Consider the following 72,089-nt stretch of genomic DNA (forward strand, 5'->3'; position numbering starts at 1 on the left):
CCTGGTTCTCCGCACCCAATTGAAAGTTCAACATCTTGCCCCCACACCCACAAGTCCATCCCATGGTCCAATCTTCCACTGCCATGCTGGCAGTTCCACCCATCCAGTTCTGGTCAGATGCAGAGGTTCAAAGACAAAAGATGACCTTGGCTTACTAAAAAGAATTTTGTTATGGCTACATAGCATCTCACAATCCCCCCTCCCATTTTCCGACAATAGAAAATGCATAATAGAGTAATAGAAAGTGTGGCAGGCCAAAGATCCAAAAGAAAACTGCAGGCCTGACACTTCCCTCTTTCAACCTAGCTTACTTTCATGACAGCTGCAGGCCTGACATCCTGACTGCTCTTTAGAAGGCCAGATCCTGAAGAGGAAACTCAAGTACTCTGGCCACTTAATGAGAAGAAAAGACTCCCTGGAGAAGAGCCTGATGCTGGGAAAGATGGAGGGCAAAAGAAGAAGGGGACGACAGAGAATGAGGTGGTTGGATGGAGTCACCGAAGCAGTAGGCGTGAGCTTAAATGGACTCTGGGGGATGGTAGAGGACAGGAAGGCCTGGAGGAACATTGTCCATGGGGTTGCGATGTGTCGGACACGACTTCGCAACCACCAACAACAATATCCTCCATGGGTAGTTGGAACAGATGTTTCTCCCTAAAGCCTTCCAACCCTTACCTTTCAAATCTCTATGATCCTGACAGTGATTCACAGCCTTGCTGAAAACGATAAGGCAGGTGATTTATCACTCAAGGTAGCAGAGTGGGACCCCAACAGGTTTTGTAAATTTTCCCATCAAATTTGGGGAAGAGAAATTGGACGGTTACAACCTCGCACGAAAAGGGTTGAACATTTCCAACAACTTCTCAATGACAAAAAATTCCTCTCTCTCTCTCTCTCTCTTTTTAAATAGGACTCTTTAAGTTAAGATTCCTCCCTTTAAGAGTCACGATCTTGACTGGAAAAAGATTTTCCCCCTGGACTTTTCACGGAAACAGGAGGAGCCAGGGAGGCTGTAGACCAGGGGTGTCAAACTCAATTTCATTGAGGGCCACATCAGGGAGGGACTCCTCCTGGTGCCGTCCACCAAGCAATGCCAACGGGCGGCGCCTAGGAGTAGAGCCTTCTCTGTGATGGGCCCAACCCTCTGGAATGACCTCCCCCCCGACATTAGAACCACCACCGACTTCCGCTCCTTCCGTCAAAAACTAAAGACACACCTGTTTCGACTAGCCGGCTTGGCCCATCCATAGTTTTATCTCACCTCCTGCCAGATATTTTTAGTTGGGTTAATTTTAACTTTTTGGGATATTTTTAGGGGTTATTTTTAATATGGTTTTAATAGCTTTACTTTAAGATACAGTCTTTTAACCTCCTCATCTAATTTAAGGATTTGTGTATTTATATTTATTCCTATGTATTTGTGTTTTAATGTGACTGTATACCGCCCCGAGTCCCTTTCGGGAGAGGGGGCGGTCTAGAAATCTAAATAAAAGTAAAGTAAAAGTAAAGTAAAAGGTGTGTTTGACCTTGGTGTGTGTGTGTGTGTGTGTGTGTGTCCAGCTTGATATCACTCCTGTTGAGGGCGCCTGCAGTGGTCTAAGCACTCAGCCAGCAAAAACGGGTTCCCAAGCTCCATTTTCGGCTTCCACAACCTCCCTATGCATGCCCATTCCCCTCTGCTGTTCTTTCCTCCTAGGGAGAAAAACCCAGAGTAAATTCACGTTCATTGAACCAAATGAGAATGAATAAAGGAGAACATTTCTAGCTCAGGGTTGAAATGAGGGGCCCTTGGTGCTCTCTGAGGTTGGTTGTTATCTTAAGGTGTTTCATTACCACTAGTAATGAAGGGCTCCAGTGATATTACCTACGGTAGTTTGGGTAAGGAAACATTTGCAAGAAAACAACCAAGCTCAGAGAGCATCAAGGACCCCTCAAATGGGAATTAGTTGGGGGGGGAGGTGGAGAAATAGAACCATTAAATGAAGCAGGTGTCAGCGTTCCAAATACCATGCATGAAATCAATCAGAGACCAAGGCAGAATCATCCTTAAAGTTCCAATTTAATCATACAGGCAAGTTGGCAACGTACTGTGGAATTCCAACTCTGATCTTCTTCCTGGAATTCCACCCAGTTGAAAGTTCATGATCTTATCCCCACACCCACAAATCCATCACATGTTCCAATCATCATCTTCCACGCTGGCATCTACACCCCTCTGCTTCCGGTTAGGTATCGAGGAGCGGAGACAAAAGATGACCTTGAGCTTCTAGAAAGAATGACAACAATACATTCCACAATCCTACTCCTTTCTATTCCCCCCTCCCAACTACTACACTAATGAAACAGCATGGGAAAATAATAGAAAGTGTGGCAGGCCAAAGATCCTAAAAGGAACATAACTACAGACCTGACAGCAGGCTCTTTTCCAAATAAGAACTTTTCTCATCGGTATGTTCTTATCCATGACCTGATCTTCGCTCATAGGAAAATGACCTTGCAGAAGAAAATCTCTTTCAAGGCTTGGAGAACTGAAGAATACTGGAAGGAGCTGGTATGGTCAGCTTAAAGAAGAGAAGGCAGGGAAAAAGCCTTCCCAAAAGGACCATCACAGGGAAGGGAATGTGGGTTTATTCTCCAGAGCACTGAAGCGAAAGGCAAGGACAAATGGGTGGAAGCTTTACAGAAGGAGAGCCAACCTCAAAATAGCAATAGCAATAGCGCTTAAGATTTATATACTGCTTCACGGTGCTTTACAGCCCTCTCTAAGCAGTTTACAGAGTCAGCCTATTTGCCCCCAACAATCTGGGTCCTCATTTTACCCAACTCGGAAGGATGGAAGGCTGAGTCAACCTTGAGCCTGGTGAGATTCGATCTGCCAAACTGCTGGCAGCCGGTGATCAGCAGAAGTAGCTTGCAGTATTGCACTCTAACCACTGCACCAACACGGCCCTGAAGAAGTGTGTTGCTGACTGTGGGAGCCACTATATAGTGGGACAGTTCCTGGAATCATAGCGGGTTCAACACTGGACATTATCAAGCCAAGGTTGGACAGCCGTTTATCTACAATGGTCTGATGATGGCCTGAGAATTCCTAGGTAAGGGGTTAAGACCCCACAGGTGCTAAGCCATTCTAGGTAGGGAGTTAAAATCCCTGGGTATTATCACCTCTGGATCAGCTGTTAAGACCGCTGGGTAGGAGTTTAGGCCCCCTAGAAGTTGACACTCGGGGTAGAGGGTTAAGAACTCTAGATGTTATGGCTCTTGGGTAAGGCGTTAAGACACCTTGGGTAGGGGGTTATGATCCCTGGATAAGGGGTTAGGACACCCTGCATACAGGGTTAAGACCCATGAGTAAGGATTTAAGATTCTACTATTCTTTGTTTTTATTTGTCAGAGTGTACACAGTGTGACTACTATTTTGAGACAATCTAGGAGCAAAATACAAAGAGGTTTCATCTTTCAAACAGTGGTTTATGTGCCAGGCATACACACACACACACACACACACACACACACGGCAAAACCAAGCAATCAATCAGTCTTCAGCTATAACACGGAAGCACACACGGAGAGAAAAACTCCCCTCACAGGGCCTCTTTTATATAGGCAGCCTCTTAAAGTGCCAGTAACCCTGCTGACTCCTTCGCATTGCATCATCTCGGTTTATGACAATGATAAAATCATCCTTACCTCACCATTAGGCGGAGGGTTAATACCTCTGGGTGCTGATATTCCTGTATTAAGACATGCTGGGTATTACGTCATCCTAGGTGGGTTCTAACCCTATAATTCTACTGTTCTTTGCTTATATGATTCTATGATTGATCGGGACACAAATAAATCTCTAGAGTCACGCCTACAACTTGGGTTTACAAAAGTAGACATATGGTTCTTTCATACTAACCTTCACGCTGATTTTCAACAATGTCAAACCAGCATCCTTGGTATTAAAACATCTGATGCCTTCAAGGCTGAAACCTCTGAATAGCTTTGTACAGTATTAAAGAATGGCATTTGTGAGATCCTGTCCACCAAAAGCATTTTGGCTCAGCAGAAGAAAAAAAAATGGATTGCAAAAATGGATTTAGCAGGTTGTAGAAAATATTGCAGTATCGGCTGCAATTTTTTTGATCTTCCCACCGAAACTTAAGAGGGGTCTCAAGGAGAACGAGAAGTGGGTCTCAAGCTTTAAATAGAGCTGGCTGAATTATTCATTGTCAATAAGAGGATTATGTTGAATAAATTATTCAAAATACCTCCTGCTCCCACCTGACTAGCTCCTGTGAAGGTATGATGTAGCCGGTTTCATCAAAATACTCTCAAAGAGAACGGGAACAGAGATATTTAAAGTCCATATCAAAGTTGTTCAAACATTATAACGATAAATTGAACTGCACTTAGAATACAATCTACTCCTTTCATCAAATGCAAAACTGCAGGCTATTACATAGTTCTATGTGGCTTTGAACTAAGTGCAGACTTGTGTGTGCCAAGTACAAATAACACAAGAGCATGTATAGATGATGGTGTTTCACCATGCCAAATGTCTCTTGAAGGAGATTGTGCACCTGGGTGCAACGTTGAGCTGAGTGTGAGCTTTTATTGGATCATTCCAATCCATTGGGTTTGCTGATGGAGAGCATTTTCAAATGCTTCTGCACAAGGTCAAAGGTTGACTTGGATTTTACAGTGTGCAAAACAGGAGCTTCACTACTGCGTTCAACTCATTGTGTGATTGAGAAGGAAGCACAAAAATCTTGGTTGGTCTTTCCTTGTTAACCCCCATTTTTCCATGGATGTCATCGCACTAATGGGTGCATTTGATATACTGCAAGCTGGGAAAGTATTTGTGTGTTTTTGTTACTGATAATAATGTTGTCTTTTTAAAGTCTTCTATCAGCTGAAGGTAATAGCTCCCACTCGTGTGGGAATCTAAAGGTGTGTTTGTGTCATTTCTTCCTAGCATGAAGTCTTTATTTACCCTAGAGTGTTTCCAAGTCACAATATACAAAGCAAAGCAGAAAGTGAAGGCCACTTTTTGTACAGTGTGTCAATATAGCTATGGACGCTTTGTCCAAAATTCAAGACAAAACAGGTAGAATGGCTTGTCCTCCTGAACCTGGTATCATCCAGCTATCTGATACTACATCTCCCATCATACAACACTGGCTTGGCCACACCCTGAATGACAGGTGTTGTAGTCTACTGCAGTGTTTTCAACCTGGGCCATTTGAAGATGTGCAGACTTCAACTCCCAGAAGCTTCTCCAACTATTCCGGCTGGGGAATTCAGTAGGCTATAACTCCCCTCGGTAGACTACAACGCCCGTCATTCAGCTATGCAAGCTGGAGAATTCTGGGAGTTGAAGTCCACACATCTTCAAACTGCCCAGGTTGAGAAACACTGCAGTAAACCACAACTCCCATCAGTAGACTACAACTCCTGTCATTCAAGCTATGCTAGCTGGGGAATTCTGAGAGTTGAAATCCACACATCTTCAAACTGCCCAGGTTGAGAAACACTGCAGTAGACTACAACTCCCATCAGTAGACTACAACTCCCATCAGTAGACTACAACTCCTGTCATTCAGCTATGCTAGATGGAGAATTCTGGGAGTTGAAGTCCATGCATCTTCAAACGGCCCAGGTTGAGAAATACTGGTCTACTGTAATAAATCTGGAAGGCTACAGATGAGGGGAATGTTTTCAGTACCATAGACAGCTCCCGTTAGAACATAGCCAGTTTTGGACATCAGCTGAAAGATGAGATATTCTTATCCTTGCTGTTTTTTGGTGTACTAATCTGTTATTAGGCTATTTTTTTCTTCCTTCGCTATGTTTTCTCCTTTTCCTCCAAGAAGCTCAGAATAGCGTTAGTCATTTGGAAGCAACCTTTCCATCACGTTTGTTTGACTGGATGCCGAAGAGGATTTCCATTCCAGTTGGCCATTAGGAGAGATACCACACCTTTTGCAGAAGTGTTGGGTGCATTTGTGTTCCCACTCCCTTCTATAATATAAAAAAAGCTTTGGGGAAGGAACTGGCTTGTTTTATTCCCTGCATGGCAACTACTCTGAAAGGTTGGGTAAACAAAATTAAGGAAGAAGCCATTCTCTTCACCACATCTGCCATGAAAGTAGGCTAGGTTGAAAGAGGGAAGTGTCAGGCCTGCAGTTTTCTTTTGGATCTTTGGCATGCCATACTTTCTATTATTTTACTATGCCTTTTTCTATTGTGGGAAAATGGGAGTGGGGATTAGACAGAGTTACTTAATGTGTAGCCATAACAAAATTCTTTCTAGAAAGCCAAGGTCATCCTTTGTCTCCGAACCTCTGCACCTGATTGGAACTGGATGGGTGGAACTGCCAGCATGGCAGTGGGAGATTGGACCATGTGATGGACTTGTGAGTGTGGGGGCAAGATGTTGAACTTTCAACTAGGTGGGGAAACCTGGAAGCTTTCAGATTCGGGTTTTCCCAGATGTGCCAACATGGCTCTCTTAATCAATTGGAACTTTGAGCAATACTTTGCCTTGGAGTCTGGTTTATTTTTGGAATGCTTTTTGGAACCCTGACAGGAAGAGCTGTCCCCTTCCCCCCCTCCCCCTGTGAAAGAGGAAAGTGAACTGAGTTCCTTATCACTAAATTGCAATGATGAGGGCGATCATTTTACACTCCTCAAATGGAGTAAGGTTGACTACAATTGATGCCCAGCAGAATTCCGCAGATGTCTCTCAAAAGGACATCTTACTGACTTCAATTGCATTTGTGCTCAAGTTAGTTCTATTTTTACGGACGATTGTGTAAGTTTCTGGGCTTACACACTTTTTTTTATTGATCCACAATGCCAAACCTTTCATCTTCCTTTTTAACAAAGACATGATGCCTTTATCCTCTGAAGCCAGCATGCCACCTTATCAATACCAATCGCATAGGCGATTTTCCCAATCTTGCACTGGTATCAAATATGCCATGCCTATTAGACGGAGATCTGATTAGGAGGGACTTTCATGCCAATGGGTGCCAGTTTACAACTCGGGTTCCGTTTAGCAAATAGTCTGCCACTACTTCTCTCTGCTTTGGGGGCATCTGGAAGACAAAGATTTCCTATTGTTATTTGTGTCAGGCCTGCAGCCATCTTTTCTTTTGGATCTTCGTCCTGCCACACTTTCTATTATTCTACTGTGCCTTTTCTATGGTGGGAAAATGGGAGGGGGGGATTATATGGAGTTAGATGTGATGTAGCCATAACAAAGTTCTTTCTAGAAAGCCAAGGTCATCCTTTGTCTTTGCACCTCTGCACCTGACCGAAACTGGATGGGTGGAATTGCCAGCATGGTAGTGGGAGATTGGACCATGTGATGGAGTTGTGGGTGTGGGGGCAAGATCTTGAACTTTCAACTGGGTGGGGAAAACTGGGAAACTTTCAGATTCGGGTTTTCCCAGATGTGCCAATATGGCTCTCTTAATCAATTGGAACTTTGAGCAATACTTTGCCTTGGACTCTGATTTACTCTTGGATGCTATTTGGAACCCTGACATTTTGACTGGTCAGATGGAAAGATTTGAAAGAGTATTATACAATGCACAGGTTCTGACTTTAAGCAACTTATAGGCTTTGTTCTTGCAGGATTTTTTTACCGAGTCAGTTGCATTCCCACATCATAGAAAACTTGGCTAGTGTCGGTCTTGGTTGGTTGGAGTTTTGTGTGTGTGAGAGAGGGGGGGAATAAGTAGAGGGGGTGTGAGAGGAAAGAGATGGGAGCTAGTGCAAATTCAGCCTATTTTGTTCATCAGGTTATGCAAAACCAGGAAGGGGGGAGGGGCAGTTCAGCAACCAGGTTTAAATGGGTTGGGTCAACCCATTCAAAAATGTGTGAATCTGGAAAGTGGGCAAATTGAGCAGGCCGGCTTAATTGTGCTGTGTGAACAAAAACCTGAGAAAGAGAGAGGAAGAAGGTTGGATATGGGCATTCCCAGATGCTTTTCACTAGACCAGGCTCTTTTCCAGCTCTGAGCTGAATCGGCAATCGCACCAATGTATCACACCGAGAGAGGCAGAGAGGAAGAGAGAGGGAGAAAGGAGGGAGGAGTTGAATGGAGAGAGAAGGAGAAAAAAAAAGAGAGAGAGATGATCTCATCATCTCTGTCTCGTCAAGCGAAGCCATCCCACTCTCTCTCTCTCTCTCTCTTCCTCTCTCTCTCCATTCAACTCCTCCCTCCTTTCCAGTTTGCTGCTCCTGCTCAAGCCAACTGGGGGGCTGAGCTCACCAGTTCCGGTCACGTTATTCTGTGTTTACGCCTTTGCTCCATCTCTCTCTCTCTCTCTCTCTCTCTCTCTCATCTGCTTCTCCTTCAACCGAGCAAGGCCGGCTGCAAAGCACCTCGACCTGCCGCCGCCTCTGTCTTTCCCACCCCATCTTCGCCCGGGGGGGGGGAGGCAGGGGGGGGGGCTGGCCAACCATCAGCTGAGAGGCCGCAACTTTCAACCCGCTGTCCTTTTCCCCGTTGCAGCAAGATGCTTTGAGGAAGGGGGAGGGAGAAAGAAAGAAAAAGCCGAGCATACTAGCATCAGGCGGGGGGGGGGGGGTCCTGTCTCCCTCTGCCTCCCTCTGTGTTCATCCCCCTTCCCCCCCCTTCCTGGATTCTCAATCTTGGCCTCCAGAGAGAAGGTGCTTGGATGGCCCTTGGAGGATCTCCAGAAGTCACCCTGGACTGTCCTGAAGGCTCCTTACTTTGATGACCCCCAAGTTGTGCCTCTCGCCTCTTGCTGCCACCTCTTGATTTTGCACAGGTAAGCCCCAGGGAAAAGGGGGAGGGGAGAGAGGGGTGGATGATTTGGGATGGGGGGAGGGGGAGAAGAGCAGATTCAGGGCGGGGGAACGGAAAAGAAGACCCACTAGATGGGAGATCTGTTTTGGAATAGAAGTGAAGGGGTTCAGGAGGCCATGCTGTGCTTCCTGATCTAGGAGAGCCACCACAGAGCTAGAGACGGGGATGGGAGGAGGGGCTTTGGAGGTCATCGAGTCTAGCCTTTCCTCCTTCTGAAGTACCAGAGCTACACTTTCAGTCTGGGTCAGTCTAAAGGTAGGGATTTCCTGGAATTCTGGTCCCAATGCAGGGGGTGAACATAGGAATGGGGAAGGTTGGTTTGAATCAGTTCTGGAAGTCCTGCTTGATTTCTGCCAAGGAAGGGTTATGGTAATGATACTTTTAAACAGTAAAACCACAACAGAGTTGGAAGGGACCTTGGAGGTCATCTAGTCCAACCCCCTGCAGGAGATCTGTACTAGGGATTCGAACCGCCGAACTGCCAACCTTTCTGATCGACAAGCTCAGTGTCTTAGCCACTGAGCCACCTAGTCAGGCTCAGTTTTTGCTTCCAGGAAAACCCGAATGAGTAGGCTGAGTCGACATCCCAAAAGAAGAGCAGATTTTTTTAGAGAGGGGGCCACAGGTACAAGTAGTCCTCGACTTACAACAGTTCATTTAGTGACCGATGTTCCGACGGGACTAAAAAAAGGGGGACCAAGGGCCATTTTTCACACCTACGACCTTTGTAGCACCCCCATGATCACGTGATCAAAAACCCAGCCTCTCGGCAACAGACTCATACCTATGACGCGTGTTGCGTTCCTGGGGGTCACACGATCCTCTTTTGTGATGGATCTGACAAGCAAAATCAAAGGAGGGGGAGGGGGAAGCCAGATTTGCTTAACAACCACGTTCAACTGACTTAAACCCACTGCGGTGATTCCCTTAAGCAAGAAAGGTCGTCAAACGGGGCAGAACTCACTTGGCAGAGGTCTCACTTAGCCACAGGAATGTTGGGATCAGCTGCGGGTCTTTAGTCGAGGACCAACTGGCCTGGTCTGTACTGGCCAGACTGAAACTAGTCTCCTTCCTCCCCTAGTGCGTTACATGGATTTAGCACCAACTTTGGAGGGGGGGGGGGAGAAACAGCAGGCTTCTAGTGAAGGGAAGAAAATCACCTTTACCTGCCTGAATCTGTAGGTTCAATTTTCCATTTGTCACCCCTTCCCCCTTCCCTTCCCCTCCCGAAAAGAGCTCAACTACAGGGAAGCAAGCACAGGCTCTCTTGTCAAGCTGCCTATCCTGGCTTGGAGATCCAAACTATCCTGATTTGGGATGATTAGATAGATAGATGATAGATAGATAGATAGATAGATAGATAGATAGATAGATAGATAGATAGATAGATAGATGATAGATAGATAGATAGATAGATAGATAGATAGATAGATAGATAGATAGATAGATAGATAGATGCACACCGCCCCGGTCCAATAGAAGTTTAGCTGGGCAGATGAATCTCTTAGCTGTTGGAGAAGAGGCTGCAAGCCTCACGGGAACTATCTGGTTGAGTTGCCATGGCCGGGGGAAGGCTCCATAACGATGCGCGATGGGCTCGTTGGGCTCCCCCTCCTCCCCCCCACTCCCACCCCGCCTTCCTGTGAGCAGCAGCTGCATTTCAAATTCTGGGAAAGGAAACCCCTTGTGGATCTAAAGAACGGAGACGCTGATCCACAGCGCATCCGAGACGATGAGCAATCTCTCCATCTTTCAACCTTCCCTGTCAGCCTCTCTCTCTCTCTCTCTCTCTCTCTGCTGCAGCAAAGCCATTCAACCACCCACCGCTTCTAGGATTTGGCTGCCTAGAGAAAGTAGAGGGGGAAACAGAGTCTTTTTTTTTACTTTTACCCACACACACACACACACACACCGCAAACTGACATCTCCCTGGAGACCCGTGTCATTTTACAGCCCACATCAAGTCTGACAACCGGCAACAAAATCTGCATTTCTGAATCACAGAAGTTGCTTTTCTTTGATCTATCCCAAAGGTGCTTTATTTCAAGAGGCCACTGGACTTTCTGGTTTGTCTTTGAAGACCTTCAAAGAAGCTTCTTCAGCTCTGAAGAATTTGCATCCTTTTAGAGTAGGATGGAAGCACTCGGAGGTCTCTCTGGGTCCTTGGGGGTCCAAGTCAGCTGCAAATGTCCAGCTGTCTGCAGGGGATATAAATCCTTCCATTCCCCACCATCCTGTCAGAGCTGAAGAAGCTTCTTGGATGAGAAGAGAAACGTCTTCAAAAAGAAAAACAAGAAAGTCCAGGTGCCTCTTGAAAAAAAAAAAGCACCTTAGGGACAACCATGACCTGGATGACTGAGAATTTCCATCAACATTCCTCTGATCTACTTCATTATCGGCTTTTAAAAAATTACTTCGACCTTCCTACAACACTTTTTTCACTTGATGTTGCTTTTTGGAAGAAGTGCAGCATGCTGAAGCCACTTGGGACCAAAAATGGGGTGCACTGCACCCCCCCTCCATATTCTCCCCCACCCCTGCACATCCGCGTGTTTACACCCCCCCAACCTTGCACATGCACATGGGATATCCCAGCCCCTGCTCATGCGTGTGTATCATCTCTCACATGCACCCTGGCCCCCGCGCAAACATGGCAGAGGCCCCAAAAGGCTGGTGGGAGGTGGGCACGCATGCCGTACATTCACCATCGCGGGTCTAGGCGCTGAGTCCCCTGAAGTGAAAACTGCCTTGAAGGTAGGCACGCGTACTGTACACAGGGGGTCATCCACTGGGTCAAACTCAATTTCGTTGAGGGCCGCATCAGGATTGTGTTTGACCTTGGGGCCCGGGTAGGCGTAGCCAGGGTGGGCATGGCCAGCTTGTCGTCACTCATGTCAGGGGTACCTGTGGTGGCCCAAGTGCTCTGCCAGTGAAAACAGAGCTGGGAGTCTCCTGAGCGCTGTTTTCGCTGGCAGAGGCACTGAGGGCAAGTCCTTCACTGTTTCCAGGGTGGCCCTGCACGGCCAGATCTGAACACCCCATGGGTCAAATCCGGCCCGCGGGCTGTGAGTTTGACACCCCGATCTATTGTATATTCCCCTTTCATGTCAAGGCAGCACTCCGTAGCCTAATGGCAAAACAAGGGGACTCTACGGCCCTCTGATTATAACCTGCTTAACTGGTTCAATCAGGTCAAATTGCCTGCTTGAGCAGTCTAGAACAGGGGTGGTTAACCTTTTTGTTGTCGCGTGCCGAAAACAGTGCGCTGGCGTCCCCCCTGTTTGCCCCACTCTCCTGTGCATGCGTGGGTGACCCTCCGCCCTCCACATGCACACACAACCCCTCCCATGTTCCCCCTCCCCCTGCGCATGTGCATGCGACCCCCACCGGTGTCCCGTTTTGGGCCTAGTAGGCCTCACTGCAGCCACCTGGGAGCAAAAACGGGCCACGGGGGACCATGCCACAGCAACTGCCGTGCATGCATGCATGCCCCTTGAGCATGCACACGCATCTTCCACATGTGCCCCCTGCCATGCATGCGCGGCAGAGACCCAAAAATCAGCTGGCCAGCAGGAGGCGCAGGCACATGAGCGGTGCAGCAGAGCTGGGGTGACAGCTCACGTGCCCATAGGTTCTCCATCATGGGACTAGAAGACCTCCAAGGTCCCTTACAAGCTATTATTCCATGTTTTTGATGAGCAATTCCAGCAGGACGCAAAAAATTAATGGATAAAAAAACACCACTTTCTTGGTTTTGTTGGAACCATGTTTTTTCCCAGAACGCCTCTTGAGTTTTTGTGGGAGGACAACATTCACAAGCCCTAATGACATCATTAGCCCCTTTATCATTTGTTAGGGAAACAGCAGCTAAGGGTAGCTTGGTTATTGCAGCCCCCTGGAGTTTGAGAAATATGCTGTTCCCAGAGTTCTTGACGGAACGTTCTGTAATGGAGAGACCTTCTTTTTCAGCCGTTCTCTCTCAGCATCTCTTTTTCTTGGAGGTCTAAATAAACACAACGCAAGGCCCTACGTAGAGTTTGTGTAGTCTTATAAAGCAGCGGTCACCGACTGGTGGTCCATGGTCCACCGGGAGTCTACGAGAAAATGCTGGTGGTCCACAGAAAAATTATTTGCATTTTTTATATTGCACTAAATCAGAGGTCCTCAAACTACGGCCCCTAGACCGGACAATTGCAATGAATGCTTGTTTTGCTGCAGAGAGTCTCCCCCTTCGGGGTCTTTTTGTGCGGGTCGGAGGGGGACAGAAATTCCGACTTGGGGTCTGCTTCAGCCTCCTGGTGCTGGGCTTTGGGCAAAGGCTGGAGGGAAGTGCCACTGGTGGTGAAGAGCTGGAGAACCTTGTTCCAGTGGGATTGCATCATGGCCTGGAACTGGCTGACCGTCTCAGCCCACTGAGCCTCCAGGCGCCGGTACCTAGCCTTGCACTCCCGCAGGTCTTCCCTCTGCTTGGAAAGCCTATGCTCCTAGTCCTCAGTGAGGTGCTTCTGCTGAGCTTACTTCTCAATCAGATGCAGTTTGAACTGAGCTGTTTTGCCAACTCTTTCTCATGTTGGGGCCCTAAGGAGCCCAGGCGGGCAGGCGAGGAGGGGCTGGGAGGGGAGGGGCGAGTAGAGGCCAACAAGGCGCCCCTTGACGTGAGTGACATCGAGTTGGCCACACCGACCCAGTCACATGACTACTTAGCCACGCCTACCCAGCCAGTTATCTTATTAGTGGCCCATGGGATTTAAAATTAAGGCTTTAGTAGTCTCCTGAGGTCCAAAAGGTTGATGACCCTTGGTATAAAGGACTCGGTCTGTTTGGAAGTTAAATTTCACCCTCTGGGGATTAGTTGGCTACCTTGAAAGGACGTGGTTTGTACAAGTAATCCTCAATTTACAACAGTTCATTTAGTGACCGTTCAAAGTTACAACAGCACTGAAATATAGTGACTTATGACCGTTTTCTTTTCACACTTACAACCATTGCAGCATCCCCATGGTCATGTGATCAAAATTCAGACACTTGGCAACTGGTTCATATTTAACCCGGTTGCAGCGTCCTGGAGTCATAGATGATCACATTTTGCGACCTTCTGACAAGCTAAGATCAGTGGGGATGCCAGATTCCCTTAACAACCGGGTTACTCACTTAACAAATGCAATGATTCACTTAACACTTGTGGCCAGAAAGGTCGTAAAATGAGGCAAAAACTCACTTAACAACTTAAGTTTTGGGCTCAACGGTGGTCGTAACTCGAGGATTACCTGCATGTCCTCAGGATTTGTTTGTTTTTTGCCATTTTTGCATACAATACAGAATTTAATGCAGCAATGAGTATATCCTGAGGGTTGGGTTACTTCGATGTTGATTTCTTCTAAGTATTTTCCACCAGACCTGCCCAGTTTCAGGCAAACAGTTGAAGTGCGGAGCTTCAATATAGCTCTAAGATTATTTTAATTGAGTCACTTGAGCCTGCCCTATACCCAGGAGTACAAAACCTGGAATCTTTCAGAAGCTGATGCATAACCAGTGAGCAGGAATGCAAGGAGTTGTAACTGGAAGGCTTAAAAACCTGATTATTAGTGCATTTGTGCATCTGGGTGGGTCCCGGCAGGCACTACTGCCTGTTTGCTCATGGGTGGGCACTACTGCCCGTTTGCTCATGGGTGGGCACTACTGCCCTTTTGCTTGTGGGCGGGCACTACTGCCCACAAGTGTGTGTGCTTGATGCGCATTGCGCACTCATGCACAGTGCAATAAAAATTGTTCTGTGCATATGCAGCAGCAAAAAACAAGATGTCGGCACCTATGGCTCCACCCAGAGAACCAGTTTGGGGCTGTGGCAGGCCTGGCTAGCTGCCTGTTCCAGCTACCCAGGCCGCCAAACCACTTCTAGTTCAGCCGAACCAGTCTGAACCAGTAAGAACCCACCACTCATGTGCATTGCGTCTACAGGTGTGTGGTTCCAAGAGATCTCGGGGGTACCAAATTCACTGGCAATTTTGTCCCACAAATACAATAGAAATTCCTGCTGGAATCCAATGGAAGCCTAATTTGTGAGGAAACTGCTCAATTTATGTTTGTTTGTTTGTTTCATGTATATTCCACCCCTCTCACTGAGGAGGCAATTCTGGGCAGCTTACCAAGTGATAAAAAGATAGTATAAAACAATTAAAATTAAGAAGGAGTAAATAAGGACTAGGTAAAGGTAAAGGTTCCCCTCACACATATGTGCTAGTCATTCTCGACTCTAGGGGGCAGCGCTCATTTCCGTTTCAAAGCCAAAGAGCCAGCGCTGTCCGAAGACGTCTCCATGGTCACGTGGCCGGCATGACTAAACGCCGAAGGTGCACAAAACGCTGTTACCTTCCCACCAAAGGTGGTTCCTATTTTTCTACTTGCATTTTTACATGATTTCGAACTGCTAGGTTAGCAGAAGCTGGGACGAGTAACGGGAGCTCACTCTGTTACGTGGGTGCTAGGGATTCGAACTGCCAAACTGCCGACCATTCTGATCAACAAGCTCAGCATCTTAGCCATTGAGCCACCAGGGGACTAAAGACTAAACACCCTTTAAATTAAGAGAGACGAAATAGAGACTAAGGGAGGATGGGTGACACAAAGGTGGGGAATCTTCTCTTTACCCCATCAGCCACTCCTAGCATGGAATCCAGGTCAGTTGGCCAAGTCAGGTTGGTCAGGCACTCAAGTACCCAAGAGCATTCATGGAATTCAAAGCACAGAAAGAGTCTGTTATTGCTAGCTACCCCCAATACAAGAATCTAATCAACTAATGGCCAAAGCTCAATTGATGCTAGATAAGGGTCAACGGAATATATGGGTTGAACTTAAGTCTCTTGTGACAACGCAATGACTCTAAGCTGATGACATATTTAACCCCGCCTTCCAGTTCAGTTTCTCCTCTTCCTACAAGGTTTTAAGGCTCTTCCAGAAGGCCAGGAAAGCGTAGGTCAACCTCACCTCCAGCGGGAGAATACTCCAGAGGGCAGGGGCCACAGCAGAAAAGGCTCTTCTGCTGGACCACACCAGCCAAAATTATTTGACCAATGGGACCCCTACTATGCCTGTTCTGCTGGAGTGAATGGAACCCCTCCTATTTGGGTGAGAGAGCTCCTCATTCAGACTTAGAAGTGTAGAAATTCCATCGCCTTGCCTACTGCGTCCAATAAAATTAAAGAATGCTCCCCATACCAACATCCCTTTTTGGGATAACTAAACTAAGCAATATCCTGAATTTTGACCAGGGGGGGGGGGGGCTGCAGCCATTTCTGCAAGGGCCACGTTTCAGTGTCTTGGAGGTCTATTAAGGGAATAACAGAGTTGGATGGGACCATGGAGGTCTTCTAGTCCAACCCCTGCTCAAGCAAGAAAACCTATTCCTGTGATGGTGAACCTATGGCATGCGTGCCAAAGGTGGCACATGGAGCCATATTTGCCAGCACAGCATCCCTCAGCTCCGGCGTGCATGCACGCACCGCCCGGCTGATTTTCTGCCTTTTGGAGGGATGGGGGAGACAGTTTTCTCCCTCCCCAGGCTTCAGCAAAGCCTCAGGAGCCCGGGAAGGTCGAAAAACTCCTTCCCCCCCTTGGGGCAATTTTGGCACGCCTTTAGAAAAAGTTTGCCATCACTGACCTATACCATTTCAGACAAATGGCTATCCAACATCTTCTTAAAGACTTCCAGTGTTGGGGCATTCACAACTTCCGGAGGCAAGCTGTTCCACTGATTAATTGTTCTCACTGTCAGGAAATTTCTCCTTAGTTCTAAGTTGCTTCTCTCCTTGATTAGTTTCCACCCATTGCTTCTTGTTCTACCCTCAGGTGCCTTGGAGAATAGTTTGACTCCCTCTTCTTTGTGGCAACCCCTGAGATATTGGAAGACTGCTATCATGTCTCCCTTAGTCCATCTTTTTATTAAACCAGACATACTAATCAGTGTTGTGATTCAACCGGTCTAACAATTGGTTCGCTGAGCGCACGCACAGCGGGTTGAAACAAAGCTAAAAAACGTATCCTATTTTTCGGAATATAAGACGCACCAAGATTTCAAAGAGGTAAATAAGAGGCTTAAGCCTGCAGGGGGCTGCTGGGGGCTGAGGGAAGGAAAAAACGCCTCTGTTTTTGCGAAAAACGGCCCGTTCTTCACAAAAATGGGACGCGGGGGCGGGACTTCGGGAGGCCAAAAATGGCTGTGTTCAGTGTATAAGACGCACCAACATTTCCACACTCTTTTAGGGGGGGGAAAGTTACATCTTATACTCCGAAAAATACGGTACCTTCCACGGCAGCTGAGGCACAGCAAAAGAGCTGACGCACGACAATCAGCTTTGCCACGCCTATCAGCTGGGCTAAAAAAACAAGGAAATATAGGTGAGTATAGCCCAGGGGCAGGCAGGAAGGTCGGAGTGAACCAGTTCGCTCTCAGCTGATCTTCGGAGCTACCAGTACGCCCGAACTGGTAGAATCCCACCCCTGATACTAATGTTAGCTCATCCAGGACTCCCTGAAACAGTCAGTTCTTTCTAATTTATAAAAAATATAAAAGAAAATTGGTACAGTTGGATGAAACCATCATGACTTAGAGCGGTCCAACCCAGAACTAAGGAGAAATTTTCTGACAGTTCAAACAATTAATCAGTGGAACAGCTGGAGACCAGACGTTGCGGGTGCTCCAATGTTGGAGGTTTTCAAAAGAGACCAAGCAGCCATTTCTAGGGAATAGAACAGGGTCTCCTGTCCAAGCAGAGGGTTGGACTAGAAGACCTCCAAGGTCCCTCCCAAACTTAGAATTCTATGTTCTCTTTGTACAGGCTTTCAACCTGGCACTTAGACTTATATACCGCTTCACAGTGCTTTAAGACCGTCTCTAAGCGTTTTTTGTTTTTTTTACAGAGTCAGCCTATTGCTCCCAACAATCTGGGTCCTCATTTTGCCCACCTCGGAAGGATGGAAGGCTGAGTCAACCTTGAGCTTGGTGAGATTTGAACTGCCAAATTGCAGTCAGCCGGCAGTCAGCAGAAGTAGCCTGCAGTACTGCACTCTAACCACTGCGCCACCACAGCTCTTAGTGGCTTTTGCTAGTTTTTTCCATGACTATTTTGTTATTAGCTTCAACGTGTCCCTGTTTTAAATGTCTCTTTCTTGCAAACCCCTTGAAAGATTTGGGTAGTGCTGTGAACATCAAGTGAAATCAATAAAATTAATGCCATGGATTCTAGACATCCCCAGACCTGAGTGGGCTGATCTCCTTCCACTATTTTTATCCTCCTCCCGTTCATTTCCAGAAGGGCAGCTCTGTTTAAATCTCTTGCAGCACAAATAACCCAAAATCTTGTTGTCTTTTGAGAAAAAAATATAACACATTAATTCCAGCAGAAGATTTCATGGCGTGTGCAACCCGCTTCATCGTAGGTTGGATGAAAGGATTGGCAGTCCATGAAAACTTAGAACTTCACTTTGAGGTGCCAGGAGGCACCTTAATGTATTTTTTCCACTCAAAACTAAAACGTATCCATGCAAGATCGGCAGCCCAGATTTTAAGCCTCAAAGCAGAACCAGAAATAGCCTGTGGCTCTGGCCCAGTGGTGGAGGCCTTCGGGAAAGAAAAAGCTTGGTAGGAATGCTTGATAGACATGATAGCAGTATTCCAGTACTTGAGGGGCTGCCACAAAGAGGAGAGGATCAACTTATTTTCCAAAGCACCAGAGGGCAGGACAAGAAACAAAGGATGGAAACTAATCAAGGAGAGAAGCACCCTGGAATTAAGGAGAAACCTCCTAACAGTGAAGTCAATTAACCAGTGGAACAGAAGTTGCCTTCAGAAGCTGTAGATCCGTGATGGCGAACCTATGGCACGCGTGCCACAAGTGGCACGCGGAGCCATTTGTCAGGGCACGTGAGGCGCTGCCCTGTCAGCTGGCCAGCCCGCATGCGCGCGCTGGCCAGCTGAGTTCACCTTTTTAAAAGCTATTTTTCGCCTTCCCCAGGCTCCAGAGGCTTTATAGGAGCCTGGGGAGGGCGAAAAGAGCCTCCCCGCCCCCCGGAGGCTTCAGGGACCGTCCCTGAAGCCTTCGGAACGCTTAAAACCACCCTCCGAGCAAACCGGAAGTGACTTCCGGGTTGCTCGGAGGGTGGTTTTAAGCGCTCTGAAGGCTTCAGGGACTGTCCGAGGCTTTCAAAATCAATGCCTTTTTTTTCTTTTTCCCTTGTTTTCCCGCACTATCCACTTCCCTTTTTCCTTTCCTAATTTACCTAAGATTTGCTTTGGTATTCCTTTTGTACGTCATATTAGAAATTATTAAAACTACTAATGTAAAAGGAGAAGTCGTAGATACTTCATCACTGGAGGTTTTTAGGAAGGGCCTGGGCAGCCACTTGTCTGAAACAGTAGAGGGTCTCCTGCTTGAACAGAGGGTTGGACTAGAAGACCTCCAAGGTCCCCTCCAGCTCTATTCTGATTGATTGATACGGATAATCAATCAATAGGAGCTGAGGTGGCACAATGGTTAGAGTGCAGTACTGCAGGCTACTGCTACTGACTGCTAGCTGCCTGCAATTTGGCAGTTCGAATCTGACCAGGCTCAAGGTTGACTCAGCTTTCCATCCTTCCGAGGTCGGTAAAATGAGGACCCAGATTGTTGGGGGAAATAGGCTAACTCTGTAAACTGCTTAAAGAGGGCTGTAAAAACACTGTAAAGTGGTATGTAAGTGCTATTGTTATTGTTCTGCCTTCATGCCTTCCTTCCCTCCTCCCTTCCTCCCTCCCTCTCTGGAAATGCAGGGGTTAGAATGCAGTATTGCAGGCTAACTCTGCCCACAGTCAGGAGTTCACTCCTGACCAGCTCATGGATGACTAAGGCCCCCATCCTTCCGTGGTGGGTAAAGTGAGGAGCCAGATTGTTGGAGGCAATAGGCTGACTCTGTAAACCGCTTAGAGAGAGCTGCAAAAGTACTGTGAAGCGGTATATAAGTCTAAGCGCTATTGCGATATGTTGATGGATAATGCAAGGTGAAGATCAGCCACTGCTACAGGGCCATGCCCCCACTGCTGCAGTTCACAAGTTCACCTCTTTTCCCTCCAGGCTTAGACTCTTCACTGTGTTGCGATGGATACTCTGTCCCTGGAGCATCAGATCCAAAACGTGCAAAGACACATCGCCTTCCTCAAAAAGGAGCAGATGAAACTTCTCCACGATTTGCATCTGGAGATCCTGCGCTTACAAAAATACTGCACAGGTGAGTCCCGCATCTACAGTATCCTCCAGGGAGGCAGAGATCGGAAGCCTTCAGCTCCATGGACCGATAAGTAACTTGAAAAGGGGGAGCCCCATGTGGAGAGGCTCAGCATAGCCAGGGGTAGGCCACTATGGGTTCGCCCGGGTTCGGGAGAATCTGTAGCTAACATTATGGCCGGTTTGGAGAACCTCCAAATCTCACCCCTGGCTGCAATGGTGAAATTCATTTTTTTTTATTACCGGTTCTGTGGGCGTGGCTTGGTGGGCGTGGTGTGGCTTGGTGGGCGTGGCTTGGTGGGGTGGCAGGGGAAGGATACTGCAAAATCTCCATTCCCACGCCACTCTGGGGCCAGCCAGAGGTAGCATTTGCCGTTTTTCCGAACTACTCAAAATTTCCGCTACCGGTTCTCCTCCTGAGGAGGAGGAAGGGAAAAAATGAGCCTCCCAGAAGGCTGGAAACAGGCACGTTTCTGGCCTCCGGAGGGCCTCTGGAGCCTGGGGAAAGCAAAAATGTGCCCATACCCCACGCCAGCCATGGTGCAGGAGGCCGAATAGGCCATGCCCATTGTGGTCATGCCCACCCAGCAACCAGGCAGAGAACCCATTGCTGAAATTTTTGAAGGACACCCCTGAGCGTAGCATTCATAAACTAAGGCCAGTCCTGCACTATCTTGACTCTCCCAAACTTAGATGATGTCAGCTTCCTAATCCAGACAAGAAGCCCCTCCAAAAATACTAGCTCTGTCTTGATTGTAAGATGACGTTAACAAAATCTTGCAAATTTGAAAGGACGCCTTCACAATCCAAGAAACAAGGGAGGGTTCTGTCTAAGACAGGGGTCTCCAACCTTGGCAACTTTTAAGACTTGTGGACTGCAATTCCCAGAATTCCTCAGCCAGCTGGGTGAGGAACTCTGGGAGTCGCAGTCCACAAGACTTAAAGTTGCCAAGGTTGGAGACCCCTGCTCTAAGATGTTTGCCATGCCTGATTCCTTCTGTGGGCTCAGCTACCTCTTATCTGACCATTCCCTAGTCTGTGACTCTTCCTCCTTTCTCCCAAGCTTACTCCCATGTACCATTACACTGTAGAAGGGAGGCTTCTTGTTTTTAACATAATAACCCCCTAAGGTAGAGGTGTCGAACTGAAGGCCCGGGGGCCGGATCCAGTCTGTGGGGTGCTTAGATCTGTCCGCAGGGCCACTAGAAAAGGCAAAAGAATCAGTCTGCAGTGCTTCTGCCAGTGAAAATGGAGCTCGGGACGGCTGCATGCACACACACAAACACACCCCAAACTCCGTTTTTGCTGGCAGTGGGTTGCAGGAGGCCATCGCAGCTGAAAATGGAGCTCGGGAGCCCATTTTCGCTGGCAGAGCACTTGGGCCACCACAGGCGCCCCCGACACAAGTGACGTTGATCTGGCCACTCCCCCAGCCACACCCCCATCCTCTGCCCTAAGGCTTTCACTACGGGGGGAGTTGGATTCTCAACATTGGTGCCACAATATTCCACCTTTGTCCAATAAGCCATTGCAATCCACAACATATGCTGTGTTCCCATAACATGCCGAACCAAGTCAGTTAAAGGCCTAGCAGTTACATTTGCAGAGCATGGGGTATTAAAGTTGACCAAAGTGATTGGTTGGTCAGCATGTTATAAAAATCCAACCCATTTGGTTAGTTTACCTTTCCATCAGAGGTGGTATTCAGCAGGTTCTGACCAGTTCGGGGGAGCCGGTAGTGGAAATTCTCAGTAGTTCGGAGAACTGGTAAATACCAAATACACCCCCGCACTGCATCAATTGGATTTAACTTTTTCCTGACCATATTAAGGAGGAATGCAACCAATGTAAGTCTCATGGGTGGGATTCAACACGTCTTCATTACTGCTACAGCAGCTAATTAGGGGAAAGAAACACTAGCTTGCGTTCCATAGAACTGGAAGTGTTGAGAAAACGGCACCGAAGCTTTTAATTTCAACGTTAATGATTTATTTCCAAAATTTCCAGGAGCTGACCCTCTTATTTCCAAAAATAACTTACTTTTTGTCTAATATTAGAACTGGTCCATTAACCAGACCTTGCGAAGCAGGTCAGGATTGTTGGGGTCCTTGGTGGTTTCTGAATTTGTTTGATTTCTTGCAAACATTTCATTATAAAAGTAGACATTTGGGCAAGTCAGAATTCCTAGAGCAGAGGTGCCCAGTCTTGGCAACTTTAAGACCTGCAGACTTCAACTCCCAGAATTCCCCAGCCAGCAAGAGATAGAAAATAGTCAGGTCACGTGACACATATTGGTTGTTTATTTTTAGGGATTTGGTTTATCTCCGTGTTTCTCAGCCTCAGCAGCTTTTAAGATGTGTGGACTTCAACTCCCAGAATTCCCCAGCCTGGCTGGGGAATTCTGGGAGTTGAAGTCCACACATCTTAAAAGCTGATGAGGTTGAGAAACTCTGGTTTAGTTCATCCTTTTTAACAGATTTGCATAATGTTTCCTTGTGCTTCCCACCTCAAAATGATTTTTAAACATTATTATTCCACCCACTTTTTGCAGTTGCAATCAGAAAGGAGTTCTGGTGGCTAAGTTGCCGTTAGTTGACTCATTAGACAGCCATGTTTTAAGTGACGTTCAGGCTCACACGGAAAGCTGAAAAAGGAAGTGACTGCTTTAATGAGATTCTGCACTTCTATGCATTATGAAGCAATTGTTCTGAATTGTTTCTTCCGTGAAAGTAGATCCCCGGCCAGTAAAATCTGCTTGGTGCTGTCCAGGGTACTGAAGTTCTTTGTTTGGTCATGCCTGAAGATGTCTTGATCATTGTTATTAAACTTTTATCCTGGTTTTTTTAATATATATTTTCATTGAACTCAAGGCAGTGAGTATACCAAAATTCCTATTCCCTATTTTCCCCACAACAGCCTTATGAGATGGGTTGAGTTAAGAGTGTGATTGGCTCAAAATCACCCAGCTGGATTTTATGCCTAAAGTGGGACTAGAACTCAACACCTTCTCCTGGTGATTGGCCCAAAGTCATGCAACTGGATATCATGTCTAAGGCGGGAATAAAACTCACTGTCTCCTGTTGATTGGCCCAAAGTCACCCAACTGTCTTTCAAACCTAAGATGGAACTAGAACTCACCATCTCCTGCTGATTGGCCCAAAGTCACCCAGCTGTCTTTCATGTCTAAGGTGGGACTAGAACTCTCCATCTCCTGGTGATTGGCTCAAAGCCATCCAGCCAGCTTTCATGCCTAAAGAAGTACTAGAAATCACAGACTCCTGGTTTATAGGCTAGCACCTTAATCACTACATAAAACTAGTTTTCACTTCAGATTGTATAGGAGCACATGGACTTTAAGGTTCTCCGTCTCCTGGTGATTGGCCCACAATCACCCAACTGGCTTTCATGCCTAAAGTGGGACTAGAACTCAGAGTCTCTTGGTGATTGACCCAATGTCACCCAGCCAGTTTTCATGCCTAAAATGGAACTAGAACTCTGGATCAGCACCTTCACCACTACGCCAAATCGGTTTAACACCTTAACTACTATACGAAAGAGGTCCCCATGATGCTAGGTAGGTTCCCATATATTATTCTAAGTAATAAACAAACACACTGCAACCTGTGCACTCAATCAACGGGCTTGGTATGCTGTGGCATATTGCTTAACATTATGTATTATGTTTTCCATAGTTCTGTCTCTGTGGATTCACAATCAGGCTAGTTTTAATCCCAACAAATCTCAAAAAAAGAATAGATGCTAATTAGGGGCTAATTAGTAATTGAAGTAGCTTTTATAAAGGAAGATGAGCTTGAGGGAGACAGGTAAGATCCACAAAGGAAAGTGACAAAGGGAAAAAAAACATACCGTATTTTTCGGAGTATAAGATGCACCTTTTTTCCCCCTAAAAGAGACTGGAAATGTTGGTGTGTCTTATACACTGGATACAACCATTTTTTGCCTCCCAAAGCCCCACCCCCACATCCCATTTTTGCGAAAGAGAATTTTTCACAAAAACGGAGGCATTTTTGCCTTCCCCCAGAAGCACTCAGCAGGCTTCAGTAGGGCTGAGGAAAGGCAAAAATGCCCCCATTTTTGTGAAAAACGGCTTGTTTTCTGACCGTTTTTCGTAAAAACCGGGGTATTTTTGCCTTCCTCCAGCCCTGCTGAAGCCTGCAGAGGGCTGCTGGGGGCTGAGGGAAGGCAAAAACTTTTTTTCTGACTTACCTCTTCAAAATCTTGGTGTGTCTTATACAACGGTGCGTCTTATAGTCCAAAAATATGGTACCTTAAGACAGGACCGTCCAACTTTGGCAACTTTTAAGACCTGTGAACTTCAACTCCCAGAATTCCACAGCCAGAATTTTTATTTATGTATTTATTTATTTAGAAAATGTATATTGCCGCCTACTCACACTTGGGGACTCAAGGTGGCTTACAAGCATATAAAAACAGAATGCAAAAAAAAAAAGAATAAAAAGAAAAATAATAAAATAATAACCTTCACCCACCCTACCCCGCTAACAACACATATTCATATTAGCCATTTAATGGGCTCCACCCCACTCTGGGTTTCCTGACAGAACTACGTCAACAGGAGCTTTCGAAAGACGGGGGAGGAGGATGTTCCAGAGAGAGGGAGCCACCATGAAGAAGGCCCTTCTTCTAATGCCCACCAGATGTATCTCCTTAGGGGAAGGGACCCACAACTTTCCTTGCCTCCGTGCTCTAGTAGGTCGGGGTAGATGTGACCAGCAAGAGACGGTCATCCACCACAGTATCCCTACAGTCACATGACATCATTTGGGAGCTTGGCAACTGGCATGTATTTTGTGGCATTCCAGGGTCATGCGATCACCATTTGCGACCTTCCCAGTTCACGTCTGATAAGCCAAGTCAATGTGGGAAGTAGGATTTATTATTTATTATTTATTTTATTTACCGTGCTTCTAGACTGCCCCCTCTCCCAAAAGGGACTCGGGGCGGTGTACAGTCCATGCAAAATATATCAAAATACAATAAAAAGTTGAATATGTACAGTTGGAATGGAGGAGGTTAAAATGGAATTAAAAGAACTGTACAGAGCCAGTATATATAAATATAAATTTAAATTTTAAACCCCTAAAACACACACAATAAATTAAAAACAATACCCCTAAAATAACCAGTTATTAGTACATTTGCAAGGAGGAACAGTTGTAATTATGCCAGGCCTGCTAATCGGAACAGGTGAGTCTTCAATTTTTGCCGGAAGGAGCGGAGGTCAGTAGTGGTTCTGATGTCGGGGGGGGAGGTCATTCCAGAGGGTTGGGCCCATCACAGAGAAGGCCCTACTCCTTGGTGTCGCCCGTTGGCATTGCCTAGTGGACGGCACCAGGAGAAGTCCCTCTCTGTGTGAGCGAATTGGCCGCAGGGATGTATGTGGGAGGATGCGATCCCGCAAGTAACTAGGTCCCGTGCCATGGAGCGCTTTAAAGATGGTAATCAGCACCTTGAAACGCATCCGAAAAACCACAGGTAGCCAGTGCAGCTCACGCAGGAGAGGTGTTACGTGGGAGTACCTCGTACTCCCCATCACAGCCCGCGCGGCTGCGTTCTGAACTAACTGCAGTCTCCGGGCGCGTCCCAAGGGCAGCCCCATGTAGAGAGCATTGCAGTAATCCAGGCGGGACGTCACCAGCGCATGAGTGACCGTGCGTAGGGCATCCCGGTCCAGTAGGGGGCGCAATTGGCGCACCAGGCGAACCTGGTGGAACGCCCCCCTTGCCACGGCTGCCACATGGTCATCCATTGACAGCCGGGCATCAAGGAGGACGCCCAAATTGCGTGCCCGTTCCACAGGGGGCAATTGTTCGCCCCCTATGGCCAGCGATGGAATCAGCTGGCTGAACCAAGGTGCCGGTAGCCACAGCCACTCAGTCTTGGAGGGGTTGAGTTTAAGTCTGTTGTCCCCCATCCAGACCCCGACGGCTTCCAAACACCGGGACATCACTTCGACAGCCTCGTTGGGGTGGTTTGGGGTTGAAATATACAGCTGAGTATCATCAGCGTAGAGGTGGTACTCAACCCCAAAACCACGGATGATCTCACCCAGCGGCTTCACATATGTGTTGAACAGGAGAGGCGAGAGGACCAACCCCTGTGGCACTCCACAAGTGAGTGGCCTCGGGGTCGACCTCTGTCCCCCTGTCAACACACATTGCTTCCGGTCGGAGAGGTAGGAGCCGAACCACCGCAGAACGGTACCTCCGACTCCTATCCCCTCCAACCGGCGCAATAGGATACCATGGTCGATGGTATCAAAAGCCGCCGAGAGGTCTAATAGGACCAGGATAGAGGAACAACCTCTATCTCTGGCCCTCCAGAGATCATCTACCAACGCGATCAAGGCTGTCTCCGTGCTGTGCCCGGGTCGGAAGCTGGACTGGCGTGAGTCTAGATAATCGGATTCGTCAAGGTGTCGTGGAAACTGCTGCGCCACCACATTCTCGACAACCTTCGCTAGAAAGGGAAGGTTGGAGACTGGACGATAATTAGCTAGCTCCGTTGGGTCGAGTGAAGGCCTCTTAAGTAAGGGCCTCACCACCGCCTCCTTCAAGGCGGTTGGTAAGGATCCCTCACCCAATGAGGCATTCACCAGGCCCAGAAGCCAGCCTTGGGTCACCTCCCAAGATGCCAGTACCAACCAGGAGGGACACGGGTCCATTAAACATGTGGTGGGTCGCAGCCGTCCACGCAACCTGTCCAAATCCTCGGGGGCAACAGAATCAAACTCCTCCCAGGATGGTCTCACAAGACTCGCTGTTGGCGGCCCGTCCGGTCCACTGAGGGGGGCCCATCTGCTCCGGATCTGAGCGACTTTGTCCTGCAGATATTCCCCAAACTCCTCTGCTCTGCCCTGCAAGGGCGCCCCCTGCGTCCTCTGTAATAAGAGGGAGCGGGTCACCCTAAACAGGGCGGCAGGGCGGTTATCCGCGGACGCAATAAGAGCGGCGCAATATCTACGTTTGGCCGCCCTTAATGCCACAAGGTAGGTCCGTAAATAGGCTCTTACCTGTGTTCGATCAGATTCGGAGCATGAGGACCTCCACCTGCTCTCTAGATGTCTCCTATGGCGCTTCATCACCCTCAGCTCCTCGGTATACCAAGGAGCCCGGGTGGGTCACTGCCGCAGGAGAGGTTGCAAAGGCGCAACCTGGTCCAAGGCCCCAGCCGCCACCCTATTCCAGGTGGCCGCTAGGTCCTCCGACCGAGCGCGGGTCAGGGCTACAGGTAATGGCCCAAGCTCCATCTGGAACCTCTCCGGCTCCATCAGGTGCTTGGGGCGGTACCAGCTTGGACCGTCTGGTCTCACCTCCTCGCGGTGGGGGGTAGCGCCAGGGAAGTCCAGCCGGAGACATGAGTGATCTGACCATGACAGGGGTGTAACAACTAAGTCCCCTATACCCAGATCACTCGTCCACTGCTCAGATACAAAAACAAGGTCCAGTGTGTGGCCGCCTTCGTGTGTGGGGCCCTGAATTAATTGGGTCAGGCCCATGGCTGTCATGGAAGCCATGAACTCCCGAGCCACCTCAGATGCTGCTCCCGTCGACGGCAGGTTGAAATCCCCCATAACCACAAGCTTGGGGATCTCAACCGCCGTCTCCGAGATCAGCTCGAGGAGCTCGGGCAGGGCCGCTGATGTATAGCGAGGAGCCAAGTATACAATCAGCAAACCCAACTGCCTCCCTGGGCCCCATTTCACACCAAGGGACTCACACCCGGATATCTGAGGAACAATGAATTCCCTCGGCTCTAGACCTTCCCGTATAACTACCGCCACCCCACCACCCTTACCCAGGGCCCAAGGCTGATGGAATGCACGGAAGCCTGGTGGGCACATTTCCACGAGGGGTAAACCACCCTCGTGGCCCAACCAGGTCTCCGTTATCCCTGCAAGGTCCAGCTCCCCCTCAGAGATCAACTCATTCACTTAACAACTGCATATTCACAGTTTTTGCTCAACTGCCATGGCAAAGAAAGTTGTAAAACCAGGCGTGACACCTTTACCAATTGCCTTGCTTAGCGGTGGCAATTCTGGTCCCAACAGTAGTCATAGGTCAAGGACCACTCATATAGCATGTAAGATAGACCACAGTAGGACCCAGGATGGTTCTTAGAAAATACTAGTTTCCAGACCTTATTCCTACAAGACCTTTTGGCGAGGGTATATTACCACATGAATTACGAGATTTAGATGTTGTGCTCATGTTAGCTTCTAAGTACAGTACATGAACAAAAACATTAGGATGAAAGCTAGGGAGGAAAATTACCCATTAGGGAAAATTGTAAGCATGTGTTTTTCCTCTGCCACTTAGAAGTTTCATTGCATAAATTGACTAAAGCAATGGATGGATGGATGGATGGATGGATGGATGGATGGATGGATGGGTGGGTGGGTGGGTGGGTGGGTGGGTGGGTGGGTGGGTGGATGGATGGATGGATGGATGGATACATAAATAGATAAATAGATAGATAAATATATATATAGAGAGAGAGGATGGATGGATGGATGGATGGATGGATGGGTGGGTGGGTGGGTGGGTGGGTGGGTGGGTGGGTGGGTGGGTAGGTAGGTAGGTAGGTAGGTAGGTAGATAGATTGATAGATAGATAGATAGATAGATAGATAGATAGATAGATAGATAGATATAGAGAGATATTAGATGGATGGATGGATGAGAGGTAGGTAGGTAGGTAGGTAGGTGAGGGAGAGAGAGAGAGAGATTAAATAGATGGATGGATGGGTGATGATAGATAGATAGATAGATAGATAGATGGATGGATGGATGGATGGATAGATAGATAGATAGATAGATAGATAGATAGATAGAGATTAGATGTATGGATGGATGGATAGATAGATAGATAGATAGATAGATAGATAGATAGATAGACAGACAGACAGACAGACAGATAGACAGATAAATAGAGAGATTAGATGGATGGATGATAGGTAGGTAGCTAGGTAGGTAGGGGGAGGGAGGGGGAGAGAGATTAGATAGATGGATGGATGGATGGATGATAGATAGATAGATAGATAGATAGATAGATAGATAGATAGATAGATAGATAGATGATAGATAGAGATTAGATGGATGGATGGATGGATGGATGGATGGATGGATGGATGGAGAGAGAGAGAGACAGATAAATAGAGAGAGATTAGATGGATGGATGATAGATAGGTAGGTAGCTAGGTAGGTAGGGGGAGGGAGAGAGAGAGAGATTAGCTAGATGGATGGATGGATGATAGATAGATAGATAGATAGATAGATAGATAGATAGATAGATAGAGATTAGATGGATGGATGGATGGATGGATAGATAGATAGATAGATAGATAGATAGATAGACAGATAAATAGAGAGAGATTAGATGGATGGATGATAGATGGATGGATGGATGGATGGACAGACGGATGGATGGATGGACAGACGGATGGATGGATAGATGGGTAGATGGATGGATAATAATAATAATAATAATAATAATAATAATAATAATAATAATAATAATAATAAATTTTTATTTGTTAGCCGCACCCTCTCCTAAAAGGACTCGGGGCGGCGTACAGTAAAAACACATAAAATATACAAATGAACAATACATATACAATAAAAATGAACACATACACATACGTACACATATACATATACAAGGAGGAGGTAGCAAATATATAAAATAGAATTTAAAATTGACAATTTAAAACACCCTCAGTTAATTTACAAGATTTAAAAAACCCGTCAGGAGCGGTAAGGTAAAACTATGGTTGAGCCAGGCCAGCTAATTGGAAGAGGTGAGTCTTTTTTTTTTTTTTTTTTTATTAAAAGAGTTTTGTACAAACAAATTTTCCCCCTTTTCACCCCCCCCCCTCCATACAATATAAATCTCATACAAATGCTATACCCCCCCGCAAAAATTCACATTCAAATATTATACCAAACACAGAGGTGAGTCTTGAGCTTTGCTCGGAAGGAGCGGAGGTCGGAGGTAGTCCTGATATCAGGGGGGAGGTCATTCCACAGGGCTGGGCCCGTCACAGAGAAGGCTCTGCTCCAAGGCGTCGCCCCCCGACACTGTTTGGTGGACGGCACCTGGAGAAGTCCCTCTCTGTGCGAGCGAATTGGTCGTAGGGATGTATGGGGCAGGATGCGATCCCGCAGGTAGCTAGGTCCTGTGCCATGGAGCGCTTTAAAGATCGTAATCAGAACCTTGAAACGCACCCGATAGACCACAGGAAGCCAGTGCAGCTCGCGCAGGAGAGGTGTCACATGGGAGTACCTTGTACTCCCCATAATCACCCGCGCGGCCGCATTCTGGACCAACTGCAGTCTCCGAGTGCATCTCAAGGGAAGCCCCATGTAGAGAGCATTGCAATAGTAGGATAAAGAGAGAGAGAGATTACATAGATAAATAGAGATGGATAAATAGAGAGAGAGAGAGATTAGATGGATGGATGGATGGATGGATGGATGGATGGATGGATGGATGGATGGATAAATAGAAAGAGAGAGAGAGATTGGATGAATGGATGGATAGTAGTCCTTGACTTACAACAGTTTGTTTAGTGACTGTTCAAATTATAATGGAAGTAAAAAAAAAGTGACATGACTGTTTTTCACACTTAGCAACCATTGCAGCCTTCCCATGACCCCGTGATCAAACTTCAGATGCTTAGCAAGTGACAGTTGCAGTGTCCCATGCTCATGTGATCATCTTTTGCAGCCTTCTGACATGCAAAGTCAATGGGGAGAACAAGCATCACTTAACAACCATGTTGCTAACTTAATCATGGCAGTGATTCACTTAAAAACTGCAAGAAAGGCCATAAAATGGAGCAAAACTCACTGAAAACTGTCTCGCTTAGCCACAGAAATTTCGGGCTCAATTGTGGTCGTAAGTCGAGGACTACCTGCGTTTCCAACCGGATGCAGGTGCCATTTTCCCCTTACTCAAGGCATTTTGCCCTTCTGCAGTTTCTTTTCCTGGACCTGACAAGCTAAGTATTTGCTGACCCAATCCAACTCGTGATGCAGAAAGATGTTTCCAATGTGAAAAGTAAAGAAAGGAAAAGAAAATGCACACCTTCCTACTGCTTTCCCATTAGTTCAAAGGTATAGAAGCCACAGGTTTCATACTGCAGCAATATGCTAACCGCCATCTTTGTACAGACTCTTCTGCGTGAGAGCTTATAATAAGCGTGACTCATCCATTCATTTGGAAATCTAGCTTTTCAAAATAGTGGAATGGAAGATTGCGGACAAGCAAAAATGCTCTGAGCTTCTGTTTTGCCAAAGGTCAGGGCAGTGATCAGTTGGTACTTTTGGATCCAGAGACAAAAAGCACAGCAGAAAATCAAGGGATTTTATTGTGAGCTCAAGCAATACAATACAATAGCAGAGTTGGAAGGGACCTTGGAGGTCTTCTAGTCCAACCCCCTGCCTAAGCAGGAAACCCTATACCGTTTCAGACAGATGGTTATCCAGCATTTTCTTAAAGACTTCCAGTGTTGGGGCATTCACAACTTCTGGAGGCAAGCTGTTCCACTGATGGATTGTTCTAACTGTCAGGAAATTTATCCTTACTTCTAAGTTGCTTTGATTAGTTTCCACCTTGATTAGTTTCCACCCATTGCTTCTTGTTAGCAGGTAGATTTAAAAGCATAACATAAAAAGGGCACATACCAAGCCCAGAGGATGCTCAAATTTCTTATAAGCTGCCGGGAACTCCTTAATTAATGACAGCAAAGATATCCCAAGTGCGACCAGTTTCCACAGTACAAATTGTCCTCGGTTTATGACCCCCCAACTGACCTCAAAATTTCTATTGCTAAGCGAGGCAGTTGTTGAATGAGTTGCACCTCGTTTTATGACCTTTCTTGCCAACATTGTTAAGCGAATCACTGCAGTGCTTAAGTGAATTGTGCAGTTGTTAAGCAAGCCTTAAGCAAGCCTTAAGTAAAGTCAATGAATTAAAGTCAATTTAAAATAGGAATAGAATAACAGAGTTGGAAGGGACCTTGGAGGTCTTCTAGTCCAACCCCCCTGCTTAGGCAGGAAACCCTATAGCAGCGGTGTCAAACTCGTGGAGTCACGTGACATATCGGGACTTTTCCCCCCCCTTCGCTAAGCTGGGGGGGCGGAGCCAGCACGTAACGCATCCATCCCTGCATTTCAGATTATTAAAATCAATTAAGTAAAGAGAATTTTAAGTAAAGTCAACGAATTAAAGTCAATTATTAAAATCAGTTAAGTAAAGGGGATCTTAAGGAAAGTCAATGGATTCCTCCATTGATTTCACTTGTCAGAAACCAGCTGGCAAAGTGACAAAGGCTGATCACATGACTCTGGGACACCGGAACCGTCATAAATACATGCCAGTTGCCAAGCACCCGAATTTTGATCATGTGACCAGAGGGATGCTGCAACAGTCATAAGTATGAAAACTGGTCATAAGTCCCTTTTTTCAGTGCAGTTGTAACTTTGAAAGGGACTAAATGAACTGTTGTAATTCAAGGACTACCAGCATGACTACATTCCCTCCCTTTCTCCTTTGTTTAGTAAACAAATACATTTATTCCCCTTTAGTAAAAGTGAAATCGAGCAGGCTCCATTTTCTGAATGTGAAGGAAAAGTCACAATGTGTCACTAAATGGCTGAGGGTGACAATGGTCTTCCGCATTGGATCTACAGCTCCTTATAGGAAAAGTGAAAGGCCCTTGAAATAATCACAGACCTAAACAGGTTACTAAGGAAATGCTTCAAGGATCGTTTGAAGTGGTGCCTCCCTTTCAGGGGTGGGTTCCTGCCAGTTCTAACCTCTTCTATAGAAGAGGTTCCACAAATCTACAGTCCGTTTAGAACCGGTTACAGCTTCCTCCCACCCGCCCGTCCGCACATCATCAAGATGAAGAGCGAGAGGAGGAATTCTGGGTGTCGAAGTCCCCAGGTCTTAAAGCTGTCAAGTTTGAACACCCCTGGGTTTTTTTTTCTAAAGGGTTAGGGGTGCAAGGGTCTTGTAACTTGACAGCTTTAAGATTTGCACACTTCAATGCCAGAGTTCCTGAGCCAACATGACTGGAGGAGGAATTCTGGGAGTTGAAGTCCACAAGTCTTAAAGCTGTCAAGTTTGAACACCGCTGGGTTTTTTTTTTCTAAAGGGTTAGGGGTGCGAGGGTCTTGTAACTTGACAGCTTTAAGACTTGCACACTTCAATGCCAGAGTTCCTGAGCCAACATGACTGGAGGAGGAATTCTGGGAGTTGAAGTCCACAAGTCTTAAAGCTGTCAAATTTGAACACCTCTGGGTTTTTTTTTCCTAAAGGGTTAGGGGTGCGAGGGTCTTGTAACTTGACAGCTTTAAGACTTGCGTGCTTCAAATGCCAGAGTTTCTGAGCCAACATTTTGGTTGCTAAGCAAGAGCGTTGTTAAGTGAGTTTCATCACATTTTACAAGTTGGCCATGCCCACCCAGTCACATGGCTGGCAAGCCACTCCCACCCAGTCACATGGCCAGCAAGCCACTCCCACAAAGCAGGACACACCTACAGAAGAGATTCTAAAAAAAATTGAAACCCACCACTGCTCCCTTTATACCACTTGTCTCTGGTAAATCGATCTCCCTTTCTCTCTCAAAGGATAGCAATGGTTTTTGAATGGATTGCTAGAGAAAAGCTGCCTTCCCGTTATGAAAGAAAATCACGGGGAAACTGTTTGAGGAATTTCCCTTGTGTGTATCAGTCAAGTGTTGTATTCAGTGCAGCAACAACATGCTTTAATTTCCATTACAGCGACCACACTGCCTCATGGCAAATTACAATACAGGATTACCTATACATATTAAAAGCCAAATACCATTCACTCATCATGAAATCTCCAGAACTGTAAAGCCTACAAACCTGTAATTAAGCACATGTGTTCCTCTCAGCTTCTAGGTGCTCGCTAAAAAAAGGATTTTTCAAAATGGCCATCAGATCATCACTATTCCTTATACAGTATTATATTAACACTCGTCAATGGTAAGGAGTTAGACTACTCCCCCTCCCCACCTGAAAGGAACTCTGTTTCAACTGCCAGTTGCCTTATATGGGCGTGGCTAGTGTGTGACTCATGTGGCCTGTGGGCTAGGAGTTTAGACATTTTACTCCCCCTCCCCACCTGAAAAGAATTCTGTTCCAACCTCCAGTTGCCTTATATTAATATGCTCTGATGCTAAGGAGTTACACATTCTACATTAGTTTTTAAGCTTTACGGGTCAATGTATCAAGCCTGATTGTAAGTACTCAACAATTTTCAAGCTTTAAGTGTCTATTTATCAAGCCCGAACATATAGTTTCGTAGCAAAGCACAGGTATCCAGCTAGTATACCTATAAAGAGTGCAGAGAAGAGCAACAAAGAGGATTAGGGGACTGGAGATTAAAATATGTCAAGAACAGTTGCAGGAACTGGGTATGTCCAGTTTAAGGAAAAGAAGGATTAGGGGAGACATGATAGCAGTGTTCCAATATCTCAGGGGTTTCCACAAAGAAGAGGGAGTCAAACTATTCTCCAAGGCACCTGAGAGTAGAACAGGAAGTAATGGGTGGAAACTAATCAAGGAGAGAAGCAACCTAGAACCAAGGAGAAATTTCATGACAATTAACAATCAGTGGAACAACTTGCCTCCATAAATTGTGAATGCTCCAACACTGGAAGTCTTTAAGAAGATGTTGGATAGCCATTTGTCTGGAATGGTATAGGGTTTCCTGCCTAGGCAGGGGGTTGGACTAGAAGACCTCCAAGGTCCCTTCCAACTCTCCTATTGTATTGTAAAGATGAGAAGGGCAGAGAACAAATGTATTTTGTCTGCCTTTTCGAACATCTAAGGCTGAGGATGGGAGAAGATCTTGAAAGTTGGGAGCAAATCTTTCTTAACCCTATCCTTAATCTCACTGGCATGCCCCCCCCTCCCACCTCCAAATCATCATTTGTGATATAGGGTCTACTGCTTGAACAGAGGGTTGAACTCGGGTGGGTTGCTCCAGGTTCGCCCAGGTTTGGGCAGTCCTCTAAGGAAGATTCTGCATGGTTTGGCAAACCCTCAAATCCCATTCCTGGCTGGCCTCGCCCACCCCTCCCAGGAGTCTCCACGCAGCCCATTTTGAATGCCAGGTAAGTGCAGGGCCTGGGCGAAGGCTCGGGGGGGCGAAAACCAGGCCTCCCGGAGCCTCCGGAATGGGGTGGAAATGGATATTTTATAGTATCCTTGCCCTGGAATGGGGTGGAAATTCAGATTTTATAGTATCCTTGCCCATGAATCGGGTGGAAATGGAGATTTTACAGCATCCTTGCCCTGGAATAGGGTGGAAATGGATATTTTATAGTATCCTTTCCCTGGAGTGAGGTGGAAATTCAGATTTTATAGTATCCTTGCCCATGAATCGGGTGGAAATGGAGATTTTACAGCATCCTTGCCCGGGAATGGGGTGGAAATGGATATTTTATAGTATCCTTGCCCTGGAATAGGGTGGATATACAGATTTTATACCATCCTTTCCCTGGAATGAGGTGGAAATTCAGATTTTATAGTATCCTTGCCCATGAGTCGGGTGGAAATGGAGATTTTACAGCATCCTTGCCCATGAGTCGGGTGGAAATGGAGATTTTACAGCATCCTTGCCTGGGAATGGGGTGGAAATGGAGATTTTATAGTATTCTTCTACAGCCACACCCACCAAGCCATGCTACGCCCACAGAACTGGTAGTAAAAAAAATTTGAATCCCACCACAGATAGGAACACATCAATGATTATAGGGAGGCTGCAACAGTGGTAAATGTGAGGACAGGTCGTAAGTCACATTTTTCAGCCCCATCATTACTTTGAATGGTTGCTAAATGAAATGGTTGCAAATTAAGGACTCACTGAATTCTAGCCAGTCTTCTGAAAGATACTGCACCAAAAATCAGGCAGAACCAACCCAGTTTATATAATTTCCTTCCAATGCTCCCCCCACCCAAAAGAATAAAGTAAAGGCATAAATTACGGCACCAAGCTTTTTATTGTTCTGATATCTCCAGCTACCTGTTTTACAGGGATGAAAGCACTATTAACCCAAGTTGGAAAGAGCCTTTTGGTGCAAATTAATCTGACATTTGCAGGAAAGAATTTGGCTCAGCTCCCATTCTCCATAAAGGGATGCAGAATATTCTCGCTTTACTATTTCTTTTTATCCCATTATTTCTGAGATGCTGGATGAGTCTAGACGATGCAATCCCAGAGGGGTAATTAGTGTGCATTAATTGTTGCCCCCGAACAAAGAAAAATGAAAGTCTTGGCTCATGAATCACAAGACTGTTTTTTTTCCACCAGGAAACAATTGGCACACTTGATATTTTAGGAACAAATAAACGGCGAAGGCTTGTGCTAATTGTACGATGGAGGGTGGTAGGAACTAAGTATGTCTGGTCTCATAAAGAGAAGGACTAGGGGTGACATGATAGCAGTCTTCCAACATTTGAGGGACTGCCACAGAGAAGAAGGGGTCAACCTATTCCGCAAAGCACCAGAGGGCAGGACAAGAAGTAACAGAAGCGAGATTCAATCCAGAACTAATGAGAAATTTCCTTACAATTAGAGCAATTAATTAATGGGACAACTTGACTTCAGAAATTGTGGATGGTCCATCACTGGAAGTTTTCAAGAAGAGATTGGACAATCATTTGTCTAAAATGATACAAGGTCTCCTGTTTCAGCAGGGGCTGGACCAGAAGACTGCTGAGGCACCTTCCAACCTGTTATTCTAATCTATCATGTGTGTGTGTGTGTGTGTGTGTGTGTGTGTGTGTTCCAGCATAACTCTGGAACACCTCAAGCAATTTCAACCAAACTTGGTGCACAGATGACTTACACTCTGGAAACAAATACTGTAGAGGTAAGACACCCCTAACACCCCTTGGGGTGTGTGGATGTGGGTGTCTGTGGGTGTGTGTTCCAGCCTAACTCTGGAACGCCTGGGCCGGCTGAAATGAAAAGGAATGAATTATATCTATAGTGTCAAATCACAGTACTTTTGACAGTGATAGTGTGCATTTTGGATTCAAGTTCTGTTAAGATACAGCCTGTTGTGCCTTAAAATGGCTTCTACTGCACAGCACAGTGGAGTTGCCATGGTAACAGCTTCACAGTACTCCACAAGGGGGCTCCCTCTGGTAAGCGGGATTGGTTCTTCCCTAAGTCATACAGAACTTTTTGCTCTTTTTCTTCTGTCTTCCTTAGCAATGGTTTTTTCCCCCCTACAAATAAATATATCCTCTTGTGTCTGGGGGAAACAAATTTCCCAGCCTCTGCAAAATAGAAAGAAGCACTGCTTTTTAAAGAACACACCAGCTTGTTACAACCAGGAGCAGGAAAGTTATGCCTAATTTAACATCAGGGGTTTGTTAATTTACCCTTCACTTGCAGAAACAGAAGCCGTCAGGAGCTTTGCTCTCGCTTCAAGCCCTAAATACTTTGGTGAGAATGTTAGAAGATTGGGGATGAAAGATCCCTGAGAAAATTCTATTACAGGTAGTCCTCAACGTACAACCATAATTGATCATTGCTTAAGTGAGAAAGGGTTAAGTGAGTTTTGACCCATTTGACAATTTTTCTTGCCACCGTTGTTAAGTGAATCATTGCAGTTCTTAAATTAGTAACAAGGTCGTTAAGTAAATCTTGTCTTCCCCATTGACTTTGCTTGTCAGAAGGTCACAGAAGGGGCATTGCGACCGTCATAAACATGAGTCAGTGGTTAAGCATCCAAATATAAATCACATGACCATGGGGATGCGGCAACGGTCGTAAGTGTGAAAAAGGGTCATGTCTCTTTTTTTCAGTGCCGTTGTAACTTCAAAATGGTCACTAAATGAACTGTTGTAAGTCGAGGATTACCTGTACTTGATTTATAAGCTTATAAAAGGCCGGACTGAAGACTTCTTATTGTCCCTGCTGAGACTCAGCGTGAACATTTATTTAAAAAAACAGAAAATGATTATTCTGGTTTTTTTTTCTTTTTAAGCTTTTGGTAGCTTTTTCTTTCTAAATGGAATTAACTCAGCTCTTCAAAAAAAAAATAATCTGCCAATGCCCTATTTTCAAATAACTTTATTGATTTTCAAAAGAAAAGCACAAAGTAAAAAAATTAAATAAACTGTTAATGGCCTTGGAAATGTGAGGAGTTAGCAGAGATGGCTAAATGGACCGCTTTGGTTATAAAAAAAAAACAATTACTTTTTTTTCTACTTGGAAACCACTTCTGGACTTTGTGCTTGGGGTGGGAAAAAAATGAAAGTTTGATTTTGGGTTTCCTCCAAAGTTCTAGAAATGGCTTGTTTATACTATTATGTAAAAGGAAAAAGTTGAGGTGTGATATTATTATTTTATTTTGCTGCATCAAAGGGAGTCAGAAATCAATGCCTTTTCTTTCTTTTCCCCACACTTTTCTCTTCCCTCCTCCCTCCCCTGTTTCCCTACTTTTTTTGTATTTTATATTATAAACTAATTAAAAAAGACAATGTTAAAAAAATGTGGGAAATTCAGAACCAAAGCAAATATTGCAACGGAAACCTTGCATTTCAATGAACAATTGAAACCCAAACTCTGAAAAGTCAGAGATTACCAACTAGTACCTTATATATTATAATAATATATACCCAAACCTTTATTACAGCTTTTAAGTTAGAGTTCTGATGATTCTTGAGTTTGATTACCTGTTGGAGATCTTTGGGCTTCCAAGTTTATCCCACTTTTGTGTTCAGTCTCAGACTTGACACTTAACCATAAAAATGCATGATCATGCGGTCTAGTGATTAAGGCACTAGGCTAGAAAGCAAGAGACCATGAGTTCAAGTCCCATCTTAGCCATGAAAGTGTGCATGTTACAGCTTTAATCTAGCAAGATTCTGTCCATTAGATTAAAACAAAGGATTGGACTGGATTGAATCTTACTATCTCACCTTTCGTTTTCAGTCTGACAACCATCCCTTGTTGAACAAAACCCTGATTGATTGATTGATTGATTGATTGATTGAATTTCGTGCATATTTACAACACGTCTGCCTGTCTTGTTTCATTGTTATTTTTACGGTGCCAAAGTGGAAACAATCCCCTCCTAGAAACCTCTCTATTAAAAGCCCTTAATTAAAACCAGTTTACAAACCTCTAATGTGAAGCCACTCAATTAAAAGCTCTTCATTAAAACCTGTTTGCAGCAGCCCACTGGAACCATTTAATTAAAAGGTCTTAATTAAACCAATTAAATAAACCCAATAAAACCGACCTGACTACATCAACAGAATCCCTAAAATTTTGCATTTGAAGCCATAAAACTTTGCAACTCAGAACATAAACAGCATGTTTTGATGTAACACAAACTAGGTAGTAACAGATTTAGTTTCTGTTTAGAACAGCAGATCCTGATCTTTTTGTGCCATGGATTTCATTCAGAGTCAAATGTAATTGATCACATCCCTTCTCAGAAAAACATCACACACACACATAATTATTTAATTTTTAAAGCAAGAAAAAGAAAACATAAAAGAAGAAAGTGCTGAAAGTAATATAAATAGCAAATAAAAGATATGTAAATAAACTATGGTACTTCCAAGCTGCTTTATACAGAGGTAATTACAAACTTATTGTCTCTTTAAACTACATACGTTTTTCTCCTTATATTCAATCCCTTTTAATCAGTACATCCATAGATCATATTTTTTTCCATTTTCAGCAAAAAAAAAAAAAAATCCATATGAATTTTCCAGTCTTTTATAAACGTATTTGGTTTCCTATCCCTGACTAAACAGTCAATTTTGCCATTTCAGCAAATTCAGAATAGAACTTAGGGATTTGGGCGCACGATTTTCAGTTCTGGTTTTGCACTCCTGCGATATACTTGATCTCTAATAAATTGTCTACCTTTCTCAACTAACGGAGCAAAGGATCGGTTTTATTTAGAGGTTTAAGTTGTGGCCGATCTGACAAGGCCTTGCATTGACCTGTCAAATAATAAACAATCTCATGTTTAACCTTCCTGCTTCGTTCTTCTTTTCTTTTAGAATTGACCCATGATCTGGAAGTGAAAGAGTTGGAAGTCAAACAGCAAGGTAAATCAGAAGATAATTTCCTCCCTTTTTAACTGAAATAACAAACATAAACTAGGGATCATATACTATGATCTACACATGCATTGAATCAATTATGGAAAAGATATTTGAAGTTTGATTGGATCCAGCATGGTTCTTCTTGAGATTATACTAGCAGTTGAGCTGTCTTAATACTCCCTCTTAATCTAACAAGGTGGATGTGAAGATGGAAAAGAGGGAACTTGGATGCTCAGTAAATTGTAAGAGCAACAGTAGTTCCAGCTTGATTTCTTTTTTTTAAAACACATTTTAGTAGAACAAGGGGAGCAAATTGGTGGGATTCAAATTTGTTTTACTACCGGTTCTGTGGGCGTGGCTTGGTGGGTGTGGCATGGCTTGGTGGGCGTGGTAGGGGAAGGATACTGTAAAATCGCCATTCCCTCCCCACTCCAGGGGAAGGTTACTGCAAAATCCCCATTTCCTCCTGATCAGCTAGGACTCAGGAGGTAGAGAATAGATGGGGGCGGGGCCAGTCAGAGGTGGTAATTGCCAGTTCTTTGAACTACTCAAAAGTTCCGCTACCAGTTCTCCAGAACTGGTCAGAACCTGCTGAATACCACCTCTAGAGCAAATGAATTATTAAGGAAGTCAGATTGAGGAATCTTTGGTGTTCTCTGAGCTTGCTTGTTTTCTTGCAGACATTTTATTACCCAAACTAGGTAACGTCATCAGTGCTAGTGAGAAGTGAAGTTTGCTGTCAGAGTATATTCTAGTGCAGGGGTGTCAAACTTGATTTCGTTGAGGGCCGCATCAGGGCTGTGTATGACAGAGGCGGGTTCCTAATGGTTCGGACCGGTTTGGCCGAACCGGTAGTGGTTTACCGGCCTGGGTTGCCAGAACCGGCAGCGATCCAGGCCTGCCATGCCTACGAACCAGTTCCCTGGTATGTTTTATTCCACATTTTTAAATGTTCTGCGCATGCACAGATCTATTTATGGGCAACTGCACACGTGTGCGGACCGAACCAGCAGTAATGCTGGCAGCAACCCACCCCTGGTGTATGACCTCGGGGGGGGGGGGGCAGGGGGCTGGGGCAGGGTGTGTGTGGCCAGCTCGACATCCCCTGTGGTGGCCCCGAGTGCTCTGCCAGCGAAAACAGGATCCCAAGCTCCGTTTCGGCTGCGACAGCCTCTTGCAACCCTCTGCCAGCGAAAATGGAGCTGTGTTTTCACCGGCAGAGATACCCTGGGCCAGTCTTCCACTGTTCCCGCGGGCCAGATCTAAACACCCTGCTGGCCAGATCTGGCCCCGTCCTTGAGTTTGACAGCCCTGTTCTAGTGGCTTGGCCTGTCGGTACGGTGGTTGTGGTCTTAGAGATTCTTTGGTTGAGTTGTTTACTGTTGGCTTCTTTGGAAATTTCTTTTTTTAAAAAAAGTTTTATTTTTTTTCTTTCCATATACATTCACAAATATACATTCTCATAGGTACTGTTAACATTTATCTGTTGACTTCTAGCATTTATCACAATCTGTTTAAGGATATAAAAAGCACAATCGGGGGGTCGCTTTCTTGCCACCCCATATATCTATCTTACTTTGCAACAACCCTACTCCTTTTTTCTTCTCTGTCTTCTTCTTTCCTCCTCTTCTTCCTCTTTTCTTCTTCCCCTCCCTCTCCCCCACTCCTCCTCCCTTCTTCTCCTTCTTACCCTCTCTTCCACTCTTACTATCCCTCCCTTACTTCTTCTCCTTTACCCTGGCGTCTTTTCCCTCCTCTTTCTCCCTTCTTCCGTTGTTGCCCTTGCTTATTTTCTTCCCTCTGATGGGTTTTCAGAGTGAAATTCCAGCTTCTTTGGCAATTTCTTAATTGGGGTATTGTTTACTGGATTGTTGGTCTGACTCCCAATTGCTTTTCTCCTTCCTCTCTTCTCCACTGAATGATCCCTTTCATTCAAGTCTCCAATTGAAAGTAGCCGGTAGAGGGTGCCAAATGACCAGGCATGAATGATATTGTTCAGCTGGCGTCTTTGCTCAAAGCATCTTCCAGACTTGGAAGGATTCCCAGTTGAATATTGTCCTGTTCTGGCATCTGGTTTTGTCTACTTTCATGTTTTTCCAATGGCATGAAATTGTGACCTAGTCTGAAAGGTGGCATTGCAGCTTTCAAAATCATCTCAAAAGCTTCCCTCCTGCTGTAGTGTTCTGGGAGGGGGGGGGGGGAGAAATGTAGCCCAGGTCTATGATCCATTGAGGGTAATTTGAGGAACTATGATTGATTAAATGCTATTTTGGGTGAGTCCTAGAATCCAGGACTCTGAGGGTGGCCTGGGAGATTCTTACTTCATAGGCAACAAAATGTGGTGGCCATTTTCTCTCTTGTTGATACTTCCTCTGTCTTGCAACTTCCAGTGACTTCTTTTCTCTCTCTTTCTTCATCTCCATTGAATTTCTCAATTTCTTCATCTTCATTGCATTCCCCCCCCCCTGTCTCTTTGTCCTTAGCACTGAACTTTCTCTCTTTCTCCACCTTCAAATAATCTAACATATTTTCTATCCCCGTGATGGCGAACCTATGGCATGCATGCCCGAAGTGGTACATGGAGCCATGTTGCCCAGCATGTACAGCATCACCCGTTACTCTTCCGGGTTTCGGGTGCATATGCGCATGTGACGATCAGCTGGCCTTTGCGCGTGAAGCAAAGGTGCCGAAAAGGTTTGCCATCACTGTTCTATCACTTCCATCATATTTATCAGTATTCATAGCTACCAAGCAAGTGAAGGATCATAGAAAGAAGGTGTTTCAAATTAGGTCACATGGCATTGGAGTCAGACCTGTTCACCTGTGCAACAATCCCAGTGCAAACTACTCTCTATACCTGACGACAACTACTAATACTGCTGCTGCTCTCCATCTTTTCCTTCTTCTCCTTCTGGAACTAATGAGAAGTTTCCTGATAGTGAGAGCAATTAACAAATGGAATAGCTTGCCTCTCAGAATTGTGGGTGCTTCATCACTGGAGGCTTTTAAGAAGAGACTGGACCAGTGCTGGGCTTCAAAATGTTTTAGAACCTCTTCTGTAGGTGTGGCCTGCTTTGTGGGAGTGGCTTGCTGGCCATGTGACCGGGTCGGAGTGGCTTGCCGGACATGTGACTGGGTGGGAGTGGCTTGGCAGCCATGTGACTGGGTGGGCGTGACCAACTTGTAAAATGTGGTGAAACTCACTTAACAACGCTCTTGCTTAGCAACCAAAATGTTGGCTCAGAAACTCTGGCATTTGAAGCAGGCAAGTCTTAAAGCTGTCAAGTTACAAGTTCCTTGCACCCCTAACCCTTTAGAAAAAAAAAAAAAAACCAGGGGTGTTCAAACTTGACAGCTTTAAGACTTGTGGACTTCAACTCCCAGAATTCCTCCTCTCGCTCTTCATCTTGATGATGTGCGGACAGGCGGGGGGAGGGAGCTGGAACCCCTTCTAAATGGCACTGTAGATTTGTGGAACCTCTTCTATAGAAGAGGTTAGAACTGGCAGGAACCCACCCCTGGACTGGACAGTCACTTGACTGAGATTGTACAGGTTCTCCTGCTTGAGCAGGGGGTTGGGAGACCTCCAAAGTCCCTTCCAGCCTGTTCTGTTCTGTTCCGTTCTATTATTATTTCCTATTTCTGTTCCATTCCATTCCATTCCTATTTTTTTCCATTCCATTACAATTACAATTCTATTCTATTCTATTCTATTCCATTCCATTCCATTCCTATTTTTATTCCATTCCAATTCTATTCTATTCCATTCCTATTTTATTCCAATTCCTATTCTATTCTATTATTATTTTCTATTTCCATTCCATTTTATTCTGCCCTGGTGACGCAGTGCTTAGAAAGTTGACTCAGCCTTCCATCCTTCCGAGAGTCTGTAAAATGAGGACCCAGATAATTGGGGGCAATATGCTTACATTGCAAACCATTTAGAGAGTGTTGTAAAGCCCTATGAAGCAGTATATACGTAAGTGTAAGTGCTATTGTATTGCTATTCCATTCCGTTTCTTCCTCCTCCCTTAAGAAGTGCATTTTCAGTTGCATCCCCTGCCCTCTGGAATGATCTCTCGCCCTATAAGTAGTTAGCCCTGACCCTTTCGGATATAGGGAGTCATTAAAAAACATGGTCCTCTGGGGCCAGGATCATAGGAGAATCCATCTGCTAAAGACTCATCAAGGACTCCACAGACCAATCCTGAGCTACATACAGTACATTTCCTTCTATTGGAACCACATATGATCATCAAGCCGTTCAGGAATCATACAAAAGCTACTGCATATAAACAGGAGGCAGAGCAGGGGTGGATTCCTGCCAGTTCTAACCTCTTCTATAGAAGAGGTTCCACAAATCTACAGTGACGTTTAGAACCGGTTCCAGCTTCCTCCCACCCGCCCGTCCACACATCATCAAGATGAAGAGCGAGAGGAGGAATTCTGGAAGTTGAAGTCCACAAGTCTTAAAGCTGTCAAGTTTGAACACCCCTGGGTTTTTTTTTCTAAAGGTTAGGGGTGCAAGGGTCTTGTAACTTGACAACTTTAAGACTTGCACACTTCAGTGCCAGAGTTCCTGAGCCAACATGACTGGAGGAGGAATTCTGGGAATTGAAGTCCACAAGTCTTAAAGCTGTCAAGTTTGAACACCCCTGGGGTTTTTTTTTCTAAAGGGTTAGGGGTGCAGGGGTCTTGTAACTTGACAGCTTTAAGACTTGCCTGCTTCAAATGCCAGAGTTTCTGAGCCAATATTTTGGTTGCTAAGCAAGAGCGTTGTTAAGTGAGTTTCACCAAATTTTACAAGTTGGCCACGCCCACTGGGTCACATGGCTGGCAAGCCACTCCCACCCGGTCATATGGTCAGCAAGCCACTACCACTCAGTCACATGGCCGGCAAGCCACTCCCACAAAGCAGGCCACACCTACAGAAGAGGTTCTAAAAAATTTTGAAACCCACCACTGAGGCAGAGCCCACACCGACTAGCACTGATGATGTTATCTAGTTGGGTAATGAAACATCTGCAAGCAACCCCCAAAGTTCAGGGAGCACCAAGGACGCCACATTGAGAGTTTCCAATCATCTATTAAATGCAGTTGGAGGTAATTTTAATTGTATTTAACTTCTGTCTCTTTTTCTGTGGCTGTATGTCATCCAAAGTCACATTTGTCTGAGCTGATTAGCCATATAAATGCCATATGTAAATAAATAAATCATTTGTATTATTATTACTTTTCCTCCAAGGAAGAATAAATATTTTGACTCAAGCCGTACAGCATTCATAAGCGGCGCCCTAAAACCTATCTTCCTGTCAAAAGAAAAACAAACAAGATTAAGTTTTTGTTAACAGCGTATTTATTTATTAATTCGTAGATTCATTTGCAAGATTTATATGTTTAATACCGTATATGTTTATGTTCAATCCCTTAATGGGTCTGGAGGGCTCACAATACAACAAGACAATAGAAACATCCATTCAGGCAGGCCCAAAATCATAACAGACATAATATAGAAATTAAATACAATACAATACAATACAATAGCAGAGTTGGAAGGGACCTTGGAGGTCTTCTAGTCCAACCCCCTGCCTAGGCAGGAAACCCTATACCGTTTCAGACAAATGGCTATCCAACATCTTCTTAAAGACTTCCAGTGTTGGGGCATTCACAACTTCTGGAGGCAAGCTGTTCCACTGATTAATTGTTCTAACTGTCAGGAAATTTCTCCTCAGTTCTAAGTTGCTTCTCTCCTTGATTAGTTTCCACCCATTGCTTCTTGTTCTACCCTCAGGTGCCTTGGAAAATAGTTTGACTCCCTCTTCTTTGTGGCAACGCTTGAGATATTGGAATGAGTAGCTTTAAACTGAAGGAAGAAGGAAACTTGGTCAGTTTACAGTGGTCATTTGTTTCAAAATACAGGTCGTCCTTGACATACAGCAGTTCATTTCGTAAGCGTTCAAAGTTACAACGGCGGAGAAAAAAGTGACTTATGACCATTTTTCAGACGTACGACCCTTGGTCACATGATCAAAATTCAGACGCTTGGCAACTGACTCATATTTACGACGGTTCCAGCGTCCCCGGGGTCACGCGATCCCCTTTTACCACCTTCAGACAAGCAAAAGTCAACGGGGAAGCCAGATTCATTTAACAACCATGTTACTAACTTAGCAACTGCAGGGATTCCCATTACGCCTGTGGCAAGAAAAGTTGTAAAAAGGGGACAAAATTTGTTTAACAAATGTTTCACCTAGCAACAGAAATTTGGGGCTCAGTTGTGGTCGTAAGTCAAGGACTACCTGTATTTAAGGTATTGTATGTATGCATGAGCTGCAGTGGCACAGTGGTGAGAGTGCAGTACTGCAGGCTACTTCTGCTGACTGCCGGCTGTCTGCAATTTGGCAGTTCGAATCCCACCAGGCTCAAGGTTGGCTCAGCCTTCCATCCTTCCGGGGTCGGTAAAATGAGGACCCAGATTGCTGGGGGCAAGAGGCTGAGTCTGTAAACCACTTAGAGAGGGCTGTAAAGCACTGTAAAGGAGTATATACGTTGTGTTATTGCTATTGCTATTCAAGGGCTAAATACAAAAACACTTCACAAAAGTAAATTTGCCTCATTTTTAGAATAGAATAACAGAGTTGGAAGGGACCTTGGAGTCCTCTAGTCCAACCCACTGCTTAGGCAGAAAACTCTACACCACTTCAGATAAAAAATGGTTCTCCAACCTCTTCTTAAAGACTTCCAGTGTTGGGGCATTCACAACTTCTTCTGGAGGCAAGTTGTTCCATTGATTAATTGTTTTAATTTCTCCTTAGTTCAGGCAATTTCTCCTTAGTTCTACGTTGCTTCTCTCCTTGATTAGTTTCCACCCATTGCTTCTTGTCCTGCCCTCAGGTGCTTTGGAGAATACTTTGACTCCCTTTTCTTTGTGGCAGATATTGGGAAGTCTATGCTTGAGGTTACCTACACATTAAAGCAAGGTGTTTCTCTTCCAGGTAGAGATATCCCAAACCTATCAGCCAAAGCTGCAATCAAACCATGCACACACAAATACACACACACACACACACACCATAGTTGTTCTGCACAGCTCCAATGTCACTTCCAGATGCAGGAAGATTCTTAATTGTAAACCTCTTTTTGAAGGTGGGCAGTCATCCAGAACAGACGTCCATCTGTCTGTCTGTCTGTCTGTCTGTCTGTCTGTCTGTCTGTCTGTCTCTTTCTCTTCCTCCCTCCCTCCCTCCCTCTCTCTCTCTCTTGCTCTCCCAACAAACAAGGAGCATCTCGGAGCAAAAAACTAAAACTGAATTCCATTTCCTGTTACATTTGCATTATCTTCAAATTACATTTCACGAAATGGTAAGCCCTCTAGTCATGTAGTCAGTCTTTTTTTTTTCCCCTCCTGGGTCACAAAAAATTAGAAACCATGCCCAATGCTTCAGAAGATCATTAACAGGTTAATAGAGTTGGAAGGGACCTTGCGGGTCATTTAGTCCAACCCCCTGCCCAAGCAGGAGACCCTACATCTGCCTCTACCTAGGATTGAACTCACAACCTCCTGATTGTGAGGCGAGAGCTCCACTTCTAGGACCAAGCTTGGCAACTTTAAGATGTGTGGATTTCAGCTTTAAGATGCGTGGACTTCAACTCCCAGAATTCCCCAGCCAGCTGGCTGGAGAATTCTGGGAGTTAAAGTCCACGCATCTTAAAGTTGCTAAAATTGAGGAACACTGCTCTGCACCTTCCTGTATTGTGTATTTCTGTTTTCTGTTGTAAGAACTAGAAATTAAATGAGAGATCAAAGCTAATAAACTCGGGGGGTGGGGATCTGAATGTTGGGGTCTCGAGGTTTCGACTGCACTCCGCAAAGCCGTGGTTTTATTTGGGCATGCAAGGTTCCACCCGCAGCCTCGGGGCAAAAGGCGAGGATGTTAGTGCAGCCAAGGAAGTGTGGAGAACATCAGATGAATGGAATGCTGATGGAAGACAGTCTTCGCAAGAGAAATGGCAGCATCCCAAGGAAGCTACCTCTGGCCCCGCCTGGGAGAACACGCCTGGGTCATAAAAACACATCCAGCTGGTACCGCCTTGCCATCTTCAGCTTCTCTTTTTAGCTTCTTGGCTCAGAGCAGGAGAGAATAACAGAGTGGAAAGGGACCTTGGAGCAGGGGTGGGTTCTGGCAACCGCTACAGCCGGTTCGCTCATGGTCGTGCGCGTATGTACTTGATGCACGCTGTGCGCGCATGCACAGTACTATGATAATGTTTCTGCACATGTGCGGAAGCCAAAAACCAGATTGCGCCGCGCACGGCACTGCCAAGAGAACCGGTTCCCAGTGACCCAGGCCATGAAACCACTCTGCCGAACCACTCCGAACCGGTAGGAACCCACCACTGCCTTGGAGGTCTTCAAATTCAACCCCCTGTTCAAGCAGGAGACCATATACCATTCCAGACAAGTGGCTGTCCAATCTCTTCTTAAAAGCCTCCAGTGATGGAGCACCCACAACTTCTGAAGGCAAGTGTTGGAAGAAATATCCATGTCCAGTTCCAATCCGGGAGAAAGGCACATTGATGAAGCAGAAGCACATGGATTGTTCTGGGCAGTTGACCACATGGAGTTGAGTTGGGGGGGAGGGTACTTATACCATCTCTTGGGCTTTGCACTTGAGCTTCCTGTTCCTGTGCGAGAGCAGGTATTCTATTGGCTGTTGTCAGACTCCCATGGGGCCATGTAGGGATTATGTGTGGTCATAGCAGGGACGTGCGGTCAGGGGAGGCAGGGGAAGCAGAGCCTCACCGCTCTCATCATGAAAAGAAAAAAAAGGGAAAAGGGAAAAGGCACACATGGTCCCATTCCCCGTCTTCCTGAGTCAACATGAAGGGGACCGCGGAGCGCGCTCTGCCGGCTTGCACTCCGCAGTCCCCTTCATGTTGACTCAGGGAGGCGGGGAATGGGACCATGTGTGCAGGAGGCTGAGGCAGCCTCAGCCTCCTGTACACGTGGTCCCATTCCCCGCCTTCCTGATGATGTCACCAGCCTCACCAGCCATAAACCTCACCGCACGTCACTGGGTCATAGCTGGCTCTATAGGTGGTCTGAGCTCCCAGGTTTGGTTGACGTCTGCTGGGGGTGATGCAATGAAGGAAATACCCTTAGGAGATTGTGCAATGTAGTGAGCTCTGTGTCTTCTGCTAAATGGTAGTGGGCTAATCCTATTATGTCTTGAAAGATAATCCCATCGTCCTGCAGCTGAAGGTCTTTTGTTTTGTAGATAGGCTGGCCCAGCCTTTTTTAATGAGCACAAAATATCTGCTGGGGCCAGAGAGCTGAACCTCTGAGTTTCTGTCTCCCTTAAGATTTCTATTTTAGGGGAAATATTTTATCCTGCCTTTTCAATATTCCTCAAAATATTTCGTTCTTCCAGGAGGGGCGGTGGCTTCCCCTACAAGCCATCCCACCCACAACCTCTGAAGGCCAGCCGTTGGTTAATTATTCTCACTCTTGGGAAGTTTCTCCTTAGTTCTAGGTTGCTGACTTCCAGAAGTGGTAGAAATTGGACTATAGATTGCCATCTCAGGTGTCTGATCCTCGAGGCTCCATTCTTCAAGCTCCTCTACCTGGTTCAATAGCAGTAATTGGGAGAAGGATCTTGGAGTTCTAGTGGACAACCACTTCAATGTGAGCCAGCAGTGTGCGGCAGCTGCCAGAGAAGCCAAGGCAGTTCTAGGTTGCCTCCACAGAGGGATAGAATCGAATGAAGGCAGATATATATCTCTCAGAATCTAATCTGGGACGGTCACCAGGACCAAACTTCTCTCTCTCCAGAATGTGTGTGCAGAGGTGTGGATAGAATCAGGAGTGAGTTCCAGCTGCTGCTATTGCTGGTTCGCTCAGGGACAGGCTGCGTGGACTCACAGTTCTAAAAAAATGCTTCTGTGCATGCGCAGAAGCAAAAAACAAGATGGTGGCGGCTACGGTATCATCGAGAGAATCAGTTCGGGGGTGTGGCAGGCCGAGTTACTACCTACTTAGCCGAATCCATCCGAACCGGTAGGAATCCACCTCTGGATAGAATCCACATCTCATGAAGTGTTGCTACTACTTTATAATGCCTTGGTAAGGCCAAATTTGGAATACCGCATCCAGTTTTGGTTGCCACTATATAAAAAATGATGTTGAGACCCTAGAAAAGAGTGCAGAGAAGAGCAACAAAGAGGATTATCGTATTTTTTGGAGTATAAGACGCACCCTTTTCCCTCAAAAAGGAGGCTGAAAATCTGGGTGCATCTTATACACTGAACACAGCATTTTTTGCTTCCCGAAACCCTGCCCGCTTCACCAAAATGGTCGTGCAGAGCCTTTAGGACAGTGTTTCTCAACCTTGGCGACTTTAAGTCCTATGGACTTCAACTCCCAGAATTCCCCAGCCAGCTGGCTGGGGGATTCTGGGAGTTGAAGTCCACAGGACTTAAAGTCACCAAGGTTGAGAAACACTGCTTTAGGAGGCTTTCAGAGAGCTCTTGGGAGCTGGGGAGGGCAGAAATGAGCAAAAAACAATTTTATTCAATTTTGCCCCCCAGCCCCTAGGAGCATCTACAAGCCTCCTAACGGCTATCCATGCCCCTTTTTTTAAAAAAAAAAAATGGGCCTGTTTTCACGAAAAACGGATCGTTTTGAGGGTGTTTGCACAGTGCAAAAACTTTTTTAAAAAAATTTGCTTCTTCAAAACCTTGGTACGTCTTATACTCTGAAGAATATGATAAATGACTTGAGACTAAAACATATGAAGAACGGTAGGAACTGGGTATGTCTAAGTTTAATGAAAAGAAGGACTAGGGGAGGCATGATAGCAGTGTTCCAATATCTCAGGGGTTGCCACAAAGAAGAGGGAGTCAAACTATTTTCCAAGGCACCTGAAAGCAGAATAAGAAGCAATGGATGGAAACTATATAGGAGAGGACCAACCGAGAAATAAAGAGAAATTTCCTGACAATGAGAACAATTTAGCTTGCTTCCAGATGTTGTGGGTGCTTCTATTTGTCTAATATACAATAATAATACAATAGCAGAGTTGGAAGGGACCTTGGAGGTCTTCTAGTCCAACCCCCTGCCTAGGCAGGAAACCCTATACCATATGTTTTAGGGTTTCCTGCTTGAGCAGGGAGTTAGACTAGAAGACCTCCAAGGTCCCTTCCAACTCTGTTATTTTACAATACAATACAATAGTAGAGTTGGAAGGGACCTTGGAGGTCTTCTAGTCCAACCCCCTGCCTAGGCAGGAAACCCTATACCGTTTCAGACAAATAGCTATCCAACATCTTCTTAAAGACTTCCAGTGTTGGGGCATTCACAACTTCTGGAGGCAAGCTGTTCCACTGATTAATTATTCTCACTGTCAGGAAATTTCTCCTCAGTTCTAAGTTGCTTCTCTCCTTGATTAGTTTCCACCCATTGCTTCTTGTTCTACCCTCAGGTGCTTTGGAGAATAGTTTGACTCCCTCTTCTTTGTGGCAACCTCTGAGATATTGGAACAATGCTATCATGTCTCCCCATTTTGTCACGGTCTCTTGGGCATATGATGACAGAATGACTCAGCATCGTTTCAAGATCCTAAATTGGGCCTGGTAGGCTGAAAAAGAAAGGAGAATAAAGGATGAATCAGCATGTTGATTCTTTTGCTGACATCTTTAGAAATGTCTGACTCACTGGACAAGCCTTCCCTTGGGAAGAGTTTTTATCTTCCACCCTTAACAGCTCTGTGGTTTCTTAACCTACATCGTTTCTTCGGGCCTTGCTTGCCTGTTTTATTCTGACACAGTGAAAGGTGCCATTGTACCAGAGGTGATTTTCAACAGGTTCTGACCAGTTCTGGAGAACCGGTAGCGGAAATTTTGAGTAGTTCGGAGAACCGGTAAATACCACTTCTGGCTGGCCTCGCCCCCCCCCCCCTCTATTCTCTGCCTCCCGAGTCCCAGCTGGAGGAAATGGGGATGTTGCATTATCCTTCCCCTGCCACGCCCACCAAGACATACCACACCCACCAAGCCACACCCACCGAACCGGTAGTAAAAGAAAAAAATGAACCCCCACCACTGCTTTGTACAATTGTTGAAATCATTCCTGTATGGGTCCCTACTTCATAAGGGAAGAAATGATGTCATTATGTGGTTGGGTGAGCAAGAACATGTTAAGAAAGAAAGAAGGGAGGTTACCATTTGGGCAAGTTTGAGCAAAGGTAAATTCTGAGGCATGGGTATAAATGCAGAAATGTGACCCGTGGATTAGAAAGCCTTTTCTAAAAATGAAAAAAAAATGGTAGCATGATAGATCTCTACCTAGCTCTTGGAAGTATTATCTGCAGTCAGGACATGTTCCAGCTTAACTTTTATTATACATGAAGCAGCTTTTTCTCTGGGCTCCAACCTTGGGAACTTTATGACTTGTGGACTTCAACTCCCAGAATTTTCCAGCCAGCCATGTTAGCTGAGGAATTCTGGGAGTTGAAGTCCATAAGTCATAAAATTCCCAAGGTTGGAGAACCCTGCTTTAAATGTTTCAGAATTAAGAGGGAGACTCTACTTCTAAATAGGCTTAACAGAACTTCCAAATACGTTTTTTTAAGGAGAGGGGAAAAAAACGGAGGACTACCAACAACACTGTGGTACAAACAGGAGAAATGTATCAAGGAGCTATTTTAAAAGGTTGAGTTTTGATCATATGATTTTTTTAAAAAATCAGGTAGTCCTGACCACAACAGAGCCCAACACTTCTGTTGCTAAGCAAGACAGTTGTTAAGCGAATCGCTGCGGTTGTAAAATTAGTAAACACGGTTGTTAAGTGGCTTCCCCTATGACTTTGCTTGTCAGAAAGGCGTAAAAGGTGATCACGTGACCCCCGGAACACTGCAACCAGTCATAAGTACATGCCAGTTGCCAAGCGTCTGAATTTTGATCACAGGGACAACAGGGATTTTGCGACAAGTCGTGTGAAAGATGTCAAAGTCATAAATCACTTTTTTCAGTGCCGTTGTCACTGAATGGTCACTAAACGAATGGTCATAAGTCCAGGGCTATCTGTATTCAGTGTTAGAGATCGTCAGTCCTTAACTGAGACCCTATTCCAGCGATGGCGAACCTTTTTTGGCTCGTGTGCCATAAGTGGGGGGAGCGCAGGGGGGTCATGTGCGGGTGTGCCGCACCCATAATGCAATGTGTGACCCCCCAGTGCTCACGCACGCAGTACAGGCGCTCCCCCCCCCCATTTTTGCATGCTTTTTTCGCCCTCCCTAGGCTTCAGAGGCTTTATAGGAGCATGGCGAGGGTGAAAACAGCCTCCCCCGCCCCCCGGAAGCTCTCCGGAGGCTTCAGGGACCTTCAGGACGCTTCCCTGACGCCTCCGGAGGAGTCAAAACGACCCTCCGAGTAAACCGGAGTTATTCCGGTTTGCTCGGAGGGTTGTTTTGAGCGCGCCGAAGGCTTCAGGGACCTTCAGGAGGCTTCCCTGAAGCCTCCGGAGCAGTCAAAATGACTCTCCGAGCAAACCGGAAGTCCATTCCCGAACTTCCGGTTTGCCTGTAGGTCCGTTTTTTGCGCTCCGGAGGCTTCAGGGAAGCTCATTAAACCTCCAGAGGGCCTCCCGGGGGGGGGGGAGGGAATCTTTTCGCCCTGCCCAGGCTCCTATAAAGCCTCTGGAGCCTGGGGAAGGTGAAAAATGGCTTTAAAAAAGGGTGAACTCAGCTGGCCAGCACGCGCATGCGCGCTGGCCAGCTGACAGGGCAGCACCTCGCATGCCCTGACAAATGGCTCCGCGTGCCACCTGTGGCACGCGTGCCACCTGTGGCACGCGTGCCATAGGTTCGCCGTATTCAGTGAACGCTGGTGGTGAATTTTGAACTCAAATCTGTTCTTTTGTCTTTTCGTTTGTCTCTTGCATTAGACGTCATAGACCAGGAACTGGAAGAAAAGTGCAAAATCATGGAAGCCCGGTTGAAAGAGAAAGAGAAAAGCAATTTGGAATTGCACAAGGAGCTGAGGCATAAAGAGAGCTTGGTGGCCGCCCTCCGATCCAACCTGAGGAACAAAGAAAGGAAGTTCTTGGAAGAGCTCAAGAGGCGAAGTCACCGAGTGACCGTCCTCAACACGGAGCTGCAGAAACAGACCGAGGCGGCAGCTTACCTCTCCTTCCAGCTTCATTCAACCAAACAGAAACTTCATGGTACCCGTCAGAAAAGCACCGGCCTGCCCGAGAGACCCCCAGACAAACCCTCCGTCCCTCAACCCAGCGCTGAGACCAGGCCCAAAAAAAGGACTCAGAAGTCTCACACCCGTCGGCAGGCGAGCACCGCTTTCCATTCCAAAGGCGCCTTCAAGGACATTGTGGCTCGCGAGCGGCTCAGCAGTTTCGAAGACCTCGAACCCATGCCCGACCCGGCTCTTTTTTTGTACACCACACGGCCCCGGCCTCCATCCCGTCGTCAGAAAACAGAGCACAGCACATCGGATTTGTCCTCCAAGGAAGGCCCCGAGCAGGGCAACCGGAAGGGTGGTTGGAAAAAATCTTTTCCGCAGCTCGCCGAAGAACCTGCCGGAGCCGCGAGTAACGTCAGGACTTTGGCTCACCGCCGGCCGCCATCTTCCAAAGGGGAAGCGCAGAAGCAAAAGAGCGCCAGCGCTCACCCCGCAAAAGACTGAAGGGCCGGAGAGAAAGTTATGGCACCCTTTTTGAAGTAGTTTGTCTACGGGAGCCGACCCCGTCTTGAGCACACACCCGTCCATCAAGAGCTACGGGGCAGGGAATGCTCCACTTCTAAAGCCATTGAGATTGCCATCATCTTGGACTGTTACCTTTGCTTCAAAGACCAACATGCTTGTAGCTGTGCATCCCCTGGGAATGGCGTCAGTCAAGAGTGGTCTGACCCAACACCAGGAGGGCCCAGGAGTTATTGGCTGTAGTTACGATAAGCGACCTTGCTCCCTCAATTGGCGGAAAAGGGTTCCGAAAAGGGGACTTCAAGTTTTTGTGCCTTGCTTGCTGGTTGTGCTTTTCGTTTTCGTTTTCATTTTTATTTTTTAACTCCGAACGGAAGCTTTGCCTTCGGCATTCGGGTATCTGCCTTTCATCAACAGGAATGAAAGTCAGTGTTGGTTTCTCCTAAGCCCAATGGGTTCCTCTCTGTTGGGTGTGGCTTGATTTAATTTGAGATTGCTATGCGCAGAATACCATCCATTGTGGGGGGAAATGGCCAGGAAGTGTGAATGTGAGTGTCTGGAAGGGAAAAAAAGATGGCTTTTTCTAATGAGATTGATTGATTGGTGGATTGAATTTATTTGCAGCCCATCTTGTAACGAAACAATTCTGGGCGGCGAATAAATAGAAAGAAAGGATTGGGTATTTTAGAATCTGTGTTTTGAGCAAAGCAGGGATGTGCGATCTCAGGCCCAAGGTTACGATAGTTGTGAAAACCTTCAATGTCACTGCTTGAGATGCTCAAACTTGTCACCAGGTTGCAATTCTTACAGCGGCTGAAATGGGAAATGATTAAAGCCATGGAGAAAAATCGTACAAATTCTGTGAAACGCCGTAAATTAAAATTAGCCGAAAGCTGAATATACATTTATCTAAATGGACTTTACTTTGGGGATTTGCCTGCCCCAGCCCTCCAGTTTTTGATTCTCTCCCTCTGCCCTTTTTTTTTTTTTGCAATGCAGCCACATTCAAAAACGAAGGGCAGCCCCTGGACCAAAAACTATTGGGCATCCCTAATTTGTAGCAAAATACAGGTAGTCCTCGAGTTAGGGCCATAATTGAGCGCCAAGTTGTTCAGCGTGACATTTGCTAAGCGAGTTTTGCCCCGTTTTACGGCTTTTCTTGCCACGGTTGTTAAATGAACCACTGCCGTTGTTATGTTAGCCACACGGTTGTTAAATGAATCCCGCTGCCCCACTGACCTGGCTCGTCAGAAGGTTGCAAAAGGGGATTGCATGACCCTGGGGCACTGCAACCGTCATAAATACGAACCCGTTGACAATTTTGATCATAGGATCAAAATGAGGATGCTGCAACAGTTGTAAGTGTGAAAAAACGGTCATACGTCACTTTTGTCAGTGCCGTTGTGACTTTGAATGGTCTAAATAAACTTTCGTAAGTCGAGGACTACCTGTATTCTAAAGGGTACTTTAGTTAAAAAAACATAGGGAATCTGAGCAATGGGAATTGCCTTCCCAGTCCTTCCATTCATTATTCCTGTTCTCCTTAGAAATTTCATTACCGGTCTTCCTAAGGTGGATCTGAATCATTGTTTCAGAATAATGACAGGGTTTTAAATGGCCATATCCTGAGCATTTTTCTCGCTTGGTGGTCGAAATTCTTGTTTCCCTCGTCATTCTTGGGGGTTGATATCTTCTAATTCAGGGGTCTCCAAACCTTGGCAACTTTAAGACTTGTGGACTTCGACTCCTAGAATTCCTCAGCCAGCAGCTTATAGTATGTCTATAAGCTTACAGGTAGTCCTCATCTTACGACCGCCATATGGACCAGGATTTCCATTGTTAAGCAAGATGATTGTTAAGTGAGTCGCACTCAATTTTATGATCCTTTTTTTTTGCCACGGGTGGTAAGCAAACCACAGTAGTTGTTAAGGAAATCATGCGGTCGCTAAGTGAATCCGGCTTCCCCCATTGATTTTGCTTGTCTGAAGCCCTCCAGGAAGGTTGCAAACGGCCACCACTTGATCCCAGATCTCTGCAACCATCGTAAATATGTGCCTGTTGGTAACCCCCCACATTTTAATCACTCAAGTGTGGGGATACTATGACGGTTGTACATTGAGAACCGGTTCTAATTCAATTTTGCTGTTGTAACTTTGTTCTGACCTAGACTTTCCCAGCAGCACAAAGCCGCGTCCTCGTCCCGATAAACCCCTTTTGTTTAATTTACAGTGAATTCCTCTCCAGCAAAGTCTTTCCTCTCCCACAGTCTTTCAAGATAGTTCACAATTCCCGACCTTATCAGGTTTGGAGAGTGGCCAGGCCATTATCTTTCAGACTCCACAATACTTGGCAAGAATGCAGGAGTGAGCTAATTGTCTCCTGCAAACTCCACTCCCCTTTTGCTCCTCTTTTATTCCCTATGGGAGGGGCCGTTCACCGTCCACCTGTGGCCTTACTGCCAGGTCGATCCGTGTTCCTTAGCTGTTCCCTTCGTCTGGCAACTCTGCGCATGCGCACACTGGGAACAGGCTCCAGCTGTTCATCTGCCTCACTGATGTCTGACTCTGAAGGCAGCTGGTAACTATTGGAAGGCCCTGTCCCCATCTCTGCTTCCGACGCAGAGCCCTCGTCAGAGGCTTCCCCAGACTCCAGGACTGGCCCATGTCCCTCCCCAAGCTCCTCACTGTCCGACTCTGCCACCAGCTCTGCTGGTGGGCCACAACACTGGATGGGGGAAATAGACAAAATATGCTTAGGGCCATGTGAAAATCAGTATCATTTGCACTAAAACGTACAATCCCCTTGCGTCTTACGACAAACCCTTGCATCTACAGCAACGGTCTCCAAACTTTCTCGTTTGGGGGGGAAAGGGGATGGTTTTGTGCACATGCGCACACCACTTTTATAAATGCAGCTTCGGGCCACAACAAAAGGTCATTAAATGCATGGTTCTAAGTCCAGGGCTACCTGTATGCAAAGGAGAAGTGGTAACTAATGAAATTGCACAGAAATTCACGGAAAAGTGAATGTAGAAGAAGTGATGAGCTTTGTTCTTGGGGTGAGGTGGAGTGGAGGATGGGTAGATTTGGTTCTCCAGATCTGTAAATGGATCACTTTTAGGGTTTGAGATTATTATTATTTTTTTTAAAAAAAAAAGTCTGAATGGCAATCAAGATGGACAGAAGGATATGCTGTCACAGTCTTCATTTATAAGAATGAAGGAGCAACCGGTCATTATTATTAATATTGGTTCCTTGGACAGTCAGTCAGATGTTCAGACTGGATTTGGCATTTTTAACCACCTATCGAGTCCTTCCCAAAGGCCTGGGATAGCCTGATGTGAATGTTTTAGGGTATTATTATTTGGTTAATCTTTGGTGAGATTGACAGCCTTTGGGACTGGTTGGTAGCTCAACAGCTCGAGTCCTAACCAAGGACCTAGGAACTGTTAAGGTAACGTCGGAGGATATAAGCTGTTCCAAGTAGGATGGTTTTTTGTAGAGTCAGAATGTTCAAGTCAGGTAAATTTAGAATTTCCAAATAGTGAGGTAGCCCTTTAGGTATTACTCCAAGGGCTCCAATTACAATTGAGACAACACTCAATGTCTTTTTCCACAGTCGCTCAACTTCAATTTGCAAGTCCCGGTACTTTGTGATCTTCTTCTTCTTCTTCTTCTTCTTCTTCTTCTTCTTCTTCTTCTTCTTCTTCTTCTTCTTCTTCTTCTTCTTCTTCATATTATCATCATCATCATCATCATCATCATCATCATCATCATCACCATCATCATATTTATTTGCTGCTCATCTCATAATTCAAGAGGACTCTAAACCTGTCAAGCCAAGAAAGCCTAAAAATATACCCCTATACCAGGGGGTGTCAAACTCGATTTCCTTGAGGGACGCATCAGGGTTGTGCTTGATCTCGAGGGGGCAGGGGGGGCAGCTCTACATCACTTATCATGCCACTTCTATCTGTGGTGCCTGTGGTGGCCCAAGTGAGCTGCCAGCGAAAACGGAACTCAGGAGGGCCGTTTTCACTGTGCAGAGGGTTGCAGGAGGCAGTGGTGAGTTCCGGATCCCAGGTGCAACCGGTACAGTGCAATGGGGCCCAGCATCCACCACATGAACGTGTGCAGCACGCCCGCACATGCGTACTTACTGCCTGCGATGCTCCGCGATGCTCCAGCTACTCGGCGGAGCGTCACGCAGGTGCCATATGCTCCATGCGCGTAAGCCCCGAAGAGCTCAAATACAGGTTAGGAGTGCAGGTGGGTGGGTGGGCCCTCCGGAGCACCGTACTGGAATGGTACACGATGTTCCCGGCAGGCACCGGTACACCTGTACACCGGTCGTAACCCACCACTGGCAGGAGGCCATCACAGCCCTCCCAAGCTCCGTTTTTGCTGGCAGAGGTACAACGCAGGCCAGGATTCAGCCCGCCAGCCTTCAGTTTGACACCCCTGGTCTATACCCTTAAGTACCTTTCTTTTGAATTTAAATCAATTGAACAAGCTCTTTTTATGGGTAGATCTATCACTTTTTAGAAGACCACTGAATAGATCTTTAACAGCAACTCCGGTGTCCTTCCCTCTCCTCTAAAAACCATGACAGTGATGTCTCAAACTCATGGTAAGAGCCATGCGAAATTCAACTTAATCCTAATTCAACTGGATTAAGCTACTATTGAAAGTTTATTAGATCATGTTGAGAGGATCTCAGCCCTGATTCTCAAGTGTAAGACCTGGACAAAATAATGGGATCAATTATCTTGCAGTACCCTTTCTCCTAAAAATAAGCCTAAAAATGATGTCTATACCAGGTATGCTACCTTCCTGATGTGTGTGTGGTAACTAGCAACCGTTGCTAATAATTCTGGGAGTTGGAATCCACCTACTTAGAAGTTGTCCAGTTTGGAAAATATTGCTATAAAGGCTTGAGACAGAAAGCAAACTTTAATGGCAAGGAAATAAGATTGAATAACAGAATTACAGAGCTGGAAGTCTTCTAGTCCACCCCTCTACTCAAGCAAGAGACCCTATACCACGACTGTCAAACTCCTGGCCCGCGGGCCCGATGCATCACAAGCTGGCCACACCCATTCCCGGTTTAGCAAAGGGGGGAAAGTCCCGATACGTCACTGGGCTCCGCCGTGACAACGTGAATTTGACACCCCTGCCCTATACCATTTCTGACTTTTAGTCCAATCCCCTGCTCAGGCAGGAGACCTTATACCATTCCAGACAAGTGGCTATCCAGTCTCTTCCTAAAAGCCTCCAGTGATGGAGGCACCCACAACTTCTGAAGGCAAGCTGTTCCATTGGGTTAATTGGTCCCACTGTTAGGACGTTTCTCCTTATTTCTAGGTTTTTGATATTTTTCTTTCTGTGTCTTTAAGAAAAGGAATGCTAGTCCTGATGAGGAACATTTTGCATTGAAGGTCACAGGGTTATCCAGCCTACTGCATTTTATATTGTTCCTACTGCATTATTTACGTATATGACCACAATACAAAAAAGAGGTTGAGACTCTGGAAGAAGTGCAGAGAAGAGCAACAAAGATGATTAGGGGGCTGGAGGCTAAAATATATAAAGAACAGTTGGAAGAATTATATATGTCTAGTCTAGTGAACCCTGCCAACAAAAGTGCCTATAGTCAAGGCTATGGTTTGCCCAGTTGCAATGGATGGCTGTGAAAGTTGGACCATAAGGAAGGCTGAGCGCCAAAGAATGGAGGCCTTTGAACTCTGGTGCTGGAGAAGACTCCTGCGAGTCCCTTGGACTGCAAGGCGATCAAACCGGTCAGTCCTAGAGGAGATCAATCCTGACTGCTCTTTAGAAGGCCAGATCCTGAAGAGGAAACTCAAGTACTTTGGCCACCTAATGAGAAGGAAGGACTCACTGGAGAAGAGCCTCATGCTGGGAAAGATGGAGGGCAAAAGAAGAAGGGGACGACAGAGAATGAGGTGGCTGGATGGAGTCACTGAAGCAGTAGGCATGAGCTTCAATGGACTCCAGGGGATGGTAGAGGACAGGAAGGCCTGGAGGTACGTTGTCCATGGGGTTGCGATGGATAGGACACGATTTCACAACTAACAACAACGAATCTAGTGAAAAGGAGGACTAAGGGTGATATGATAGCAATGTTTCAATATTGGAGGGGTTGTCACCAAGATGAACGCAGCAAACTATTTTCCAAAGCCCCAGAAGGCAAGACAAGAAACAATGGATGGAAACTAATCAAAGGGAGAAGCAACCTAGAACTAAGGAGAAATTTCCTAACAGTGAAGACAATTAACCAGTGGAACAGCTTGCAGTCAGAAGGTGTGAGTGCTCCATCACTGGAGGTTTTTTTTTAGAAGAAACTAGACAACCACCTGTCTGGAACGGTATAGGATTTCCTGCTTGAGCAGTAGGTTGGACTAGTAGAACGCCAAGGGCCCTTCCAACTCTGTTATTTTATGTTCTGTAATTTCTTTCCTACCTTCATTCAACCGACCCTAGGTGGCAGGCTACTTCTAAAAGCAATAATGAGAATTTAACATGTTTGTACAGCCAAGGGGAAGTGGGGAAGATTATGCATGCTTCTCCAGGTTTTAACATCCTGCTCAGAAGGTCTGTGTTTCACTTTAAGGACTTTAGTGGTGATTCTGAAAAGCCCTCTGCTGAGTGGAGAGAAAAAGAAGAGTCAATATATCACAGAGATAATGAGAGTCCGTTAACTGTGAGCATGCTTTCTCTGGGTTTTTTTTCTTTCTTTTCTCTTTCTTTCTCATTTATATAACTCTCAGGTTCGAGGGAGGTCGAAGTGGGTTGATAATGGAAAAAGGAGCCTCTGAATAAGAAATAAAACAAATTTTTCAGCCATCTCTGTTTCATCAGGCAGCAAGTGGACACCATAGTCTTAGACAATTAGGCTGAAATTCAAACGGAAGGAGTAAGAGGCACCAGGCCAAGATATGCGGTAGGAGGGGGAAGAAATAGATCCTGTAAATAAGATGTCTCTTTTCAAAAATCGGTGGAGGAGTTCAGTCAGGGGTGTCAAACTCAAGGCCCAGGGTCCAGATTTGGCTCGTGTGGTGCTTACATCTAGCCAGCAGGGGTAGCCTGGAAACATCAAAGGACTCACCTATGGTACTTCTGCCAGCAAAAATGGGGAGGGAAGCCCCATGAGCTCCATTTTCGTGGCCGAAAATGGGGCACCGGGGGGATGTATGCCCCCCTAGGTTCCATTTTTGCTGGCAGAGGGCTATCAAAACAAACTCAAAACAAAACAAAAGAAGCAATGAGCGGGGGTTTGACTAGATGACCTACAAGGTCCCTTCCAACTCTGTTAATCTGTTACAAATCTGTTAAATGTTTCCCCTTTTACATTTGAGTATGCAAGAAGAGACAGGACAGGAGAAAGGGAAAGACAAAAGGGAAGGGAGTGGGGGCGGGAAGGAAGGAAGGAAGGAAGGAAGGAAGGAAGGAAGGAAGGAAGGAAGGAAGGAAGGAAGGAAGGAAGGAAGGAAGGAAGGAGATTATAATGAGAGTGAGGGAGGGTCTCAAGAAGTTTTGCCTTCGCATTTGGCCACCACAAGGCCCCCCGACATGAATCCCGTGTCACACTCACCTTTGATACCCCTGAGTTAAGTCAAGGAGATGTCATTAGAGTTTGTTCTCTGGAGATGGAAAAGAAAACGCATGTAAATAAAAATGCCAAAAACATTTTTCAAGGATCCAGATTTTTTGAAAATAAAAGAATGCAAGGATTGGAGGGATATATATGAAGTCTCTACGTGGGGAATCTTCTGATAGATGATATCACGGTTTGCATTCAATTGAGTTATTTACGGGGACATTTCTGTGAAGGGCTGAGGAGGCAAATATAGAATAACAGGTAGTCCTCGACTTACAACCAGAATTGGGACCAGAGTGGTTATGCGAATCACTGCAGTGATTGCACTGCAGTGATTGCACTGAGAATTGAGCGGTCATTAAGCGAATCCGGGTTCTCCCATTGATTTTGCATGTCAGAAAGGTTTCAGAGGGTCACAACTGCAACTGTCACAAATACCTGCCCTATGTCAAGTGCCTGAATTTTAACCATGTGACAGTCAGGATGCGACGAAGATCATAGCTCATCATTTTATAGTGCCCTCGTAACTTCAAATGGTCACTAAACAAATTGTTGTAAGTCAAAGACTATTTTTAATATCTGTTGAATCACAAATCCTGATAGAAATACAACTTCTGACAGCAAATTCAATCCGGTCATGCTAAAACCTGGGTCTTGAATGAACATAATTGCTACCAATGTCAAATGGACCCATTATGATCTTCTCCTAAGCAACGGCCCCTACCTAGAAAATTATAAAATGTTAGAACAGGGTAGATGAGTTTTTATGTTGACATGTTTAGATGTCGACAAAACAGCCATAACACTCCCCCCCCCCTCTAGTTTTAAAGCAAGTTAAAGAGAAATAGTTTACAGTGATACAAGTCAGGCAAATTTGCTGTTTGATTGAGAAGTTACGCACCAGAGACAAATTCCTTGTGTGTCCAGTCACACTTGGCCAATAAAGAAATTCAATTCAATTCAATTCAATTCTATTCTATTCTATTCTATAATATTCTATTCCTTATTCATTCCATTCCACTCCACTCCATTCCACCTCCAACCCCCATTCCATTCTATTCCACTCCATTCCAACCCCCCATTCCAACTCCAACTCCAACCCCAACCCCCATTCCATTCTATTCTATTCCATTCTATTCTATTCCATTCCATTCCATTCCTGGGGAAAATGTCACAAACTTAGCAGAGACATTACCGTTGCAGAGGACAACAGGGCCATGTCTTCTGCTTGGAAGCCAACACATCGTGCTTCTCTTTGTAGCAAATGTCATCATAACTCTACTTTGATTCTATTTTCCTTCTACTCTTTAAATCGTCACACTCTTTTTCTAACAGCAATGTAGGAGATAGTCAAAATATCCCTCTTATTTTTAGTTCATCTGCTTGTTTGGGATGTATATACACAAGATGTGAAATCACAACTGCCAGTTCTTTAGCTGGGGTTGGCCTTCATAGACTTCGAGTTCTTCCTAAGAACTAGGAATCTCGTACAGGTTAGTCCTTGACTTACAAACCACAACTGAGCCTCAAATTTTTGTTGCTAAGTGAAGCGTTTGTTACTTTTGCCACATTTTACGACCTTTTCTGCCACAGTTGTTAAGTGAATCATTGCAATTGTTAAATTAGTCACACAGTTGTTAAGTGAATCTGGCTTCCCCATGGACTTTGCTTGTAAGAAGGTCTCAAGAGGTGATCACTTTTGAGGCCATTTTTCGCCCTCCGGCTTTCTTGAAGGCTCCGGAGCGCGAAAAACCGGCCCTACGGGCAAACCAAAAGTTTAGGGACGCACTTCCAGTTTGCTCATAGGGACGTTTTTTGCCCTCCAGAGCTTCAGGATGCTCCACTGAAGGCTCCGGAAGGCAAAAACTGGACCTACGAGCAAACCGGAAGAGCATTCCCGAACTTCCGGTTTGCCCGTAGGGCTGGTTTTTCACACTCTGGAGGGCCTTTGGGGGGAATGGGGAAGGCTGTTTTCACCCTCCCCAGGCTCCTAGAAAGCCTCTGGAGCCTGGGGAGGGCAAAAAAAGCATGCCAAAAATGGGGGGAGCGCTGGTCATGTGCGCATGTGGCATGTGCGCTGGGGTCACGCGCATAGCATGGGTGTGGCCTGCCCGTGCATGACCCCCACCTGCGCTCTCCCCGCTTTTGGCATGCGAGCCAAAAAAGGTTCGCCATCACTGGTATAGTATGTAGGTGATTCAAAACAGCATGGCCTTTTTTAGTTAACAGAAGGAAATTTTATTTTATTTCATTTATCAAATGTTGTCAATGCACAGATTTTCTACAGAGCATGCAAGATGGCTTGCACCATCTCAGATTTTGGGGCATGGCCCCAGTACACCAATAGCCACTGGGACCACCATGACCAGTTTCTGCCATAATCTATAATAAAATATTATTATTATGACTCATCACACAGTCAACCAGATCTTTAGACTGGATTTGGCACTTTTATCTACCCATCAAGTCTACCTAAGAACCTGAACTAGGCAGGCGAGTTCTTACTATTATTTCCAATTTCACCAATCATGGGTCACAGTCAATATTGGCTCATTTTCTGCTTTAAGATTCAGCCTGAGACTTGGGAATCATAAAAGTAACATCTAGTAACAACACTATTGTTGTTGTTTACACGTGGGCTGTTTGAAGACATTCCAGATTTAGGCAAGTTAATACCTATCTACATCCTTCTGTGATCGCACCTAACTCCAATCATAAGAATAATAATAATACCTCCAAAATGAAAAAAAAAATTCCCAAGCTTATCAGAGGCTTCCTATACCTCGTTGGCCTTTTAACTACTGTATGGGGGAGCTGCAAAAACCATGTTCCTAAATGTGGGCATTTTGCTTTCCCATTTTGATATTGCAGACCGGGGAAAAATGGGCTTCATGAGTAGCCCCGGAAACATGCTGGAAAAGCATATGGCTCATAGCCCTGGATTCCCTCCCCCTGCTTTTAATCATTGGCCAAGAAAAGGAATACTAAGGAAGTCTTGACTTGTTGCATAAAAATAATACTATTAGGCAATAGAGGTTGTCTTACGCGCCTGCCTATCCATTTGCTTGCTATTCAATTCCTTAACACCCCGGGAGCAGAGGTCTTGACGCAATCCCAAAATCCCTGCGGTTCAAAGTGTGGCTGACACTTTGGCGGGGAGGGAGGGGGGGTTGGGAGTGCTGCGCATGCCCAGGGAAGGTTTTCCCAATTGCATGGCCACAGCCAAGCTCAGAATGGCACTGCTTTGGCCCGCATGGCGCTCCATGTTTAAACTAGCGATCGCAGAGCATGCAAGATGGCTTGGTCCATTTCACAGCAGTGAGTTTAAAAAAAATGTGTTTCAAGCAATGTAGCTTTTGTTTATATATATATATATATATATATATATATATATATATATATATATATATATATATATACATACATACATACATACATACATACATACATACATACATATATATATATATATATATATTTGAACGTTTGTGTGTACACACACACACACACACACAGTCCTTAAGTTACAACCACAATGGAGCCCAACGTTTCTGTGACTAAGGGAAATAATTGTTAAGTGAATTTTGTTCCCCATTTTACAGCTTTTCTTGCCATTGTTGTTAGGTGAATCACTGCAGTTATTAATAGCAATAGCACTTAGACTTATATACTGCTTTGTAGTGATTTACAGCCCACTCTAAGCGGTTTACAGAGTCAGCCTCTTGCCCCCAACAATCCGGGTCCTATTTTACCCACCTCGGAAGGATGGAAGGCTGAGTCAACCTTGAGCCTAGTGGGATTTGAACTGCCAAATTGCAGACACATGGCAGTCAGCCGAAGCAGCCTGCAGTACTGCACTCTTAACCACTGCGTCACCGCAGCTCATCACCGCAGCTCTTCACAAGTTAGTAACACGGTTGTTAAGGGTATCTGGCTTCCACGTTGGTCGCAAAAAAAGGGGATCGTATGACTCCGGGAAATTGCAAGAGTCATAAATACGAGTCAGATGCTAAGCATCCAATTTTTGATTATGTGACTATGGGGATGTTGCAATGGTTGTGTGAAAAACAGTTATAACTCACTTTTTCCAGTGCCGTTGTAACTTTGAATGGTCACTAAATGAACTGTTGTAAGTCGAGGACTACCTGTATACACATATACACACATGCATAAAAATGGATCTTTGTGTATAAGGTGTATGTATGTATGTGTGTGTATGTGTGTGTACACATATATATTGTGTATGTATGCAAATATATATATATATATATATATAATATATGCTGTTGTATTCGGGTCTTTTCCCATGTAATATTGAGATTGTCTTGGCAACGTTTCAGCGAGGTCTCACTCACCATCCTCAGGCTGGTGTTTTGGGCTTAAAGTGTGATCGGAGCTGCCGTCTTTCTATAAATCTTGGTGGGGGTGTGTGGAGTGTTGGCGTTGTTTCAGTAAGTGGATTGATTGGCTGTGTGGCTGTATCATGATTGTTAGATTGACAGCCACACAGCCAATCAATCCACTTACTGAAACAACGCCAACACTTCACACACCCCCACCAAGATTTATAGAAAGACGGCAGCTCCGGCCATGCTTTAAGCCGAAAACACCAGCCTGAGGATGGCGAGTGAGACTCGCCGAAACGTTGCTAAGATAATCTCAATCTTACACGGGAAAAGACCCGAATACAACAAGACCAGCATACCTACACCCGTGAAAATCTACGAAACACACCTGATGAAATGCAGAATATCTCATAGCTGTGGATGGGTGTCATGTGGACTTTTTTTGTGTAATCCACAGTCCTTACAAGATATTTTTACAATGATTTTTTGCCCGCCACTTTCTGTCGTAAGTTCCCTATGAAATAAGTATAAATAGTTGGTAGAAAATATGTAATTATTTACATAGACATGTCTGCGTGTGTGTGTATGCGCAAGCACGACATACACATGCATATCCTTATACTGTATTTACATTTATCAGGGAACATACCAAATGAAACCAGTCATGCTTTGTATAAAAAAAAAAAGAAGACCAGTGTTTCTGTGTGAAATTATCTTGTATTCTTCTGGAAGACCGAAGCGAAGCAGAGCAATAACTTGTTGTTGTACCAAAATGTCATGTTTGATTTGCACATATCAGCTGGATCTGGGCTACAGCTTAACCTCACAAGGACTTCGGCTTCCCGCCTTGTGTCTTTTGTCTCTGCCCTGGAATTGTACCACCGGCGCTGTACAGGTAATCTTCGATTTATGACCACCATTAGGACCAGAAATTCCTGTTCGCTAAGCAAGGCAGTCATTAAATTCAATTTTACGACCTTTCGTTGCCGTGGTTGTTAAGCGAAGCACTATGGTTGTTAAGTGAATAATGCTGTCATTAAGCTCATCCAGCATCCCCTATTGATTTTGCTTGTCCGAAGCCAGCTGGGAAGGCTGCAAACGGCCATCCCTCGATGCTGCAACCATCATAAATGCATGCCAGGTGCCATTTTGAATTTTGATCATGTGACTGCAGGGACTCTGTGATGGCCGTAAGTGTGAGGTTTGAAGACACTTTTCTCCAATGCTGCTGTAACCTTGGAACGGTCACTAAATGAATGGTTATAAATCGAGGGCTACCTGTACTTGTTCTTCATATTAGTTGCGAGTTTCCACCCCTGAAGATGCTCTTTGTTTTCTTCTTCCACCATAACTGTGTCAAGCACTTAACGTTTTTTAAAGAATTGTTCCACCTAAAAGGGAAATTAGGGGACGGTTATGCCCAGTCCCGGGGGAATCCTTTCTTTGTGTCTGTGTAACCAGTGGTGGGATTCAGCCAGTTTGCAGCTATTTGGGAGAACCGGTTGTTAACTTTCTAAGCAGTTTGGAGAACCGGTTGTTGGAAGAAATCTCATTTTGATTTTTCCCACTTTACAGGGCTAATCCTGTAAGGAAGGCAGGAAGGAAACATTCTGGTGCTGTTTGTAGCCTAATCTTTATTGCCCTGCTTACAGAAACTGCCTCTCTGGATAACCCTTATTACATTGTAACAGCTAAGGCAAAGTGCCCATTGACATGAGTGACGTTGAGTTATCCACGCACATAACAACCGAGTCCCACCTACCCAACTGGTCATTATGGCAGAGAACCAATTGCTAAATTATTTGAATCCCACCACTGTGTGTAACGTAACGAATGATGTACAACAGGAGGACACAAGTTGAGATGCACAAGGCTCTGGATATGACCCTTTAGTACAGCTGCCGGAAGTCTCCAAAAGTTCCTACCATTTTTCAATCTTTCATGTGTAGGAAGTGAGAAATTTCAAAAGACCAAATTCCTATCTGGAGCATTATCATACTCACTATACTTAATTTCAATTAAATTTTATGTGTAAACGAATGAAAAAGACAATGTAGCTTTTTTTAAAATTCTGGCTCTCGTTTACTACTTTATGCCGTAATTCCTCATGCTTACCTTTACACAGAAATCGTTTTCATCTAATATGTCTTTTCCCAAAGGAAAAAGACTGGATAAACTGGCAAAATCAAAGACCTTGTCTCGTCTCAAGGACAGAGAATTTTCTCCCCCGTTTGAAGATGACTGCATCAAAAACAGGACAGGACTGTATATTCCAATAGGTTTTGTGTTGTGAACTCCTTCCTGGAATGGGGAAGTTCTCCTTAGCCTGATGCAATCCACAGAAAGGGATAGATGCTCCCTCCTTTCCCCATTTCATGAGCTTTTGCGTGTCTTCCACAACCACTCATCTTGGAAGGACGAAGGGTAGAAATTCCCTATTATTACACAGAGGACATCCTGTATTGTGCTTTTGTTCTGTTTGGAATTCATCTAGATTCCTCTGGGTGTTTTGACCTAGGCTTCCCAAGATCATGAAACAGACTCCTCATCCCGATAAAACCTCTTTTATTTAGGTGAAAGGGAATTCCTCTCCGGCAAAGTCCTGGCAAACAGTCATGAGATTTCACAACTTATTTATCAGGCTTGGAGAGTTTCCAGGACAATATCTTCCAAACGCCATGCTGTAGCAGCAATTACTTGGCAAGAAGTCAGGAACAGATCTTCACCCTAATGAATTGAACTAATTGTCTCCTGCAAACTCATCTCCACTTTCACTCCTTTTTATTCCCTATGGGAGGGGCCACTCACCGTCCATCTGTGCCTTTACAGGTCCTTGTTCCTTAGCTGTTCCCTTCTCCTGGCAGCTCTGTGCATGCGCACATCGGGAACAGGCTCCGGCTGGTCTTCTGTCCCACTGATATCCAACTCCGAAGGCAGCTGATAACTGTCGGACGGCCCTGGCCCTATCTCTGCCTCCGATGCAGAGCACTCATCAGAGCCTTCCCCAGACTCCAGGACTGGCCCATGTTCCTCCCCAACCTCCTCACTGTCCGAGTCTGCCACCAGCTCTGCTGGTGGGCCACAACACTGGGTGCGGGAAATAGACAAAATTTGCTTAGGGCCATATGAAAATCAGTATCATTTGTGCTAAAACGTACAATCCGTCTTACGACAAACCCTTGCATCTACAGCAACGGTCTCCAAGCTTTCCCATTTGGGGGGGAGAGGGGATGGTTTCGTGCACATGCGCACAGCGCTTTTATAAATGCAGCTTCGTGTGAGCGTGCATGCACACGCTCGCCCACCACTTCAGTGGTCCGGGTCCGAACAGACTGCGCCCTGCCACTGGGCCATGGACAGGGGGTTGGGGACGCCTGATCTATGGGATCTAGCTTTTCGGTGTATCCAGATAGGGATCAACAGACAAGGATAGGAGAAGACTCCTGAGAATGCCATAGGTAGCCAAGAAAACAAACAAACACACAATTGAACAATCAAACCCGAGTTCTCACTGGAGGCACAAATGACCAGTTTCAAATGTGTACGTTGCACACATTGTGGAAAGACTTGGGAATGTAGGAATATTCTTTATTGGACAAGTGTAATTGGGCACACAAGGAATTTGTCTCCAGCATATACATTCTCAGTGTGTTAGAGACCACTTCACCGAGGCTACCAATGGCGGCGCCATCTTGAGGCGCCATCTTTGCTCTTTAGAGAAAGCTCCAATGCTATAAAAAATGGAAGGAAAGGGAAGAAGAGGACAACTGATTGGAAAGCAGATGAACTCAATTACAGTGGTGATGGGTGCACCACTGAAAGACTTAAAAGGTCATCATAGAGAAAATATGTGTGGTTACTAAGAGTCAACACTGACTTGATACACATAGAATAACAGCAGCAGCAGCAGCAACAACAACAACAACAACAACAATATTTTTATTACGGTCACAAATCAGCAATAGACAAGAATTATCACTGTTTACAATAGTGTTAAAAGATATTACTAATAATAAGTAAAATAATGCATAATAATAAAATACAAGATATCTTGTATTTTATACTGTATGTAAGTACTGTATACTGTGTACATACAATAACCAATGTTTTGTTGGCAGAAACTCCTGGATTTTATGCCATCCATTAATTCCACAATGATTGGAAATAGATGATGGGAAAGACTTTATTGAACTGAATGTCCCAAAGCTGCTTTGGATAGTTCATTGTCAGAACTGAAGAAGTTTCTTGGGTAAGAAATGAAACGTCTTCAAAGGAAAAAATAAAGTCCAGTTGCCTTTTGAAAAAGGACCTTATTTCTAACTTTTGATTGAACTTTTCAGGCAAACCGGTAGTGGAAATTGGGACTGGGTCGCCAAACTGGTAGGGACGGCTGTCTGGCCATGCCCCTGAACCGGTTCCCCAGTCGTCCATGCCATTGTTGGCATGCTCTCTAGTCATTTTTTAATGTTCTGCGCATGCACAGAAGAATTTACAGACAACTGTGCATGCGCAAGCAACGCACAGCGGGCGGGTGGGCATGCAAGCAAAGTGAGCAGCGCGCACACAAATCGAACCGGCAATAATGCCGTCAGCTACTCCCTGCTCTGTAAGCGAAATAAATTCATCACAACAATTACCATAATGAGATGTTGGAAGAAATGTCCATTTGGGTTCAGTTCCAAGTGGGGAGAAAGACACTGGAAACATGGTGGATGTTTGGAAAGATGGTTTTTAGTGGTGGACAGGACCACATGCTTTGAAGATGTTGTGGGAAGAAAAAAAAGGGCAGAGATGCTGAGAATGTGTAAGTTTCATATCCTTTTGAATTTGAGCTGATTGGTTGTCAAACTCCCGTTGGGCCATGCAGGGGCAACTCTGTAGGCTGTCCTGAGTCCCAGGCTTGGTTGACTCTTGCTGGGTGATGTAATCTTCCCAGGTGCCATGTGGTGAGATGGGTAGAGGGCTTTGGGCAATTCCTACTATGGCTCTGCCTGAAGGAGGTAGATTTTTGTTATATAGAATAGACTGCCTCAGGCCTTAATGGGCCACTGTCAAAGGTGGGAGGGGACTGAGTTTCTGCCTCCCTTTTAGGGGAAATATTCTGTCCTTTAAATATTTCCTAAAATATCTCCTTTTTCTAGGAGAGGGGTGAGTGCTGACTTCCTAC

At 45.5% G+C, this 72,089-nt stretch overlaps 1 protein-coding gene across 1 annotated transcript; it reads left to right on the top strand.

Moving 5' to 3' along the window:
- The first annotated feature begins 8,334 nt into the window (after positions 1 to 8,334).
- Positions 8,335 to 55,816, top strand: CCDC92B (coiled-coil domain containing 92B). The gene is made up of 4 exons (XM_081944362.1): positions 8,335 to 8,793; positions 19,937 to 20,090; positions 40,200 to 40,247; positions 54,187 to 55,816. Exons 2-4 carry the CDS (start codon positions 19,961 to 19,963, stop codon positions 54,939 to 54,941), a joined length of 933 nt encoding a protein of 310 aa, XP_081800488.1. The 5' UTR covers positions 8,335 to 8,793; positions 19,937 to 19,960; the 3' UTR covers positions 54,942 to 55,816.
- Positions 55,817 to 72,089: the final 16,273 nt, after the last annotated feature.

This window comes from Natrix helvetica (genome assembly GCF_964273705.1).
Source record: "Natrix helvetica genome assembly, chromosome: 2".
Lineage (NCBI taxonomy): Eukaryota > Metazoa > Chordata > Lepidosauria > Squamata > Natricidae > Natrix > Natrix helvetica.

Bases quoted from the DNA above. Each gene is read 5' to 3' on its own strand.
- CCDC92B (XM_081944362.1), top strand. From the start codon at position 19,961: ATGGATACTCTGTCCCTGGAGCATCAGATCCAAAACGTGCAAAGACAC. The intron at 20,091-40,199 runs GTGAGTCCCGCA...CTTTTCTTTTAG, and splicing joins CTTACAAAAATACTGCACAG to AATTGACCCATGATCTGGAA. The intron at 40,248-54,186 runs GTAAATCAGAAG...CTCTTGCATTAG, and splicing joins GTTGGAAGTCAAACAGCAAG to ACGTCATAGACCAGGAACTG.